The following is a 72,089-nucleotide window of genomic DNA, read 5'->3' on the forward strand; positions in this document are numbered from 1 at the left end:
ACAATGTCCAGAGCCCGTTGAGGAACACACAGCTTTTATATGCTGGGGATTACAGAGCACAACCATCTGGTCAGCTTTCAGGCTAAATGAGCCCACACTATCCTGCAGGCCAATTTGCACGACTGATAAAAAAAAAAAAGGCCTATTATACATCTGTCTCAGTCATGCCTGATGTTACGGTGTTAGCAACACTCGCCTGTTCCAGGATTATTTCAAGTTTTATACTTCAACAATACACATTCCTGTGGGTACAACCAGCATCGCTACAGACTGTATAAATGCTGCTCTCACTTCATTGTGTAAAAGTAAGGTTTAAAGGATAATGGCACTAAACTGACACTTTTTACATTGTTTTTAATTCCTTCTTCCAACTTTTTACAAGATTCACTATCGCAGAAGCCAAAAGGTGAAGGATTAAAAGAAGTCTTCACATGAAAGCTCTAAGGATTGATATTTAATGAACTGTGAGATGTAAATCAATGCACAACAGCACAGTTTAAGCTTAAAATACTAGGATAACATTTATATTAAAAATAATTCACCTACGAATAATACAGTCTAGTGTTTATTGTATGTTATGGAAGGTACACTTGAATTTCAAAAATTTAAAACATATAAAAAGTGGTTAAGGACTAACATGTTATCAACATGTGATAAATGTGTAAGAATGTTTATTATACAGCAGGGTACAACGGTAGTGTTAATGCCAACAGGGCACCACAGAAGTTAGTTTAAAAAAAATTTCCACTATGCTTTATACAAACACCACCACTTGCTGTTGTTTAGGAGTATCAGGAGAGGATCTCTGTAGGATGAGCAGTCCTATAACGTTTTTAATGTTAGATAGTGTCTAGTACGTAGATCGGTGAAGGTTTCAAAATAAAACTAGAAATGCTGTAATTACTTCACAGAAATGCACATCCAATATTTGTTTTCAATAAGAACAATAGGTACAAGATTATAACTTTCCCTATATGAAATAATTTACACACAGATGAAAGCTACACTGTCTAAAATAATCACTAAATACATTTTTCTTCTGGGAAATAAACAAGCAATTTTTGTTTTGCATGATCAATATCAAAAAACATATAGCAGAAGTAGTATTTTTAAAACATAACTGATGCTCTAAAGTTAAAAAAAAAAAAAAAAAAGGAAGAAATGAGAAAAAAGATTTTCCATGAATGTGCAACCTAAAATCAACCAAGCTTATATCGTAGTACAACCATATTAAGAAACCACTGATCAGGAATACAACTTTATGGAAAAAAGTTTATAATTCACAAAAACTGTTCATCAGGCCATAAAGTAAAATAGCTCCACAGTTTACAGATCAAACTGAGGCCACATAGATGCGTGCGTGCTATGTCTTATCTCCAGTGAGTAGATACTTAGGCAGAGGATGTGACACTTTGTTTGTAGACAGCATGGTATGCATTTCTCAGCAAGACGTAAGGGAAACAAGACTCCAAGAGATCCATTGTCAGGAATGGAGACTCCTGCACAATCTGAAAAATACCAGAAACACAAGGTTTTGCAGAACACCTTTTACTGCCTGCTGCTGATAATCTATTCTGAAGTAGATACTTCTGGCCTGCAGTAACCACCCCCATATTTCAAGGCAGAAATAAATAGCACAAAGTTTAAAATGTAGGGGAGAAACACTGCTAGAAATGCACCACTTCTAAAAGCTTTCCTATATATGCAGTCATCTTCCAAAAGATCCAGAATACTGAAAGGAAACCTCTGAACGCTGGTTCTTTAATGTGAAATTTCGTTTTAGTGTTGTATGTACTAAGCGAACAGTGACAGTGATCTGAACAACAGGATACAATGTTTTAGGCAACAAAGGACAATGGCAAAAACGTATGTGTTTGGAGGAACGAAAAAAAAAAAATCCTGAACCTTGAAATGCCAGGAAGGAGGACACTAAAAGTGATTTCTACTGGTCTGGGAGCTGCAACGCTCAAGGTGACACCCAAAAACCCCTGGCTGAATGATGCAACATGAAGCCTATTCCTTCAGTTAGTAGCACAAACAGAACACACAAATGCTCACCATGTCTAGTAGTAGGTAAACAGATTCTCTGTTTCTTGTAGTAGTTTTGTCCGTCTCCTGGCCAATCTTCAGCAGACTGGATGATGCAAGCTACGTAAAACGAGTATTTCAAAGCAATAAATAAAACAATGCATCGATGGGCTTCTGCTATTTTGTTACACATAGCCAAGGGACTCTGAGCTGTACTAATAATGACCAAGGAAAGTAATCCTGAGCACAGGAACCACTGGGCTTTAGCCTCAGTGAGCCGTATTTGTCTATTCCTAGCAGTGATATGTGCTATTTCAACACAAAAGGCAAATTAATTTACTGCAGAGAATTTTTAATTGTAATCATTGGTTACCAATTATAAAGCCTACTGAAATTAATGACAGAACTTCCACAGGATCGAGGTCTGACTACTCTGTCCTTTCCAATATACGTATTTCCAATTGCATATTTCCAATATACATATCGACTCACTGCATTTCTGTAAGATATAAAGTGATCGAAGTTTTAACTGCTTGAAATTGTACCCATTTTGATACAGAAGGAAAAGCTAAATTTTACTGCCTAAGCATTAAAGAAATGTCATCCTAACTGTAAATTAATAATATTTCATCAAACCACGAGCAACCTATTTTCCTAGTTTTAGAAGGCATCCTAGAAACTTCTAACATGCACTTAGGTATTTACAACCTCAGGATCACAGAAAACAGTAAAATACTTGATTTACAGATGCCTTGATACTTCATGATTTCATGCCTTACAGAAATTTGAAAAAAAACCCCTTCCCACTTTCAGATGTACAATCATCATTTATGCCCTCACACCACGAACTGGCAATGTGTCTAAACCACATGTTTACCAGAAATGGATTTAAATTAGAGCACTAAGTTTAAAAATCTAAATCAATATTCCTCTTGAACAAATTCTGTCATGAATCAATTTGTAATGTGAAGTCAGTATACACACTTCAAAAGATGCTTGGTACGTACTCATCAGCATCAAACAGCCTCCTAAGTTCCTTCCATATTTAATTAACTTGGACAGGAAAGCAGATCATCTCCAGCACTACATTTTTAACTTGAGAGAAATGTGAATTTCTTTCAGACTAACAGTAAGTGATACATAAAAGGTGCTAGAAAAGAAAGATTAACAAAATATCTAACTATCAAGTCTGTGCAGTAAAAGCAGCGGTCTGAAAGCAGTCCACGAACAGTAAAAAAAAATGCAAACCTCATACCAAAAGTGTTTTCATCTCACAAAACTATACTGGTTTCCTTCACTTGTCAAATGTATGCAACTTGATACAACTATTTCTCTTTAATCTTTCACAGCCAGTAGTTGCATTAGACAAGGTCAATGGCCATAAGGTTTCTTCCTGTTTTACAAAATGCAGTGAATTTCCAGAAGTGAAAAATTCTTTTAATTAAAAAAAAAAAAAAAGAAAAAAAGAAAAATTGTTTCTGTGAACTTCTGGTTATAGAAAGTTACCTAAAATAAGGAGGGAAGGGTTATTTTTTCCCCATTTCAGTGCCAAACAAACAAACAAAAAAATCAAGAATCACTCAAAATCAGTCGCAATTTTTAAAAATTTAAGTGAAGCTGCTGTTTTAGCCTCTAGTTTCCTTCAAGTGTTGGCTAATTAAGAGCCACTTTAAAAATTCAATTTCTGCTCAAGCAGCACACCAAAATGTATTTAAAACACATCACCATCACCTGAGGGCTTGATTTTTTTCTAAGCATCACTAAGGATTTCAGCAGCTTTCATCTTCAACCTACATTGAAGCATAAAAAAATTGTTCTTCCCAACTAGCTCTGTTATGTGCTGCTACCTGGCAGTTCATGTTTAAGAAGGGCAGGCACGTCAAAAGGGACAGCACAAGAGTCATTCTGGAGTTTATTTTGCTTTTTCAAAGAAGGTAACTGAAGTGCCTAACTTCATGGGAAAAGTCTGCTAGACAGAATCTTGATTTCATATGCACTGCACATTTCTTTTTCCAGTCAGGGGCCACGCAATGTGAGAGACAGTATGTGCTAAAATACTAAAGACTGTACTGAAAAAAAAATTATGACACCTGTACTGATTTGCTCCTGTTGCTTTCCAACATCACACATAGCTGACTATAAAGAACTACTGCTCAATTTAATCTGTGTATAGATCTGTATTAACATGCTTCTCTCTTGTGCAACAAAAGCAGATTTCTATGAAATCAGCTGCATTGCAACCCAAATCAACAGCACATTTTAACAATTAGAAATAAAGTTATACATACAGCCAAAAATTCTTTAAGACGGTCTTCAATGCTTCCCTTGTGGATGGTAAATAAAGCTGCAGCAATCTGGTTGATAGCTTTTGCCAAGCAGTGAATGTTGTTGCAATGCCCTGATCAAAAACATAGGCAAATTACCTCAGCATCGTGTTTGAAAATGACAGTATTCCTTGGAAAACATCACCAAAGAGACTTGTCACAACGGAAGAAGAACACTTTGCATCTTATGCAGAGGGAGTAAAGCACTCTTGCACACTGAACTTGCCACCAGAAGCACTGATCTCCCTTCCAAATGGTCACAACAACCTGACAAAGATCCCCCGGCTTTCAGAAATAAGGGAAAGGAATATATTGGAAGTTTATCTGGTTTCCTACAAAAGAGTATTAACACTTGACTGGGTTAAAAGACAGATGCAAGCAGGACTTTTTCAAGCTGATTGACCATTTCTTTCCCTCCTCTGTGTAAATGAAGAAGTCCTCATGCCCAGACAGTATTCTCCCAAGAGGTCTAAAGGCACTTGAGCAAAACTGTTGAACTGCTAATTGCCATACATAACATCTTGCCTAAAATTCACCCAGGCTTCAGAGCCCTGGAAGGTGATTACGTGACACCAGTTTTCAAAAAGAGCAGATGAACTGCTCCTCAGTAAGCCTGGAGTCTCTTCTAGAGGCAAATTAAGTCAAATCTACCACTTTACAACAAAATGAACAGATATTTGGGCAAGTATCTTGGGGAAATGCTAGCATATGAGAAGGAGTGGTCTTTGAAGGGGTTAACAAGTACTCAAGCATGCAAACACTGCTGACTCTTACCAATTCTTTTTGACCATTGTTGAGCACTGAGCTAATTTTTTCATTCAGTCATTTATCATAACTCCAATTTTCATGCTTGAATAGCGAGGTCAGCTGGACCCCATCACTCCACATGAGAAAAATCCATTTTTCCCCATGCATATCACTATGAAATTACTTCAAATTAATTGTATCTGTCATTTCATTACCCAATTTACTCAGTATTGTAATAACTCTCTGCAGCTTTTCACTCCTCTAATACCCTCAATAACTTTACATGATACAAAAATTTTCTCATCCCACTCTTCAGCCCCCCCATTCAGGTTGGTATATGGATATGCTGACTAGTAGGTCCCAGTGAAGATCCCTGTGGATCTCTGCCAGGAGGCCCCAAAAATTGATACTCCTACTCTTATTTTTATGTGAACATTAGTCAAGAACATCTGTTCTGCTTAATTCTGATTTAAATTCATATTTGTTTTTGGAGAGACTTGTTTGGTTTCTTTTTTTTAAGTGACTTCATGTCTCTGGCTGTAGAAAAAGCATCAGCCAGGGAATTCAGAAGAGGAACTGTTGTCTTCCAACCTGCAACAGGTTTCAAGTATTTAGAAAAGGCTATGGCTCTTGCAGACTAGTGTTCTACTCCAGCCTCTAGTTGCCAAATTAGCCCTCTAGCCTGGTATTTGATTAGCAGTTCAGATTCCTTACTGGGAACAAAAGTAAAAGTCTGTTAGTGTTTGAGCCTTTATCTGGAACTAGTGGAAGAAACAGACTTGATCTTGAAGAAGGCAGAGGGAATGCAGACAATGCTACAGCTGTCCAAGCGCTGTCTGTATTTGGGAGATATCTCTTGCCAGATTAGAAACCTGAAACTCCTTCAAATCTGTGACTTGTTGATGGATAAATTCAGGATTTGTCCAAGGAATTTACTTCATAAAAAGCAGCATTTATTAAGTTCATATTCTGGAAATAGCATTTATACTGTTTCAAGCCAGATGTTTTACAATAAGAGTAGAACACAAGAAAAAAAGTAGTATTATGCAAGGAAGGCAGGAATGACAAGGTCTATTCTGTTTGTTCAGTTATTTTTGTAGAGTGAGCATTTTTTACATGTATTCCTTTTGCCAGACTCTTTTCCTCTCAATAAAAGAACCCACTCAGTAAAGAATTATGCAACACAGAGGTCACGTCTCACAAAATCAGTACCAACTCCTAACACAGGTTTATTTGAGTTCTAGATGGAACTTCTCCCCAGTCAACACTTTCTTTCATGCCATCTTATTAACTGGACTTACTTTAAGAACTCACAAGGCTTCGCCTGACTTCACGTTAAGAGTTATTTAATGTAAATGAGACCACGTAAACTAGAATATTTAAGCTACGTGGTACAAAACAAGCAGAAGATAAGAATGATCTGTTGTTTCAGCCTGCTAAGAACCTGAGGAAAAAGAATGCAAAGACCAGTAGAAATACTATGGGAGTGCAGATAACATGAAACAACTCTGCAGGTTACAGATTGTTCTTCCCACTCATAGGGAAAAGCTGTTAACTTGAAAACTTGTAACTTTTCAAATCAATGTTCAAGTTCTGCTCATTTCACCAGATTTATCCAATTTTTTCACAACTGGAAAAGGCCACACTGTCTTTTTAAAATGAAACTACAGTTAACCGATCCCTAATCTCTCAAAACTGAACAGAAGGCTGATTAACCCCATTTAAAACAATCATCTTGGGTCTCTCAAAAAATGTGATTTGCATACCACACTAGGTGATACAGAAAACTTTCAGAATTTTTTGGTATTTTCCTGCTACTTTAAACTTTCAGAAGTCAGTTTACACTTATTTTGTGAGTTACAATTTTGAGCAGATTAAAAATAATGCAACTTGAAAAAAATAATTGGAGAAAACATGCTGTACCCAGTAAATGGATGCAGAATAAACATGGTCTTTTGTGTGAGTCAGGCTACACATCACAAAGGAAATAGCTTGGACAGCTGAAAGGTGATTTTTATATGTGTTGGAACAGTTTGTCAGTGTTTTTTAAACTTAATTTTGTCAGCGTGAGAACCTTTTTTGTGGATTATATGCAAAGAATTTCCTTGAGGCAAAGATTATTTTTTTAAATAAGAAAGTTGAACTACTGTGTAGGAAACCTGTTCACAGTTTACACCTTCCAGATTCTGTTTCCAAAACCTCATGCTTGGTCATATGAACAGCATATTAAATATAGACAAGACACCTTGTATGACTGGCCCAAAGCCAATGTAAACATTATAGTCTTATTATGTTTTAATAGAGACTATATTATTACATAATAAGTCTCACGCTAATTAATGAGGAATTTGTGCTCCAGCAATTCCACATGTTAGGACAAGATTGCCCCCTACAGTATCTGAACTGTTCTGAAAATTTCAAGCACAAAACTGCTTTTTTATAGAAAGTTATGTCAAACAAGAGTTTAAGTAAACGCTATTTAAACTACTTTCAGAAGAACTTGACTAGATTAGGGCTAACTGATCTTTAAATTTTGGTTACTATGAAATGTAATTAAATATTCAAAGCAAATGTATTCAAGATACTACCAGGACTATTGTGAAGACAGCATTCACAGCAAATATTGAGATGACTCTCAATACAGACTCCACATTACCTTCAATGGCAGGGCTGTACTGAGACATCACATTACTCGCCAAAGTCGGCAAGGAGACAGCCACGAAGACCATGAGAAGGCAAGCAATTTTATATTCTTCTTCTGGACTTATGTTTTCTAAAAACAAAAATAACGAAGTTCTTTCGTTAAAAGAAATAATCTTGAAATATTTCCTTTCGACTGCAGGTAGATTAGAATGGAAAATGTTCAACCGAACCGAAATTCGAACCCCAAACCAACAAAATGTTTGTACTGTGAAAGGATGAATATGATGTCAGTCTTGCCAAAAGACACAGGGTGGAGCTGCAAAATGTCCAGTCTGATATCTATGAGAACAAAGGGAAGCCAGTGCCAACCCCCTCACTTTTAACCATTCAGTTACTAAGACTTTATCATGCTGAGCAGAATAGTCATCTTTTCATGCTGATGTAAACCCAGTTATTGCTCAGAGGTAAGGAGGGCTTTTCTTGCACTCTCCCTTTGGCAAATGAACAGAGAGTGACAGTGAACTCACCTCAAATCCCACAAAACCTTGTGCTTTCAAAAATAGCAGCATCGTCACACATTAGTGTAAGATTAATTTAAATAAAGTCAACCATTGGTGACACACAAGAACTTGTCTCTATGCAAGCTGAATTACTAAAAGCAAAATATTTCAAACTGCAAAGGTAAGCATCAAAATACAAGATCATAAACAGTCATGAGAGCATACAGACATTCCCCTCTCTTGTTCACCCAGCTTAAACATTTCACCGCAATAAAAATAAACCATTTAAAATGCCCTTTTTGATACCAGGTATCTTACAAAGATATACTTCTGTATATACGTTATATACTTTCTGTATACATATAACAACACCTTGGGTTGTGGGTTTTTTGAGGTGCACAAAGAAATTGTGCTTGACACTGAAGTTCAAATACTGAAATGCCCCTCAGAATTATCTGTATTTTCCTCCTAAAATAACTACTATTAAAGCAAGAAAAAAACAACTTAGCATTTAAAATAGTCATGATCTGATTATAACAGTGAATATCCATAACACACAAAGGAAAAAAAGCAATTAAATGCTCAGTAAGGAAGATACAGAAAAAAGCTGAAGACTGTCAAAAAGCACTTAGGAGTCTTAATTCATGTCTTTGAACATGCCAGAATAAACAAAACTGAAAAGCTTGGACAGCAGTGCCTTAAAGCAAATAAGAGGAAGCACTATACATGTTAGAGCATTACCACGATTATTTTCCCATGTTTTTCCCTTGCAAGCTCCATGTTAACACTTGTATAACACACTGGTAACAGTGTTGTGAGATTCATGCAGCACATTCAGCTGACATTTCAACTCCTAACACTTCCTTAGGTGACAGGTTTGTTACAGATCTGTGTCACAGAACTGATCTGTAGCTGTTCACAAGACATTGTCATTAAATGACAGGAGTTTTCACCGTTAAACTCCTTCAGCATCTGCCCCTTATCCTTTTCTAGGCCAACAAGTCAATTCATGTGTCTTTGAAAAGCTTCTCAAGCTAATGATCAGCAGGCAGCAGGCACAAATAATTCATGTTCTTATGCCATTTATGAAGTTCATTGAAGGAATACAAAGGCCTCAAGATACACAAGTTTCCTCCTAGCACTGTAAACACTTCTATGCCTGGGTACATTTACTTTTCTGCTCCATCACTTTTTTTTTTTTTAACATTTGTCCTTTTTTAATTGGAACTTCTTACCTGATTTTTGGGAAGACAGTGCTACAACCAAGGCAGGATCAATCTCACAGGGCAATCCAGCAGCTGATGACAGTTCATATACATTCATTGCCACCTGAGGCAAGAACAAAGACAACACTGAATGCTTTTGTGTAAAGATGATGAAGCACAGTTTTGCTGTCATGTTTAAAATGTTCATGTTAAAGTTTAGGGCACTAAGGAATTTCAGAGATTTGGCAAAAATAAGATAGAGACTCTAGATTTTGTTTGTTTCTAACCTACACTGAGCAGCTGGGTCAGTACTTTGTGCACCAGATTGTAATTTCTGTTTGTCAAGACAAACAAAGCCTGTATACTTTCCTACATTACCTCCAAAGAAAACACCCTGACTTCCAATTAGCTCTTTCTACATCTTTCTTTAATGTTCAAAAGAAACTAACATATTTTCTCAAATAAAACATTTTTAAACAAAAGCAAAAAGTCACAACTTGGTGAAACAGAGAGAGGCAGAAATCTCACAACATTCAAATTTCAGACAGATTCAGTGTTCAGAGATTTCAAGCACCAAGAATGAGACTCCACGTGCCCCTAACATTGGGAGGAACCAAGAACATCTTGAAATGTATTCCATTTTCCAGCCTGTCCTGGGATGTATCTTTTATTACCATTGACGAGCATTCAACACAGTTGTTTTCTTCTCTTTCCATTTACTATTTTGACAAAGTTTCTGAAACCATAGTTCAGACGAACCTCTGCAAAAACAGGTCTACACCACATAAAAAGGACTACAGGAAGCACTAGCAATGTGTCATACTGCCATTAATATCTGAGAATTTTACACTTTGCCCATAAATTGTCATGTATAGTTGAGCAGCTCCTCAAAGCAAACATTGTGCAGACTATCCTTATTTGTGTGCTCCAGGCTGGCATTTGGACAAGGTTCACAGCCAACAGGTTAAAAAGAATCATAGAATCATAAAACAGTTGGAAGAGACCTTAAAGATCATCTTGTTCCAACCCCCTGCCGTGGGCAGGGACACCTTCAACTAGACCAGGTTGCTCCAAGCCCCGTCCAATCTGGCCTTGAACACTGACAGGGGTGGGGATCCACAGCTTCTCAGGGCAACCTGTGCCAGGGCCTTACCACTCTCGCAGTAAAGAATTTTTTCTTAAAATCCAATCTAAATCTACTCTCAGTCTGAAGCCATTCTGCCTTGTCCTGTCACTACATGCACTGTGGAACAAATAACAGCCTGTTTCTAAAAGCCTGTACAGACAGCCCAACAATTTAATATTAAAAATATTCAAGAAAAAGGAGAAGAAATCCTTATTTTGACAGTCATCCCAAATAATAAGTTTCAGGGATAGAAAAATAAAAATAACATTTCATAACAAGTATTCATTTCATCAACAGTTTTAAAGCTATTTATGTTTTGCTTGGTAAATTCAGTACATAGGAAATTACTGTTATTATGTCCTAAAATATGCCCAATAGGGAAATTCTCCCAATCCACTGTACAATGCCTTGTAAAGATCTGTCTGTTGACATGCTTTCATTTAAGGAAAAAAGAAAAGTTTGCCTTATTGTCCCAAAAGAAGGCTTTGTTGCCTATATTTGCACTGCTGTATGTGACAGGGCCAGGAGAAAGCTCAGAGCTGCTGATTGTCCACAGGGCTTAATTGTTAGCAATTAATTGTTAGCAGGCTCTCAGCACAGGCCTGGCCCTTCCAACAGAGCCGCTTGCAAGACAAAGCTCTGGCAGAGTTCTGGGGGAGTACATGTGAGAGTTCCCAGTATTCCAAACAAGCACTGTGGACAAGATCACACTGGTTTGGCTTCTTCCCCAGGCAGAGTCCTCCAGCATTATCCAGGCAAGCTGTGCACTCTCCAAGAAGCCCACGCGCCATCGCGCCGCACCACCACACGCGACGTCTGCGGTTGGCACTGTGTGAACACCAGCGTGGCAGAATGTTCCACAGCACTCAGAATTTATTTCAGAGACCTCTAACTAGAAAAAAACCGCACACCAACACACAAAAGAGGTGTACTTAGGAATCACAGCAAAGCTACAGCAGGCAGAGAAAACCAACAGCCAAATATTACATGAAGCAGAGGCAAGCAGGTAGTGCCCCATGGCAAGAGCCAGGCTGCAGTGCCCAGCAGGGCTTTATTTAGCAGTACATAGCTTTCTTTTTTGCCATCCAGTGATGGATTTTTTTTTCCCCATCCAATCATTCCAAGTGACTGTAAATTACTCCACTGAATTCCGGAAAATCAGCAGCCAGCACTATGCTCTCTTGTATCTGCTGATGCAAATGAGTTCAGCAACATCTCTGGAGATCCACTGGAATGTTTACAATGATCATCAGCTTAAAAATATCAGTGGTAAAATACTGTCTTCAATGATTACTGTTGCAGCCTTTATCCCACCCTGTTTTTCACCACTCTTTTGATACCAAGAGGGTGTAAGATGCTTTCTGAGAAGAAAAGGAGTGAACTTTCCTTCTCATCTCCTCTGGATGCTGATTCCTCGAGTCCAATAATGGAACATGATGCTTTGGTGATCAATAACTTTTTCTTTAAGAAGGCTTTTATTAAGAAGTGCAAAGGCAACTTGCATCATTTTAATATGATGCCTTAAGCCCCTAATTTTTTTTTTTTATTTTTCTAATATTGGTAAGCCTTATAAGTTTTATAAGTAGATTTTAAAAGCAGCAACCTTCCCTCCTTTGTCCCTTGTCCCTTTCTCTCTAGCACCCTTGTTTACACATTCCTTAACCCTCTTACCCCATTCTATGCTCCCTATATCACTCATACCCGCATTTCCACAGAATTCCTCTACTGTGGTACGAATTACAATGTTTTCTGGGACATCGAACATTCATGGCTGATTTATTAGCATGTGATTATATTCTGCAACGGAATAGCACGTGAAATTTCAGTAACTTGGTCTGAAAATAAGTCAATTTAACTGCTAAACAGTGTCTTTTGAATCATGAAGCCCATGATAACAGACTCTGAACCTTTAAAAGGAGAAGGATGTTTCTTTTTTAGTGAATCTTCATTCACAAAGAACTTGGTTTCTTTCCTCAGGGTTAACAGCAAAATGTAAACTTCAAGTTGAGGAATAACATCTTCTGGCCATTAAAAACAATACTTTGCTCAAGAGCAGATTTCTAAAAGCTGTTTCTATAAAAGTTAGAGAGTTGTGCAATGTATATCCCACTACACATTTTATGCAAATCAAACAGCTGCAATACCATTAAGAAGCAGGAATCCTTCAGACTCCAACCTGCAATAAGAGATTAAAAACCAGCTAGGCTGCAGCTACTGTGCATACATGTCCAGAAGCCATGTGATGTGCCAGCAAGGGGTTTTGGATGGGACCATACTATCATTCAGAAGCAAAGTACCTTATTTAAGCTGCCTTTTTTTTTTTCTTTTTCAGATAGTGGTTTCACCAGAATTTTCAATTTAAGGTCAAAATCAGACTTGCAGCTTTTACATGCACAGAGCTCCAACCACATAGAAGTTCAGTTTTACCAGTTATACTGCTCACATTATGAAGCAGCTCTGCATTCTTCCCTTTATTGTTTAGTCATGTTTTAACACTTGATAAATTTTGCTCTTAATTCTTTCTATGAGAGTTCTCATATGTGATCACAGGCAGAAAGAGACTCGTGCCTATCCTTACAGTTGGTTGCAATTTTTTCCCCAGAACATTAGGAGGCTGCAGATCCACAACTACTAAGCTCTTGGACAAAAAAAGGGCATTTTTTGTGCCTGGATTTTTGACACTAAGCATGAAAGTCTTGCCCCTTGCATATCTTCAGCAAGCTCCAAAATGACTCCATCACCCTTTCAGCCAAACATTACCTTCATATCAGTTTCTCTTGGAATGTGATCTTTGAAGTCCTCAATAGAACTTACAAGGAAAGGAATGTGGTAGGATAAGACCTAAGAGACACAAACACATACAAAATGAGAAAGATGACTTTCCAATGTTAATGATCAGTTAGACACTACCATTATTTTACTGGACTTATTTTCTTTTTAATCAATTTTTTTAATGCATTTGAATTTGTTTGTGGATTTAAGACATTAAAGCCTAACAAATGCAAAAATCAAGCTGTTTCAGACTAAATGAAATAAAAGCTTTTAAAATGTACTAAACACAGAGAACATTGAGAGGCAGTGTTCTAAACTAAAACCTGTATGTTTTAATGTAACATTTCTCTGAACAGTACTCAAAAAGTAGATTCCCCCACCCCAACTTGCAGTTCAAAGTTATGGCTGAGTATTGCCATTTTACCCACATTTTTAAGAGGTAGCATCCCTAAACAGTGAAGCTTCAAACCTCCTGTCATTCCATTAAATTAAATACAATGAAAACAATTAAGAATATATTTTGTTCTTCCTTACATCTCTAAGTGCTTCCTGTGCCAATGATCGGAAAGACAAGATAACACCAATAATTGTCATTCTCTTCAAAACACTGTCGACAGCTGAAAGGATAACAGTGAACAAAAGTGCTGATGATTAGAAACTCAATTCTTCAAATAAGAGAAAAGAAATATTTAACAAAGTACAGGAAACAGCAAAGTACTGAAATAATGGCATTCCTTAAAAGAGCCAAAATAAACAGTGCTGAAGCAGGCTTTTATAGCTGAATCCACAATGGGATTTTCAGTAGAAGACTACCACGTTAACCACATCAGGAATGAAACCTGGTACACACAGGTGTCAGTGCTGGATGCCAACACTGGTTCAGTGCTTTCCTGAGGCCAAAAATGTCTCTTTATAATAATTTATATTTTTTTTGCTATAGCTATGAGATGCTCAAAGCTCATCACTGCTATAATGCCCATGCACTAATTAACACTGAAATCTCACTTTATCTGTACGTGAGAAGACTAGAAAAGTTTGAAAAGATCCACCAGTTTACACGCTCTCACGTACATTTTGCTGCTTCTGTATGCTTAACAGAGAGAAATTAATTTTTCTCATTCTCTTTACAAAGGCAACTATAAAAACCAACTCAGTGTGTTTAGAAGGACCCACAGGATAATCTTTTAAAGAGTGCTGCCATCTGGTCTGGTTTGTCGAAGCTGGTCCTCATCTGTGTTAGAACTTCAACATTCTCCACCACGAGTTTCTATAAAGAAGCAAGGATTCAAGTCAGCTACAGATTTCAGCATGTTAACTGGGTAAATGCCTGATTCAGGATATTTTGGCCCAGCAGAAAGGCAACTAACCCCATGAGGTACAGATATACCCCCTGTGTTCACAATGGGATAAAATATCAATATTATCTTCAGGCAATACTCTACACAAAAGCAAGCTCTGAATCAAACCCCAGAGCATTAGATATCCCTTGATTTTTTATATTGAGCAATGTGTACTACTTCTTAAAGCAAAGGAATGAAACTCAGTAAAACCAGACAATAGCTCCTCATGGCATTCAGCTTTTCATAAGAAAAGTATACAGGTATCAATAAAAATGCAAATTCACAAACTAATCCATTCTTTTGGGGTGCTCCTTTCACTAGTTATGCTGAAATTTAATGTTGGTAAAATTGAAAAATAGAATCAAGAATGTAAGAGTCAGACTGTTCAATCCTGATGCAGTCTACTTGAAAACTTTTTCCATTATAATATAAAATAAAACCAAAGATATTCATTCAAGTTCCAACACCTTAGCCTGAAACAGTTAAACTCAAATGCAGTAGAGTTTTCATGTCAGTTTGACCAAATGAAAAGAAAATATGTCTCTATTTCTGATTTTTAACAGCTCTCATACATGCAACCTGTAGCATTAGGGTAAATGTAATAACTTTCCTGAAATCATTCTCTAAACACGTATCAGATTTAGTTTTACATTATAGAGATTGCATAATCACACCTACAAAATGTCGGATCCAAAAAGGATTCTTGTTAAGAGAGGAACTTATGTTGTGCCAAGCAGTATTTTTAAACTCTCTTCAAGCAAGAACAGGGTAGTTTATTCTTACCAAAAATATTTTTGCAGTCTAAATGCATAGTACCTTATTTCAGAAATGGAAAATATGATTATCTCTCTTTAGACAGAGGGCAACCAATGGCTAAGGAAATTTAGATCTTTTGTGTTCTTCTTAAAATTGAAGAAAGTTTTTCCTTTTGCTTGAAGATTTCCATTAGTTCTTTAAATACTAAGTAATATCAAGGTAAAAAAGATGGAAGGAGAAACCAAGATATGCTGGGTTGGGGGTGGTATTCCAAAGTGATTATTAATAGTTTTCTTTTTCAAGTGGATGCATTCCAATCCATCTTAATTACCAGAGGAGGCAGCAGGAAAAATTAACATTCATTAAATATGTAGACCTATAAGCTATTCCCATAAGCTCAAGTCCACCCATAATCCACCCAGTGGACCTAATTTTTTAAAAGGCCTGGTCTGCTAATAATAATAAATTATTGAAGGAAAAAAAATGAAAGTTTCTTAGATCTCTGAAGTATTCATACACATTTTTAAAAACACAGCATGCAGGAATAGTTACAAAAAACTCCTTACTGTAATTAGTGGTTAGATATACTGAAAATTAAAGAGATGTAATAATAACGTGGAATTAAATTTGGAAATGACACTAAAAGAAAAAGTCATATGAAAAGCAAATCTATGCCAATTGGTGACATTTTAATAGTATGACTATCCTGGGAAAGTAGTACATATTATTAAATTCATTAAAAACTCTTTCCAGGAAGAGTTAATTACATAGGCAGCAAGTAGGTCCCCTGTCATTGTCTGCTGTTTTGAATATACATTAATTAACTTCCTTGATATGCCCGTATGTCCAATTTTTTTTCATGGCACCAACTTTATTATTTACCTGTGTTGCTGTAGATATGAGGTTTATTTATCAGAACACAGACATTTATAATAAATGGTTACTGCTGAGGCAGAGGGAAAGATACACCTAAAACTGAGGAAAGCTAACAAAGAAAAAATGACCTCAAGTCTCCCATCCATGTAGACTAAACAATAGAGGCTAACACACATGGTAAAGAAAGTAAGTCCTTAGAGATAAGCAAGATAAATTTGAGATTTTCATGTTAAGTTTGAAGAGTCTTGGGCAAGGCTTCACAAGCACCTGAAGATCTTAAAAATCATTGCTCTTTTCACTGATGATACAAAGAGACTTGACTCCTAACTTAGGGTATCCAACACAGAAATCTAATGTAGTCTGCACTGTGGGATACACAGGTACTACATGTGCAAAAAAACTACCAAAAAAAAAAAAAAAAGGAGTAAAATTCACAGCTTTATCAGTTTGATGCAGTCATTTCAAACAAATGGCATGCAGAAGCATAGCTAAGAAAACCACCCGCCCTTCCAGCCACCCAGTTTCCCAAGGTTACCTTAAGCTCAGCAACCTGTGACGAGATGTGCCACATCAGGCTTTCACTGAGGAACTTCATGCCATACGGTCCCAGAAGTTCAGACAGGGCTCTCATTTCTGAGAAATAAAAGAAAATGTTCTACTTCAAACATTCCTCCTTCACTTCATTTGCAGCCCATGGTGTATCCAGCGATGGTGTTTTAAGTGCAAAAATGCTTTCCCCTGAAGTAGAGTTTTAGATACAAGAACTTGGATGGTAATGGAACTGAAGCAGTAGTCACCCATACATCAAATACTCACCTGTGTAGCTTACATGCAACAACTCCAATATGACCAAAAATTGGAAAAGCAAAACAAGAGGCAGCATGAATAAAAAGTACTTAAAATACTACTGAAAGCTAACAAATGTTAACTTTAAGACTTGACTGTTATTCCAATAACAGTTGCTCTAAGAGCTGCTGTTATTCCAATTACTGAAGCAATACAGTAGCTATCCCTCACAAACATTCAGGAGAAATATCAAAGTTTACCTGATATGTCAGAATATTCCTCAGCATTGAATGTCAACTCATTTTCTGTAGGTAAATTCACAAATGCCTTCATGGCTGGGAAATACGCTATGTGACCATTGCTGACTTGCCGTAGCAAAGTTTCCAAATACCTTATCAAAAAGGGAAAAAGTTTTAGATGAAAAGACACGTGTTCATGGATACCTTATACAGATAAAGCATAGCTGTGTGACAAGGGACAGCAAAGCCCACAAACCAAAGTTTTATTTTTATAGTTTAACTGATGCCTGTGTCTTACTCTACATCTCGTCCCTATAAAAAGTGAATTTCACAACAGGCAAACCTTAAACTGCTTTTAACAGGCATTGAGAGAAATAAACTTGTGATGTTGGAAACTTAAGAAAATTTAAATAACTCCACTTCTCCAATTCCAGATTTTTCATTAACAAAAAAAAAACCCCACAAAACCCTCTAAAAATCTTGTAACGAGCACTCATGTAATGACTTACCAATTTGTGTACAGACTGGTAATGGTTGGCTCACCATGACTGTCTAAATGCTGGGTTTGCTGAAGCAGGACGTTGTTAAACACTCGGGTAATGTCGATCTGTACATAATTTTCTATTGACTGCAGGACTGTCATATAGGCTCTCACACTGGTCAACAGCTCTGAAGGCTTTGCAATCTCTTGTGTTGCTTGGTTATACATAGTCATTCCAACAATTGACCTTTTAGAAGCAAAAGAATTTGAAACAAATGAATTCATTTATTAGTAAAATTCGACAAAGATGCAGCTTTCAATAGAATACACAGAATGGTTTGGGTTTGAAGGGATCTTAAAGACCATCAAGTTCCAACTGCCCTGCCATGGGCAGAGACACCTTTCACTAGACCAGGTCACTCAGAGCTCCATCCAGCCCTGCCTGGAACACATCTGAGGATGGAAAATTTTCATTTTACTTGAATACTTCTCCAATCTGCAAGTATAAAACTCCAATCAATGCAAATACTACACCAGCACTTTTAAAAACAGTTCTGGATGCCAAAGACAACCATTTCTGTGGTTCCAGCAAAAATTTCGTGACACTAAGAATACTCACTGAGCCTTTATTCAGTAAAGCTTTTTCCCCCTTGAATATATACATAGGAGCAATCCACACTGCACAAGACTTAGACAACAACTATTTTGGTAAACAGATTACTGTTAAAAGTCTCTTAAAATGCAAAACTTCTGGGAAATGCAATCACGTATTGAAGTTTTCAAAGCATATTAACTAAGGCAAAAATTATTTTACCAAAGCTGCTGTCACAGTTTTAGTTTGAAATATCTGTAGAAAACCCACATACCTATAGTAAAGTATGAATTAAAAATGTATCTGTTAAGTAAATAAATAGGAATCCTATTAATGAAAAACAAATCTCTCTTTAGCTAACACGGTGATTTTTATCTTTAACCAAAAAGTCCAGACATACTTTAATTGGTTCAAATTCTCACTATAAATAAAACTAGGCTTCTAGTAATAGATGTTCTATACATTAGGAAAGCTTTCAAGCTAGAGCAGAACTGCATGAAGGACTGTGTATTGCTTTTTACAGGGGGCATGGGCTTGACTCAGTATGTCCCTGAAACCAGGCCCTCAAGCAAACAGTATCATGGGGTCATTAAAAGCAAAGTCTTCTTAGTAAACAGATACTTGTAGTGTTCATTTTAAGCTTATAATGGTCTCAGACTTTCAGAGCTAAGCAAGTGGTACGTGCTTTTCAAAGGCAAGAACAGCAACAACAACAACAAAATTGGTAGATTCCTCCCTTCATCAGAGGTCAACGGGAGTTATTCTGGAGGAGAACATCAGATTATTTAAAGTAATGCTTTTGTTGCTACTTCAATATGTGTAAATAAGTACTTCCAACAGTTTGCTTCTGAGGCAGTCTCTTATTTCAAAATCAATTCAAAACTGGTATAATAACAAGATTAAGTGGCATCACTCTAGTCCAATCACACGTGAGCAGGTTAAAAGAGTAAACAAATTCTAACAGTGAAACACTATGTTAAAAGGGAAACTGTAAGCCTTTGAAAGAAATGCCACTTAAAGATCTGACAAATAACTATAAATGGAACATTTAATTTGTTTGGCTGACAAGTCTTATTTCTTTCATGAGGCAAGTAAAAGGAAAGCAGCCTCTGACAGTCATCTGCCTGTCACTTCAGCCCCAGTTCACAAGCCAAAAATTAAAATAAGCACAGGTGATCAACACTGGTTTAAGTTCATAAACCTGAAGATAAGAGCTTACTTTCATGAAGTTATCTTCACTTTTATGCTACCTGGTCTTACTTGAAAGACTGGAATGCTCCAGTGCCCTAATACTATGTCTTGATGATTAAAGTTTATTAACTCTTATACCCTGCTTGAAATATATAAGTAGTAATTTTTGGCATAAAATACATCTGGGATAGCTGGGTGGTTTAAAATGAAGTCCTCTCCAGCAGTTGCCATTTGCCTGTTTCTGTAAAAAATGATGTAAAGATCAAAGTAAGAACAGGCAGGAATACTAACTGGCAACATTTTTTATTAAAAAAAGTAACCAAAATATCTTCTCAGTTGGCTTTGTCAGGTCTTTACTTCTGATTTTTAGGTTTCCTTTCAGCAAGGCAGTGAAAGTGAACTCAAACACTTGAAACAATCCAGCACTGTGCAAAAGAATGGTGAGAAGATAAGTCTTTATAAATGCCTATAGACAGGTGTCACCAACTCCCACAAAATACATAGGACTAGGAATGCAGGATCTAAATAGATGATTTGCATTTCAACACATTTTAAGACAGGAACCGACAGTTGTCTATGTCTGCACACGTAACTTAATAATCATTTAGTTGGAATTTTACTCATCATTTTCTTAATCCACTTTTAAACCCCTGTTTAATGTAGTAAGTATACAGTATTCCAACATAAATCAGCAAGGGATTATCTTGTGCATCAATGCATGTAACTCTACAATATTTCTTACTTGGTAAAGCGGATTTCCAGGTGAGACGTTAAATATTCCCTCGGGGTAAATGTGTGTTCCCAAACCACCATGTTCGGTACATAATTGATTGAGAAGCAGAGTTCAGAAAGTGCAGTGTGCAGTTTGTCCAGGCTTTAAGAACAGACAACAAGAAATTAAGGAAAACATTTAATGTAACATAAGCACATGTTATCATGGAAAGCACACGCTGAACGGACAAGGTCTCAAAAGCAGGTACAGGTCTAACTCTTCATTATCGTCTTCTGCTTTGAGGTACTTCTCTAGCATATTTAAAACCAGTATTTTGGCTAAGAACACATTCTGCATATTGATCTGCATCACATAGAGCGATATGAGATTTTTTTAATTTATATACACGTCTTTTTTTTTCCCCTCAAAAGAACAGATTGGTGTTTATTCCCTAACTGAACTAAGCAATACAAGTAATATTTGCCATGAGCTAGTACTAAAAACCAAAAAAACATTGGGGGAGGGAATCTTAAGCTACAAGTAAGCTCTTTTCTCTCAACTTCTCTAATCTTTACAGTGATGCCTTTGAATTTTTAGGATTTTTAGCTTTTTGTAGATTTTAAAGTAGCTGTGTAGCAAATGTAGATTTTTAGCATAATTATATAGTCTGTCACACTTTAGGGTTGGGTAAGTGTAAACTACAATTCTATTACCCTATTTCATATCACATTTCTAAATTCTTTGAGTTTGTTTAGACTCCTTCCAAGGCAGGAAGGAGTTCTGTTTAAGAACATTTGCACCCCAGGCCCGAACAACAAGATGCCATCACAGTCAAAGAAACCTTCAAGCTCAGAACCCTGGAGAAGCTCCAAAGGACAGTAATGTGCTGGGAAGAAGAGGAAGATGAGGCCAAAAGGGGTCTTAGGACCCCCAAATCAAATTCTGAAGAGGCATGGCAGGGGGAGGATCTGGGGAGCAGACAGTTCTGGGATTGGATGGATAACACCATAAACTGTGGAACCCCTGGACATGGTGTCTCCTTGCATGGTGTACTCCTTGCACCACGAAGGCCTTCATTAAAGGACTGCTCTCTGTCTTATCTCTACTAAGTTAAACTTGCCTGGAGATTTTTTTTGGCTCCCAGTCTTAAGGCAACAACAGTTCTCTGATGTTTGGTTGTTGCAACTGTAGCAAAGCTACTTCCCCTTCATCAGTGTGTGTGCGCATGTTTAGGCACTCCCAGCCGCAACACTAAACATTTCTTGTTTCCTTCTTTTAGCTTCCTTCCTCTTCACACTTCTATCACTCTACCATCCTGTCCCCTGAGCTCTCCTAACACCTACCTTATACCCATTCCTACTCTCTCATCTCTTACACCCCAAACTGTATTTATTAACCTTTCCTCTTCTCTCTTTCAGGTGTTTTTTTTTTTTGCTTTTGCTATTGATTTATTGCTATTCTCAATTTTTCTCCAGCCACTAGAGCCACAACTCCAACTCAGGAGCCAAAGGTAGCCAACAGTTTTGGAGCAGCAACAACTGTCTGCCCAGCCTGCACTTAACAGTGCTAAGCAGGGCAGAATCAAAGATGCCATCCACTCCTTGTACTCACATTCCCACAGCAATTAATATGACTATTGAGGAAGCCTAGTTACAACAGCACAGGGATCCTTTCTGTTCAGGAAAGAAAACAGCCAAGGGGATAAATTCAAGAGACACACATTCCTACTGCTCTGTGTAACAGAACTCAGCCGCTATACAAGGTACAGAAGCATCATATGCTCACAAACTACTAAGCTGCCATATTTACAGTCAATTAAACTTGAAAAAATAAAGCAAAAAGCATTCAGTATGTAAAACACATATGTTTTGACTTGGGATTCAAGGTGCAAGGAAGAGAAGAGGTGGCTTACTTTGTCACAACCAATCTGTTTTTCCTCATGCTTTCTACTCCTGGTTTCTCCCTTTCAGGTTCTCCTTTCTTGCCAGTCTGTTTTTTTGACTTCTTGTTCACTGCTTGACTGATAGTTTTGGCACAATGCTTTGGCAGCAACTAATAAACAAAAAGAAATAGGCCCTCCAAATTAAAATCCCATTTTTAAGCAGACTTCATAACAGAAGTAACACATGCTTCCTTTGACTAAGAACGACACAATTCTAGTATTAAAAATTCTTCTTCAAACTACCTTGAATTTCATAAAAGAAAACTGCCCCAAAACACAGAGAAAAAAACTGAACAGGAAGCAGAACCATAAAAATTCAGAAAGTTGAACTGAGAAAAATCTCAAAGGAGAATTAAAGTAGACACAACCACACTCACCTGGTCACTCAATGTACATTGTTCTGTGCAAATGTCTGTGATAAGATTTCTAGCTTGCTTAGCCATTTCATCCAAGAACATGTTACACAAGGAAAGGCTACGATCTCCAATATGATGTCTCTGTTAAAAGGGAAAAATGGAAGCAGGATTTTCAGTTTCCCATCAGTCCCACAACTAACACACAAACCACACTGTACGCAAGAGAACAGTTCACTGAGTCATATAACCAGGGTATGAGGAATAATAAATTAATTAGCCCTCAATAATATTGACACTGGGATATTATTTCTCTTTGGAACCAATTTGAACCATGACATTGTCAAAGTCACTGACATGACATACTATCATTAAAAAGATTTTCTGTAAAAGGAGGCAAAAAAAGATTTTTAACAAGTAGGTTTTCATGCTTAATTTTGGAGCAAACCTACTTTAACATGTCCAATTACCAAGGTCCCTCTGAATGTCCTCTTCATTAATTTGTGCCAGCACTAAATCTATGGGCAAAAGAGCATGCAACTCAAGCTATAAGAGAAAGCAGTGTCTTTCAGACCACTGAAAAAGTCAATAATGAAGCCCTGCTGCATTAATTTCTGGATTCAGTTCCTTTGTCACTGGATCTGCACAAGCACAGCCTCTGTCTCGCTGAAATCTTCCTTTCACCACTGATGTTTCCTTTACAGCTACACTACCACACACTGTACACAGCCCAGCCAAGGTTATTTTTCCAAAATGATAATAGTTGCTAAGTCATACAATTCAGACATTGAATTCTGAGTTCTGCTGGCTGTGACAAAATGTGCTTGCTGCAGCTGAATGAACAGTAACTGGTGTTCAGTGGACTTTGGCTACTGATGCTTTACTGTTACTATAATTGTTCTCAAAGACATCTCTTGTCCTGAAGGGAAGCTTTCCTGGAAACCTTTTAGTGGCTGTCTACTATAAATAGCATTTGCAGCTGTTTAAAGCAAAGCATACAAGGGAAATAATGATATAGACATACTACTGCAATGAAGTTTAGCAGAAAGGAATTTAATGTTTAAATAAGAAAAATCCATATTGTGCATATTACAACAAATCTTATTAATCTCATTGTTTCAGATGAGCACTGTTAAGAATGAAAACACACTTTCATGAGCACTACACAAAAATGGCCAAGTTAATCCCAGAGTAATTCCAAAGTCAACGCACATACAGGAAATGTACAAAAGGATCTATTTGGTTATAGCAGAAATAGAAAGAATTTCCTCAGACTCAAACTGCTTCCTTTAACAAAGGATCAAGTTCTTCAAGCAACACTGTATTTTTTCGTTTTTAACTCTAACCAACAAGGGTTTGCATCACCCAGTTCTTACCAAAGCAAATGCTTGCATTATATTGTGTATCATTTAGGATTATTTTTTTTCTTACTGAAGAAACACTATTTATAATAAGCCATACAGAGCCCCCCTCCACCTCCTATTTCCTTTTCCTAACTATGAAATTATAAACCATTTGACAGGAAAAACTGTTGCTTCTAAGTTTTAACAGGCATATGGAATTTATTAGCATCTAAAACTGAATGACACCAGCAAAGTCATCTAACATTTGTACCTTAGCTAATCTCTCTTCAAAGCAAAGATGATAGTACCTTCTAACTTCACAAAAGGATTTTGAGATCTGTGGGTGAAGAATCACATAACAAGGTATCTATATGTTTTACTTCCATTTTTACCACTCTCCTCCCTCAAATTTTATTTTGCCATAACAAACACCTTCTTGCAGTGTTCAGCTCTAATTCACTCTACTTTGAATGACAGATGAAAATAACAAGGAAATGTATTTAAAAATTACCTCTTCAGGGCACAGTTCATGGGTACAGCTCATAAAGTGAGTACAAAGCAGTGGGAATGCAATTGAGTATCTTGATTGAGAGGGAAGCTCTAAACACTGCTGAAACATCTTCTCAAAAGCACGACTATAAAAACTGATCAGAAAAAATCAGTTATTAATCAGACATTTAAATGCAATACATATATAACTTTGCTGCAAATCAAGTTTACTTCACAGAAATCAAATATGCTACTAGCGCAAATTTGTAGTTATATCAAGAACTGCCCTATGCTTTAATAATTTTTTTCAACATGTGTTTTCTACATTCACTTCTTATGCATTTTATTTGCACATCCCTATTATTATTATCATCATTATCATATTTTTATTCTGATGTTTGCCACACAGGGACTGCAAAAACTTGCACGTTCTGCAAAAAAGTATTAACAAAGAATCTGCAAATGAGCCCAGATGACTTATGCTACTGCTTGAAGACTCTCTCTAACAGATGTTCAGAAATACCTTTTTCAAACTACTTTTGCTGGAAACCAGAAACCCCAGTTTATTCTCCCACTGGCCTATCTTCCTATGAATTTTGCCATTTAAAAGTAACACTTGAAAGGACAAATCGATCAAGAAATAATAAAAATCTTGTAGGGTCAGTTTAGTAGCATACCAAAATATAGAAAGGTCTGAGGTTTCCACCAACATCTCCACCAAAGAATCTACCATTTTCGTGTGGAAAATGATTGTGTTCATCATTTTTCCTAGTTCTCTGTGGTCCGCAAGACCAAGCGAAGCTTTAGAAACACTGGTGTAGGCCTGGAAAGACACACAAAAAAAAAATCTGCTGTTACATGTGCAGCTGCTTTTTTTCAAATTCCATTGCTATTGCCCATTTCTGTTTGTGCTATGCACAAGACACCTGTGTACTGGAAGACTGTGCAGACTTAAAACTTTTATGTTTCCACTAGAGATTGAAAAAAACCAGCAAACTGACTTTCAGTGAAGTCTCCAAATATCATTTGACTGTGACAGCAATTCACAGATAAACTGTACACCCAATGTATTGACAAAACACAAATGTGCACTTGTAAGCCCTCCCTTAACAATGTGGGCAGACTGAATCACACCCCACACAGCTGCCAAACTGCTTAGCCTCAACACCTTCTATTTCTGAACTGCTATAAACACCCCAAAGAATGATTTGCAAAAATTATGCAAAGTTATATCAAAATGTAGCAAATTATCTATTTCAATATTTCATTGATTTTTAAGAGTAGGTTATTTTTAGACAGCCTGTCACTTGCAGTCTGAAAGCAATCCAGAAGAGCAGTAATTTACATTTAGGCTTTAGGTTAGTGACATGGCATGTATATTTACCAAGTCTTACCTGCAATCTAAACCAATCTAATCTCATTCCTCTGAAGTCAAATACCTCTCCATCTTCAACTGCATCAGGGAAAAATACAGAACAGAAAGCCTTTAGGAAAACAACTACAAATTCAGATATACTATATCAGATCTTCTAAAAAACCCCAAAGGAACCTCATGCTTTTACTCAAAAATTTTCATCCAGCACAATCATGCTAATAGAAATTAAAATATTTATGTGGCAATATGTGTAATAACTTTTCTATATTAAATATATAAAATATATTAGAATACATGAATTTTTAAAATATATTACTACCCAACAGCATTCTTCAAAAGCTCTATCTGCAGGGAACTGCCCTGGAAAAGGGACACACTACAAGAAGCAGACACAGTAACGAAAGAGAAACAAGAGAACAAAAGCAGTTTATACAAATTATCTGCTTCTACTGATTGCATGAAACAAAAAGTGATGGAATCTGCCAGTCTGTTATCATTTTTCCAAGTTCAGTTTAAACTTACCTTGTTTCACACTTAGTGAAGTCATTGTGTTTACAAAAGAGGACATGATGATTGATTCATCCTCTGGGCACACTGAAAGATTCTAAAATAAATGTTGTTGCTATTATTATTATTATTATTATTATTATTATTATTATTATATGGTTTATGAAACAATGTCAGCACCCATGCCCCATTTATCAGCTATAGTGTGACAAAAACCTTAACTTAATCGATGGAATTGATAGAATATTTCAAATAGTGCCATTTAAAGCTTCTAAATTGAAAGCTTTCACTTTTTAATTCATTGGTTGATGACAAATACCTAGGAAAGTTTGCTTTCAAACCAACAGCTGCTCAAAATAGGAAAATCTGTCAGTAAATGCAGCTATGTATTTTCTGTCCTGTAGGTAAAGAAAACCTGGCCATGGCAGGATACAATGGAGCCCATTTCAGCATCACTTTGCTTCCAAAAAGCCCTTTCAAAACTTTTTTCCACTAGCACTGACTTCACCTGAAAAATGGCCTATCAGGCTGTCAAATTTTACAAAATACAACATAAATCTTTTCAGTTTCAGCAACGAATAGGATCATATTTCTATCAAATAATACAATATAGAAGTTTCTCTTAATTCCAGCAATGACTGACATGTTAACCTAAAGGCTGAAAAAAACCCAAATTACCACTCAATCACTTATCTAGTCTCATGCCTGATACCTGTTACGAATTAATGACAACTAAAATTCAAGCCCATTTTTTATTCTTGTTTCAGTTTGGGCTCCATCTAGTGGGGTCACTAGGGAATGAAACCAAAGCAGTTCAGAAAGTTTATAATTTCTTGGTTGGGCTAAATGTGAAAAAGTTTCTACAACCTCCTTCAGTGACAGTACCTGTTGCACTGTTTCTAAACATAACAGTGCTTGATAATAATAATAAAGTATTCTTATATTAATACCTATATATATGAATTCACACCATTCATAATAGTTATGAAGCTGGGTCAGGGGACATTTAGACTGTGCATTAGGAAAAGGTTTTTCACCCAAAGGGTGGTTGGGCACTGGAACAGGCTCCCCAGGGAAGAGGACTCAGCCCCAAGCCTGGCAGAGTTCAAGAAGCATTTGGATGATGCTCTCAGGCACATGGTGTTACCCTTGGGGATGGTCCTGTGCAAGACTTGGACGATCTTTGTGGGTCCCTTCCAACTCAGGACATTCTATGATTCTATACAGAAACTAAAAGCACAACTCCATATCCTAGAATTAAACAGTAACTTGCTTTATCCCGTAATGTTCATCAAAACCCACAAACCAGGAGGCTTTTCGTGAAGTCACTTCGGACAAAGAGCCCTTTTTAAAATTTGCATTTGAGAACCCAGAACCCCAGTGCTGCCATACCTGCACAAGCTCATTTAAGACCACAGCATCAAAGCCAGAGAGATACTGCACGTAGTATCTCTGCATCACTGGGCCGTATTTCCGCACGTGTGCTCGGAGCTCCTCCATGTAGAATATTAGCTCGGCTATGTGCCTAGTCAAGAAGGCAAAAAACCCAATTTCTGTCAGTGCAATGCTTCTCAAGGGTATTTCCTCCTATACCCTGCTTTTAAAACAATTATCAACGGGTAATTTCTGTATGCAAATATTTGTTCACATCGTAAAAGGAGCTTACAAAGGGTCATTTTCTCTGCAAGGTCAAATCCACCCAACAGGAGGTAGGTTAGCAGGATACCACCACAGTAACCCTTAAAGGTTTGTATAACTATTCATCATTTTTTTTGATTAAGAAGCCCTTTTGTAATGCTCAGTTTGAAAAAATGTTTTTCTCAAAAAGTGGTTACACTTGAAAAATACAACTGTAATAACTGCTTTTCTGTATTTTTTTTTTTTTCAAGAAATGAATAGTTGCACAGGTTGTTTCAGAGAGGCTCTGGAATCTTCATCATTCCTTAGGACCTAAATCCAGTGAAGCTAGAAACGGTCTTGTGATTGTTATTAAAGTCCTGCAGTCCTTCAGTTCAACCTTGTGTTCAATAATCTTGAGAACAAATCAAAGTTTCTTGCCTGCCCACATTTGTAAGATCGTGTAATCATTTTTATCATCTGTTTATGGTGACATTCATGCAGTCATAAATTACATAAATAAAGCTTAGTTTTATTTCAAAAACTGTTTGAAAGACAGTTTTGCTACAAGAGACCTTCTACAAATCCACAAATTAAGCTTTTCGACAGTTTTCTTACCTCCTCCACTGATTTATCGATGCAAAATCAGTAACACCAAAGACACGATAAAGCTTTGCTTTTGCTTATTCCAAATAAAAAGGCACAAGACTTACATAAAATACTTTTATTTTATAAGTTAATTTTTACTGATGTGCTCCAGTTTCTAAGGCAGTACTTTTAGTTTTCTATTCTGATGGGAAGCTTAATATTCCCAGGTAAAAGTTTTCTGCGCAGTCTCAACTCTTCTATATAGCCATCCTTTTCTGAGGTTCCCTTGCCTTGAAATGTATTTTGTCTGTGAAATTCTAATATTTAGGGTATAACACTGAAAATGCACATACTTATCTATGAAGTCATCTGCGCTCTTCTTTGGCATATTATCTGCATGACGTAGGAGCCAAATAATTTCATCACGAGCAAAGGATAATGCCATAAATACAAAAAGTGCCTGAAAAAGAAAAATTGTTCATAAGCTCATAGATACACACAATAGTTGGGACAGCTTGTGCACGTTAAGAGGCAACCAGTCTCTAAAACCAAAGTATTTAGAAAACTAAGTAGGTTTTCTCAGAGTGAAGTGTGAGATTTTTCTCCCCCCCCAAACAAACTCAATGTGGTATTACCACTGAGAAACACACTGTGAGACTGTACTAATGCAAAGCATAAGAGGCATCATTACCTTGGGGCCCAGCAGGCCTGGCTGATCAGACAGGACAGTGGCCAGTTCTTTGAGTGCAGAACGTAAAAACTTGCGTCTCTCTCTGTGCATTGAACCACTGCATCAAGAGAACAATCCCAGACATCATCCACTGTGCTAGCCACAGAACATCCGATTTTCTACAACATTTAAGCCCAAGCATAGGCAGATTACACTATATCAACTTCACAAGTTCAGAATTTTGAAGAATGTGGTTCAACTTAAATTGGCATCCCCATCACCAACACTGTATATTCCCGAAGTATCAATAAATTTGACCCCCAAGCTCTCTGCCCCTCCTCTGTGATGTGCATTTGACTCCATTACAACATTTCTATTTAATTTGCATTCTCATTAAGTAGTCAGACAAAAAGAAACTAAAGAATAAACTAAATGCTGCCATCCAGATAATCTGAAAACTAATCTAAAACTCGGGAAGTTAAATTGGTAATGGTATTAAGCAAATCCAAATTTAAAAGAGGATCTCATTTGAAAACGCACAAGTAATTCAGCATTCAACAAATCCCTTTTATATATTCTTTATAACTTTGTTTTAAGAAAACCAACACTGAAGTCAGTCAGGAAAACTCTGTAAGACACTCACGCATGTGAAACAGCAGCTTCTTTGCACTCTCTGATGTCATTAATTCGCTTGTTGTAGCTGCAAGAGGAAAAACAACCCAACAGGGCAATAAGAATCAGCAGCACAGTTCAGCGAGACCTGAGTGCAACTCAAGAGGAGCTGCAATGTTGTAGCAAGCAGGACACAGCAAAAAGCTCATGAGACTTATTTCCCTGATCAGAGCTAAATGCCAAAACTGGATGCTCAAACGAAAAAAAAAACTCTACTGAAGTGCTCCTAATGCTGCTGGTAGAACTCACAACTTTGTTTCTGAGCTTTTACATCATATACTGCAGAAAGTGGCAGCCAGATGCAATTTTTCAAGCAAGCTCTACATTTGTAACATCATTTCCCTTCACAAGATCAAGATTATAGAATTACAGAATCATAGAATGGTTTGGGTTGGAAGAGACCTTAAAGACCATCTAGTTCCAACCTCTCTGCTGTGGGCAGGGACACCTTTTTTTTTTTTTACACAAGATTTGTGGGAGAGATCATCAATTTTAACTTTTGTCATTTCAGAGACTGATTCACGAGACTTTTTCAGAACTGAGACAAAGAAAAGGTGTGGTGGTTATGGAATCAGGCCCTTAAAAGTTATGCATTTAAAGAAATAGTCAAGATATCAAGCAAAAATGTTTGCATAATAAGCAGAACTTAAGTGAAGCAGAAGTAACATTTTTGAAACAGTTCTTCCAAGAAATATGGTATTTTTAACAGAGGTTCTGAAAGAATAAAAGTTGAATTAAAACTTACCCTCTTATGTTTACAAACAAGTCTTCTGCAGCTTTGTGAATATGGAATACTTCATCTCGAAACAGAGCCAAGCAAGAGCTGCTTTGAAGTGCAAGTTTCCAAAGGTTCAAAGCTGTAGCATCACTATTTAGGATTCCATGGCACAAAATAAATCCAACTTCAGAAGTTCACATTGATGTATGTCACAAACCAGATGCACAAAGACAGTAAGAGAACAGTGAGATGATTATGCATTTTCTCTTAAATAGTTCACACAGATCATTAATAAACTCTTTAAATGATAACAATAAAAAAATACCCCTCATGCTTCTAGGAGGTATTTTCATAATATTTTTGCAACATTTTTGCAACTTGAACTACTTCATGCTGACAGTACTTGGCTATTTTCATCACAAATACTAAAGCCCTCACTTTCAGTCAAAGTGTGGAAGAAACTAATGACAAACTCCATTCCAGCAGCACATGCTGAATTCTCACTTCACTGCATGTAAAAGTGATACATACAAATCAGATTTAATCAAGTTCTCCAGAATCTTATTTGAATACAACAGATTTTGCACAGTATACAAAAGTAAGTAGTCTTTAAAATGTTATTTTTTAAACACAACCACGAGCTGTTTCAGAATGTTTTACTCACAAATGATCCATTTCTCCATTGCATCCAGAGAGAGGTACTCGCATGGCATCTGTTAAAAAACCCGTAATTTGTAGCACACCAATTATATAAAAGACAATACATTTCATGAGAAGTAGTTTTTCGCAAAAAGGGACATACAAAGCCTTAAATGCTGATGATCAGACTGCTGCTGATCACTAACAGGGCACTGTTTCAATGCCTTAGAAACAGGGTTTGAACATTAAATGAACTTCCATACCCTCCAACACCTCAAACGAATTTTGTCAAATGTCTGATTTCAACACACATCGTATTTAAAAAGGCATTTGATGTATACTAATCAGTACTTGACAGCTGTTAATGCTTTGGTTTTTTTCAGAACAATAACCATTCACATCACAACTGAGGTGGCAAGTGTAAACACAAATTTCAAAGGAAGTACCAGTTGTGATTTCCAGCCTCTTGGCTCACAAATACCTGAGACAGTACACAGGATTTCCTCCCTCTACACTGCAGAAGTTAGCATTGCTTCCCTTCATTTTCTGATTTTTAAATACTGGAAATGAAGGCACGAGCTAATGTAACAGAAGTTTTACTTAATGCAAGGAAACTTTTCCCTAGTACTGAATTATTCAGTTCTCCCAGTGAGCCTACTTACTTCTCTGATCAATAGTCACATAAGAGATAATCCAGCAGAAAACTACTTTACAGAAAACGTTGCTTAACTGTATCATATAATGCAAATTAAAAGGCCATACTGTGTCAGACTGTGCAGGATTAAGCATTGTACTGGGGGCACTGATGAGGCTCAGTAGTTGTGCGTTTCTCCACTGGTCAGCTGAGAGATTTCGTCGAGGATAGACCATCTGGAGTGAAATCAGAGCATCTGAAAGGGACTAAAAAAGGAGGGTAATGATTAGTTTGAATGGTTAGTACTATTTTATCAGTATGGGTGTTTTCTCAGCATTATAACTCACAATTATCAAAACATTCTACTGAGCTAGTTCTGAAACTAAACTTGAGGTTAAAACCCATTGCATCTAGTTTAACATAAAAAGACTACTCCAGGCTAAAGGAAGGATGCAGAGCTCAGAATTACAGGACATGGGGGGGAAAAAAATCAATAGGGGACAACAACCCTGTCACTTACAACTGGAATTATTCATTATTTCTTCAAGCATCCCAATTATTGTGTTATTCCCTTCTCTGCCACATTATTTACTATGTCCTTCCCCCTTTGGTAGCAAATTATAATTATTTGAGCAGATACTGTCTACAGGAGCATCTTCATAACAAATTAAGCTTATCCAGGTAAGTGTATCCTACGTCTTTTCCATTAGTTTTGTACCAATAGTGGTGCTTGCATGAATCCTCAGAGAGCCAGGGCTGAGCAGAAACTCTGTTGTGACAGCAGAGAAGGTCACTCAGGCAAAAAAACCAAAGTCACGTGCGGAAGCTAAAGCAAAGGACCAAACAACTGTCAGGTTTGCTGCGAAGCAGTGAGACGATAAAGGGACAACCTAAGTGTGCAATTCCACGAGAGTGCTACCCAAGAATGTGTTTCTATAGCACAGTGCCTGGAGGGATCCCTGACCCCAGTTTATACCTCTAGCACAAGAGCAAAAAATCAGAGCGAAAGGCAGCTTCTACAAAACATTTCAAGGGAAAGGATTGGTTTGCTATTAAATACAAGAGATAATACTGAAAAGTGAAGCATCTTTGCTAAAATGTGCACCAGAAAAGATTATTTTCCAATGAGATCCTTAGCTAAATAAGAGTTCTTAACAAGACAAGAATCACTCGAAGGGAAGTGTAACAAAAATAACATCGCAGATTATTTAGACAAATTAGAAGTATTCAAAACTATTTCACTCCAGAACACTTAGGGACATAGAATCACAGAATCAGTTAGGTTGGAAGAGACCTCTGAGATCATCAAGTTCAACCTTCCACCCAACACCACCTTGTCAACTAGACCATGGGACTGAGTGCCACATCCAGTCTCTTCTTAAATACCTCCAGGGATGGTGACTCCACCACCCCCCTGGGCAGCCCATTGTAAGGCCCAAGCACTCCTTCTGTAAAGAACTTCTTCCTAATGTCTCACCTAAACATCCTCCAGTGCAGCTTAAGACTGAGCCCTCTTGTCCTACTGCTGGTTGCCTGGGAGAAGCAGCCAACCCCCACCTGGCTACACCCTCCTTTCAGGGAGCTGTAGAGAGTGAGGAGGTCTCCCCTGAGCCTCCTCTTCTCCAGGTTGAACAACCCCAGCTCCCTCAGCCTCTCCTCATAGGACTTGTGCTCCAGTCCCTTCCCCAGCCTTGTTGCCCTTCCCTGGACCTGCTCCAGCACCTCAATATCCTTCCTGAACTGAGGGGCCCAGAACTGGACACAGCACTCCAGGGGTGGCCTCACCAATGCTGAGTACAGGGGAAGAATCACTTCCCTGGTCCTGCTGGCCACACTATTCCTGATCCAGGCCAGGATGCCATTGGCCTTCTTGGCCACCTGGACACACTCTGGCCACACTCTGGCTCATGTTCAGCACCCCCTGTCAGCACCTCCTGGTCCCCTTCTGTCAGGTCACTCTCCAGCCACTCTGTCCCCAGCCTGTACTGCTGCAGGGAGTTGTGGCCAAAGTGCAGGATCTGGCACATGGCCTTGTTACACATCATACCACTGGATTCAGCCCATCTATCCATCCTGTCCAGGTCCCTCTGCAGAGCCCTCCTAGACTCCAGCAGACTGACACTCCCCTCAACTTGGTGTCATCTGCAAATGTGCTGATGGTACACTCCATCCCCTCATCCAGATCATCAATAGAGGTGTTAAACAGGACTGGGCCCAACACTGATCCCTAGGGGACACCACTGATGACCAGACACCAGCTGGATGCAGCACCATTCATCACCACCCTCTGGGCCCAGCCCTCCAGCCAGTTCCTAACCCAGCACAGAGTGCCCCTGTGCAAGCCATGGGCTGCCAGCTTTTCCAGGAGTTTGCTGTGGGAGACGGTGTCAAAGGCTTTGCTGAAGTGCTGAAGTCCAGACAGACCACGCCCACAGCCTTCCCCTCATCCATCAGGTGGGTCATCTGGTCATAAAAGGAGATCAGGTTGGTCAGGCAGGACCTGCCCCTCCTAAACCCGTGCTCTCTGGGTCTGATCCCTTGTCCACCTTGTAGGTGCTGCATGATTGCACTCAGGATGATCTGCTCCATAACCTTCCCAGGCACTGAGGTCAGGCTGACAGGCCTGTAGTTTCCTGGGTCCTCCTTCCAGCCCTTCTTATGGATGGGTGTCACACCGGCCAACTTCTGATTGGAAATGGATCTGGGACCTCCCCAGTGATCCAGGACTGTTGGTAGATGATGGAGAGCAGCTTGGCGAGCTCTTCCACCACCTCCCTCATCACCCTTGAATGGATCCCATCTGGTCCCATAGACTTGTGAGGATCCAAGTGGCTCAGCAGGTCACTAACTGTTCCCTCCTGGATTACAGGGGGCTATTCAGCTCCCTGTCTCTGTCTACCAGCTCCAGAGGCCACTTGTCCTGAGGACAACCTGTCTTCTTGTTGAAAACTGAGGCAAAGAAGGTGTTAAGTACCTCAGCCTTTACCTCATCTTTGGTTACTATATTCCCCCCTGTGTCCAATAAAGAATGGAGGTTTTCCTTGCCTTTCCTTTTGCTATTGATGTATTTATAAAAACACTTTTTATTATCCTTTACTGAAGTGGCCAGATTAAGTTCAAATTGTGCTTTCACCTCTCTAATTTTCTTTCTGCATGCCCTAACAACATCCTTAAACACTTCATGAGTTGCCTGCCCTTTCTCCTTTTTACCCTAAAACTCTGTGAACTTCTAGTGACAATCCTAAAATGTTTAAGGAAATCAAGAAAAATCTCAAGAGGGTCGGAGAAGGAAAACACAAACAGTACCTGGACACCAAAGCAGAGGAAAAAAAAAACCCAAACCTTGAAAAGTTCAGATAGTAACTTAGTATTTAACTTCAGCTCCTGTCAAAGATTCAAAAATAAATTGCTATGCAATCAATTTGGAAGCACATAGTAAATAACACCTGTATAAATAACAATTGGTCAGTCATGTTCACACAAAACTAGCTTCCTCTGACAGAACAGCAAGTCTAGTGGACAAATGGGAAGTGATAAACAGGATATACATTGACATTGGCAGAGCTTCTGTCACTTTTCCAAGGTATCCTTACATGAAAATGCAGCCTAGATGAAACATCACACAACTGCAACACAACCAGCTGTGTAAGAATGCAAGCATAAAAACATTTGTAAAGAAAAGGGTAAAGGAATTGGGTTCATTTAACTCAGTGAAGGCAACTGAGCAGAGTAAACAGTGTCAGCTTTTGAGTACCGGAGCTATTGTTAAAGAGGCAGTGGTGATCTCCAGGATTCCCACTTTAAGGACAGTCCAAAGCAAAAACCCTCAGGATACAAAATAGAAAATCGCATTCATCTCAACTGGCAAACCAGCATAACAACCAACTTCACAGAAACATGGGGATCTCTTGAATTTCAAGCTACAAACCTACACAAAACACAGGTGTAGCTGTTCTCAGATGATCTGCAACTGATTTTTAATTAATTTCTACTCCTTAGTAAATAAAATGGCACCTTACTAGTGGGTCTCACCATTACTGTACTTCTATAGGTTCTGCTTTTTAATATGTTATCAATCCCCAGCTCCAGACATTCATTATAACTAACATCTCATGTAAAATTAATACCCAACAGCCTTTGACAAAACAAACCCTTGCATATTGACTTTTCAATCTCTGTTTCTCCCAATTAATGGAGTGTGTGCCTGTAAAAAGTAGTTACATACTTTACTGTGAGGTACAAATTCCTCCATCATTTTCTTTAAAGGATTTTCATAATCCACAATCATCTGGCCAAGGCGTGGATATTCTCTGTCACTAAAAGCAACAACAAACAATTCACTTAGGTGCAGCTGTTACTGCTATCATTACACAAATTTCTTACACAACAGATTTTTTTACCTTGCTCCATGTGTCATTTCATGGGCATAGTTATACAATCCAATGATAGCCTTCCTTTCCTCAATTCGGGACAGCAGGATCATTAGAGTCGTGTAGGTTATAATCAAATCTAGGTAGTTCTTTGTTAAATCAAAGTTTACAGTCTAGAAATAGAAAAACCCTGTAAATTATCATTCTACAAATTTTAACAAAACAAGCATAAGACATTTTCCTTGCCTTTCCACCAATTTCCAGCATTTTTTAAATACAATGGACTCTCTCTTTTGAACAAAGTTCTTGTTCTGGTTGCATGACTTTGTATGATCTTGGTTTATTCACTCAAATTCCCAGAACTGTTTGCACTCGTGAAAGCAAGCAAGCAAATAAATCTTTCCAGGCTTAAAAGTCACATGTTACCTGACAGATAGGAAAATTTTTCTTGGATGTTACTAAGCAGTCTGCAGTGCCTTGCTTATGAAATCTATTTTAATAAGACTCTGTAATGTGAAAAGGTAACATCATTCCATAGGATATATACCTGCTCCTTTTTTATATTATGAAACTAAGCCAAATTTAGAATAATGACTAAAACTAGCAAGGTGACATTATGAACATTAAGAAGGTTGAAACAAAGAGGAAAAGGCATTTGAGGTTTTCTTGTGGGGTTTTACAGTGTTTGGCTGTGGAGTTTTGAGGTTATGGGGATTTTTTTTTGTTTTGGTTTGGGTTTTTTTTTTTGGGGGGGGGGTTTCCATTTGTGGGGTTTTTTTGCATATTGGGTTGGGGTTTTTTTGTTTGTTTCGTTTTGTTTTTTAAATATAACTCTTTTAGGTGCTTTTGTACTTGCTTTAGTCAACCCCAGAAGTGACCTCCTCACATAGCTTATGTGGACACCAGTAATATTCCTGTCCTGTGAATCTCATAAGGCTTAAGCATACAAGTAACAGTAGAACCTAAGAATTAATTTGTAGATGCAATAAAGCAAAAATTACAGGAAGATTTGTATGTCTGATAACAGATAACATTGTTACTACTGTTCATAAGAAGCCCATTGAAAACAGTCTGTCTGTCTCTGATTCCAAGCTATTATAAAAATTAGAAATCCTGAAGATAAGTGTTTTTATTTCTCTTGCATTTATAACCAGATATGTCATGTTTCTTGGGCTAACATAAGCAAATCCTTCTCCCCACAGGACTCTGATTAGAAACATTTTTGAAAGCGTAAACCCAGAAACTTACAATATCAAAGAAGACTTGGCAAACATCAATAGTGTTCAGCAGCTCACAGACATGGTCCTTGAAAAACAAAGGAGTAACTTTAGTCTAAAAAGAGCTAATTAAATAATTTTACAACGACTAGTGATGGATTTCGATTCTTCCTTTATTTGAAGAACAGAGCTACAAGTCCAGCTACTTCATTACATAGTTTTATTTCATAAATGGAGTGACAAAACCCTGATGTGACGGGACAGCTGACACATGTGTAATACTTTACCTTAAATTCCATTACATCAACAAAGGTGAAGTAGTACAATGCCAGGTTCTTCAGAATCTCTGACTTTTCTTTCTGGAGCTGAGCAAGCTGTTGCTACAAGAGAAACATAAACAGGCACAGTGTTCTTAGAAGATCTTGAGAAAACTGCTGCAAAGTAATCCCTGTGAAGCGCTGAGTAATCACCAGGCTATGCAAAGAAGCTGCAACATGGTTTTCTAAGACTGAGGTTCTGTGTGTCTCAAACACACACAGAGTCCTCAGCACAGATCATTTTAACAGCTGCCAACTATACTTTGAAGATAAAAGTCACATTAGTACACATTAGTACCAGAGTCATATTGTTTAGCTCAGCTAGAGATGAAAATGGGTAGTTAGGGAAACAGTGTTATCATATGTATAATTAGCCAAAGCAGAACAGTACATGAGCACAAATCAGTATGCCAAAAAAAAAAAAATAAAATAATGACGTTACTTGAGGTAGGAGAAAAGAAGGCGGCAGGTTACAAACTTTACTACAGAAAAACATTATGCTTTTAAATTCTGAACTTACCAAAAAGAATATCCAGGCAAAGCCACGTTAAGCATGCAAAATAAAATGTAGATACAAACATAAAATACAGTAACGGTTCTTGGACCAGTTCCATATAAACACAATAATACATTCAAACAAAAGCAAAGAAATAAAGAAACAAACAAAAAAAAGAAGCAAAACACTAGCACTAGAAACTGGTGGATAAAATGGAAAAGGCAAATGTGAATACAAAGGTATAAAATAGTTCACATGGATTTTTTATTATTATTATTTTAAACAGACAATGAAATATCATTTATTTTTCAAAATTTTCTGGGGGAACCAGACACTTGGACAATTAAGAACACAAAAAACTCTAGCTGCTACTGAACAGCTGTTCTGTTTATCTATGTATTACAGTCTCACAGCACTGAAGAATCCAATTATTTAACTTGCAATATCCAGCTATGAATTAAGTCTCCTTCCCGATACATGAATTGAGTTAAAGCAGTTGTAACACTGAACAGGAAAAAGTGCCCTCCAAAAAGCTGCAAGATTTTAAATTAAAGACTGATCAAGTTAAATAGGATTTTCTTCTCAAAAAGAGCAATCAATTATATGAAAGAGCTAATAAATTGTTAGCTTATTGTCTTTTGAGAGATTAGAACTGAGTACGCTGCTTCAGCTCTCTCTCTTTATAAAGCTGTGCCTTGTGTTCTCAGTTTTATGTAAAGCATTAAAATTCCTCTAAATGCATAGAGCAGACTGGCAGGACCACTACTGTGAGAAAATCATCTCTCCTCTGAATTTTTAGAGGTGATGATGAGTTTTAGAAGCCTTGATCCATGAGGCTTCCACTACAGCCAAGGAAGACAGCAATATAGAGAGTAAATTGGAATGGCTCCATTATAAAATACTCCTGCCTACTTTTATACCACTGCAAAGGATTGGACTTTGAATGCCTCTCCTATATATTTTTTAAGTCTCTCTCATGTAGCCATCAGCTGAGACTTAAACAAAAAAGAGTTGCAAGTACACGTGTTCATTTTCTAACTTGTCCTGATAAATCTCATGCACTAGGAAATATGTTATTTCCACTTAACTGATTTTTGGTATAACAAATAGCAACTGAGTGTCCACTCTTGCAGGACACCACAATTTCAGAGGCACAACACATGAAGTGGGGAGATAGAGCAAAAAGAGAGATGGTGCTGGGAACCACAACTGCAAAAAAACCAATAAATTTTCATAAATTCTGTGAAGCTGTATGGAGTACAGGGAATTATACACTCAACTAAGAATTATGGAACCACTGCTGTGCATTCTTCACTAGTTACCTGTATTCCCAGAAACATTTATACTTCAACGATGCTACTACTTTCCTACAGAGTTAAGATGATCATTCTTGCAATTCTGAGTGTTCAAAGGGTCAAAAAGATTTTATTTAAAATAGTAGCATCGAAGTAAAACAACACCTCAGCTGCGACCACTGTCAGATCAGTATGGGGCAAAGAGTCCCATTCATAGAGCACAGCCTGATGAGTGATGTTTAGAACAGCTGACAGCATGTAGTGTCTTGGATATTTATTTGCATTTTTATCACTCAGGAATGTGGGTGTAGCTCTTTCCACACCCACTGCATCAAAACTTTCCATTACTAATTTCCTAACAGCTGTTGAGAAATTGCTAGTGCTGTATCATTTTGTATTAGGTTTCAGGCTTTTTAACTTTGCCTGCAATTTATTATCAAACAGTTTTCAGTATCCAACAAAAGTTTTAAAATAGGATAAACTGAAGAAATAACTCTTAAAAACATTACTAGCATTAAAAGATTATTTTCACTACAGCTAACCATGCCTTGCTGACATGTAAGTGGCTTACTTATTCTCTATGAATTTAAAGTACAAATTATACCAACAGTATTTTTGTTTAATGAGGTAAATTAGATTTAAGACCTATGAAAAGCTGCAGCATAATTTCAGCATAATATAGCAAGATAAAAAAAACTCTGAAATAATTAATCTGAAATTATTTCTTTTGTCTATTAATAACGTATCACATGCCCGATCGTATCAGAATATTATTTACAAATCAGGATTTTAAATACCAGAGAGTGAAGCTAACACTTTGTGAAGTATATTATCCACAAGATATTCATATTAAATCCCAAAAATCTTTGCACAGTTGATTATGTACACAGAGAAAGCACATTAAAAGAAGCAAAAAACAAATGAGAAAGTGTAAGGCAGCCTCACTCAGAGCCTACAGGAATGATGGCTCAGAGACAAGAGAGTAATGATGCAGCCATTGGGATATTAACCATGTGAATAAATACCAGTTTAATATCAAGGCTCAGGAGAAACACAAGACAACTAGAAAAGGTTGTTCAGAATGTATTAAGCGTGAAAAACCAGAGGATAACTGCACTCCTGCCATTTTTTATCGTGTTTGACTGGTAGCAGTAGCATGTGAATAAATGACTTATTTCATGCTCCAGGAACAGACACTAGGGGAATTTTCTGCTTCTTGCCTCAGTGTGATGGAATATAAGCCCCAAAAAGCAGTATTATAAATTCTGACTTAAAATTCTGAGGATAAGGGTAAATTATCACTGTCAGTGTTCTTGCTGTCATTTGTTGCAGCCACTACACTTGCCACCTGTAGGGTGACTAGACAAAGATTTGAAAAACTCAATTCATTTGAACAAAGTTCCATGTCTACAAAATCCACAGCAGAACAGCAGGGAAAGACAGAAGGATCTGATCAAATGAAGAAAATCAGTTTTAAACTCTGTAAACTAACTGCAGATTGACAAATGTGTCCTTGGTTTTCTTACTTCCAGTTAAAAGCAGTCTCCTAAGTGCTGTGCTGCATATAAAAAGATGCAACAGAATATTTAACATGTTTACTAACTTATGTTTGTCTGCTGCAAAAATCTATTTTTGGTTTGTTTTCATGTTCTTAGCACTAAGTTAACTGTTTTAAAAAGAAAATAGCCACCCATGACCCTCTACAAATGTTATGGCCTCTGGGGTTGACCATATTATTAGTAACGATGGCCAACTGGAGCAGGGAGGCTCCTCTTTATAAACTGATCTACCTGTCAGCCACAAAGAAGAGTTTCCCTACTCTCTCATCTTCATTTACAATTTTAGCAAGCTTTTTACGATTCATTTACAAATCAAACAATTTTCAGAATGCCATCTCACTAACACTGCTTAGCTGAAATACTGTCTAGGTATTAATAAGGGGGGGTTTTGTTGTTTCTTTGTTTTTTAAAGGCCAAGTTGTTCAGTTGTCAATCACGAAATCAAAAGAGAGTTTTAATGGATGAGGATCTCAAGTACTACACACATTTACTCCTCTGCAGGTATTGCAGACACTATGAAGCAACAAGAGCAAGCACATGAGTAGTTTGATTTGCCTTGGCAAGTGATTCATATGGATACTTACAGCAGTGTAAGTATCCATACTTACAGTGATTTATTACAAATAATGATAAAAAATTAAACTGTATTTGGATGTTACTCCATCTCAAATTCATGCCCAGTCAAAGGTTAAGCCATGAACATAAACATGATGTAAACACTGCTGACAGTGCTCACAATTTCAAAAAAAATCTAAGTTACATCATGAGAATTCTGTTCAGTGAAACATTTTAAAGGGATTTCAGGATTTTATGTTACTTTTTGAAACTACTAAGAAAAAATGCCATTTGCAAATGACTGTTAGGCTGAAAGGCTTTACATGCTATACTCCTAATTACATTATGGGATGAGTCATTTTAAGTCAGTCTTATGTAGGTAACAGCTGAAGACTTCAGACACATGAAATCAGAACAGCAGCTATGGTTGTGTCAGAGCAAGCCACTAGAGGAGCAATTTCAATTCTGAATGATTTTTTAGGAAAAATGTAGATAAAGCTCTATTTGTTGCACACAGTTTATTTCAGAACAAACTGCAAAATATCATTAATTTATCCTTTTCTCAAGCATAAGAAATCTTCACTGTTTGTACAAAGCTGAAGAGAGAATGGTTACTCATCATCTGACTTGACTCATGCAGGGGGTACTCCCATAAAATAAACTGCTGCCTCAGCAGGTTGTGGAAAATCCATCTCATTTGTGGTCCCTTCAGCACTAGAAACTCCCTGAGCAGGAGCAGAGCTGAACAGGCAGCTGTGCAGGGCATCCCCTTACCTGGAAAGGGTTTTAGTTTTTCATGGTCAGGAGGCCAGTTACTTTTATGGTGGAGTACAGGGAGTTGGAGTTTTGTTGCTTAAGCAAACTGGAAGTTATTTGAAAAATCAAGTCTCCCCTAGAAGAGATCTATCATCCCAGAAAGCTGGAGAAAAACATTAAAATTTACTGAATCTGAGGATAATTTAAGGAAACAGCTGTCACATCTGTAATGACCATATAATTTCCTCAAAAATAAATGACTCTTTCCTAGTGAAAAAGGATTACCAATACATGAGGCAGCACAGCTGAGATCCTAAAGTTATGTTTCCACAGAAGACAGTTTCTAAATTATCTTCATTAGTGCTGTGCAAATTATGATATTAAGAGCTTCAGTAGAAACAAGCAAATAAATGAGATTTTCCTTGAGGTACTGTACCCCTTGCAGGGGCTGAAAGACATACTTGGAAAAAACAAATGATTATTTGTATTAAGTGTTTTGAAAAAGACTAATTACTGGAAGCACCTATCACAAATTAAAAATCAAGACTGGTTATAAAGTCTGTATTTCAATTTCTTGTTATAGAAGAAAGCATTTAATAAAAGCATGCATAAATGATTTCTAATAAGCTTTAGCCAAGGAGGTCCAGCCACTTTGTGCCACAACACTTCTCCCACATTCAGGTAATTTGCTATGCAAACACCTCACAATTAAGTGAAACTGTGAGACACAGCAGACCAAGCATATACACTGGAATCTAAAAGGCAAAAAGGCAACACAGTTGTGAAGAAAAATTAAATAAAATCTTGAGTGAAATAATTCCAAACTAAAGATCCTAACTGAGGCAGGCTGGAAATGCTCACACAGCATGTGCTCTGCTCCCATGGGATCTTATTTCCAGTACCCACTGACACAATACAGCAGAAAATTAGCACAGGTAAATAAACCCTCAGAACACTATTTCCTAAGAAATTCAATGTGTAGTCAATGCAAAACACGAATGGAATTGATATGAATAATACTGAGAACAGAGCTACTAGATGATGATCATCAGCAGTATCTGGAAAACAGACATTTCTCCCACTAACCATCCCCTTAGAAACTTCCAAGAGATGCTTCACTGGTCTGCTGACTGCTAAGCAAGGACGGAGCCTCAACTTTTCCAACAGACATTTAAAAATTTAAGAAGTTTTTCTAAAAGGAAATTGCTGCAGAGCAATCTGAGTAAAAGAAAAACATATGCACAAGAAAGAAGGCAGATACTCTCACTACTTGCCATATGTGGTTTTTGGGAAAGCAAAAAGGAGACTACAGCTTCATCACACAAAGGCACAGAGCTTTACCTGAGCAGGCAGCAGATTTAACAGACTCTATCCACAATCTATAAAAAATGTATGTCCTTTCTCCCTGCATCTCCAGCTCCCCATTGTGAAGTATTTTATTTTGGTTTTAAAAGGCATTAAGTATTAGCACTGACTGAGAGTAGAGTAACTTTCAGGTCCTAAGACATTTTTTTTTTGAGTCAAGTAGGTTCTCTTTCAATTTATCTATGGCAAGAGCCTTGCCTGTACATATTATAAGAGGGTGAGACCTAAAAAGCCCTCAGAAAAATCAGGCTGCTTCTGCATCCCTTACTTTGGAACTTTTCTTCTGATGCTAGTCCAGGAAATTCAATAAAAATAAATGCTACTCTGAGTCAATATTAGCACAATCAGATCAGCGACCTGACCAAGAATGATGGTGTTAGAAAGCTTTTTGGAAGGCTTATGTAGCTTGGAAGGCTTATTCAAAACAAAGCTTAAGTCAATTTAAAATAAACAGTACAGTTTCCCCAAAATCAGAATATACTTTTGTTTTCCAAGAGGAGTCCAAAAGGTTTGTTTCTTACTTTCTCAATCCTTCAAGTTTTTGCTTACATACATCCTTCCTTTGCAAATATTCCACACACTATGCAGCAACACTCCATTGCTGGCCAATTTCCTTAACAGTTAATTTAAGAGCCTGGTCTTCAAACTGCACATTTTCAAGGTTATGTGGTTCACAATGGTTATTGGAAAAGAAATGGCAAGTGTAAGAGATCACAGGGACTGCACTCAGGCAACGAGAGAGAGAGAGAGAGAGTTATGAACTGATGAGGTGCAGAGTTATCTATAATTGACCCTCTGGAAGATGAGCTACTCCACTTCCCAGCCTGGTCAGCAAGGATTCATCAGGCACTTCACTGTTTCAACAGTCCACAAACTTTCATTCTTGGAACAATACTGAAAATCAGTGACTGTCAGACATTGCTCTAGTCTGACTCAGTGTCAAAACGGAGAAGGAACAAAACCAGGAGCTGTGTTTTTCATGGATAAAGAAGTAAAAGCTATCAATAGCAAATATAACAGAATCTCTTGTTTCAACAGAATGAAAATTTAGGCTTTTCAAGTTCATCTGATTACAGCAGACACTGCTCATAGTCTTCAGTGTGTTGCTCATTTCTGAGACACAGAACACTGCAGAAGATGGTACCTGAGAGAAAACAAACCAACAGCTACAAATAGGGTGGAAAAAAAAAAGCTGGCACTACCTATTCTCCAACTGAATGCAAACCTGTTTGGCAACATGACCTACTGACATGTGAAAAGGTACTACTAACAGTATAGGTGCACAGTGCTAAGCAGTGTTTGTTGAACATATAAAATCCAAAACCCCTTCCTGAAAGGCTGCCCCGGAATTTTCACGGCAAGGAGGAAACGCAGCTTATGATTTCTCAGCTATTTCCACTGCAGGAATCCTTTGTGATATTTCTTTAATTGATGTGTTCCTGTTCCAATAAGTTTCTTGCCCTTTTAAAGCTCTGATGACCCATTTCCCTACCGAAGGAACTCCCTGGTGTGCCCTCCTGATACATGGTAAGGTAGTTGTTGGCCGGGGCAGGAGGGAAACAAAGGCAGAAAGGAGGGAAACATCTTCCTGACCAGGAACCTGATGCTTACACCTTTTCGAAGCTAAGGTTTATAAACAAAAATTGATTTTACCTCAAACTAGAACTTTCTCTGCACATGACATGGCTTTTGTTTCATGAGGTATCTGTAATGGGTAAAGGTTTCTTTTTTGGGAGATACAACACTCTACAGGAAACATCTATAAATAAGACGAGCAAACTGCCATCAGCTCTGACCACAGGAAGGGAACCCCAGCTGCCTATTGCAAGAGCTCAAAATCCTACTTTAAACTGTGCTCATACACAAGGAGGGTAGGCTTTCGTCAACTGGCTGGCTCATGGTAAGTAAACACAAGGCAATGACAAAACATTATGAGCGCGTCCTATTTTAGAAACTATGACTGTCAAAATACAGCAAGTTAGCTTCGATCTCTTTCCACAAACTATACAGGACCAAATCCTTAAATATCTATCATTAGTTAAGCTCCAAATTCACAGTCAACAACTGCAAGACATTTAGAGCACACATGCAACTGCTTTAAACAAATTCTATATATATCACTTTCACTTTTAATAGTAGATCTGCCACTCAAATTTAGAGAATACAGAAGCATTTACCAAACATGGTTAAAAGGGCTTTTTATTTTTACATAAACTTGATAAAGAATTTCAATATTTGTTACTCACACAATCAAATTCAACACAAAAATGAGCAATATTAAGGAGTACAAAGCATGTACAAGTTTTAAAGTGAGAAAGCACATGGTTACTGAAATTGTTTCCTCCATAAGGGAAAGTTTTTCTCTGTTGTTTTTTTTTCTTTTTTCCCCCATTGGTATTACTGGAGAGATTACATAAAATTTTGAGATGGTAATGTAAAAGAAACTAATTATTCCCATTGTTCTTACCACTACCATTCTGCAGAAACCTGAATGCTTAAAGCAAGCCTAAACCTCCCAAGCACACATGCACGTAGTTGCATGCAGGGAACATGCAAACCCAACACCTACCTCCACTTTTTGCCTTTAGAAAGAAATATAAGCAAGTAAAAAAAAAAAAAAATCTTTCCCTTGTCTTTCAAACTGAAACAGGAAAACAAGTGCACATCACCTGCCAAAATGTCTGCCTGTAATCCAATAATGCTAATTACCTCCAAAAGGCTACAAAGTCTAATTCAGCAATACTGGCTCGCTCAGAAAGGTGAAATATAATTTACTACTGGAACTGAACTCACTATCTCAAGAGGAAATAATTATATTTCCCTGGTCTTGTACTTCATGAGGTTTCTCCTTATTCATTAAGGCATTCTTTTTTCCCCACAGGGACTCACCCCATAGGCAAGAACACCTGTAAAATACAAACATTTTTTTCCCACTTTGCAACCAGGTATCTTTTACTGATCTGCTGGTCAGGACACATCATAAATAAAGTTATGCAACTTCTATCTTCTGCAATCAGTCCGGTCACCAGGATTTTCTCCTATTAAAGTAAGGCATGATTTTTTTTCAGGGATTTCTTCTCATTGATGGTTCTTTGAAATGGAACAGAAGAGAGCAGGCAAAAAGAAAACTAGAAAGTGTCCTACTCTGACAAAACCCACCCAGAGTTACAGTGTAATGTTCTCTCCTTAGAGGCAGTTCCTTCTCAAGTTTTCTCTCAGGCATTTGAATCAACAACTATTTTCCAACTGCAACTGTCAGCCTCAGGTGCTTCATAAGAACACATAAAACCTCTCAGATTTGAGCAACGAGTGGTGAAAGGGTATTGAGAAAAATACTTATACAGTCATTGGTTACTTACATTGTTGTTGCGTGTTTCTACTGCTGGAAACTTCCTGACTATGAATTTGACAGCAGATTCCAGGTTTTTGTCAATAAGATAGGATGGTTTGGCTTTGGGGTCACCACATGCCTATAAAAAAAATACAATAGAAAGTGAAGTAGAAACACAATCATCCACCTAAAGCTAAGTGATAGTTGCAAATCTGAAGACAAACTAGAAAGATTCTTTTTCTGTTTGATTTTTTTTTTTTTTTTTTTAGTGAGCAGGTGATAAAATGAAAGGCAAAGTGCAGGGACTGTCACAGCTGAAATATGCAATGGGAAACAGTACAGAGATGCTCTTCTACTGAAAAAGATGCATGAAAGTATCAAAGCAGTTAGTGCAGAACAGCAGTGAGGGAAAAAACTCAATCCTAAAAAAAGGAGAAAAAATGGTTTCCTTTTAATCCTATTCCTGGTTTGAGGTAGTGTTGTATTCATCTGGAGTTAACAAACTGTTAGAAAATTCAGTCATGTCATCATCTGTGGAGGACAGTGCTGGGCACATTAAATGATTCAACTATCCTTTGTGCAACAGAACTTAACATCCCCCCACCAATCTGCATTGAATTTTTCTTCCAACTGTTAAATGCAAGACAATTTTCCACCCCACAGTCAAACCGCCAGTACTTGCCTAAAGCAGCCTATTTCCTTAGGTTAAGAACTGAAGTTTTGCTCGTGTTCTTTACTCCTAGAGCAGCATAGGCTGTGCTTTAAAAGCAGGAATCGAGAAGTCTCATTAAATTTTGCTGTGAAGTCGCAGCTAAGTGTTAGGTCTCCCAAATAACTTACGCAGGCAGATCAGAGCAGCTTCTGTGGACAAAGGACTGAGGAAGCACCGACTGCTGCCGGCTCCAGTGCATGCTGTCAGACACACTACTACTTCTCTACTACTCTGAGTAGCCAGCCATGCCACACCGCTTCATTTGGAGGAACAGATTAAAAGCAGCATTACTTACATGACAAAATTTGCGCTCAAACCGCATTTGTCTCAAATATTGCCTCGGTTTTGTTTTCCTCACGGGGATTTTGCAAAGGAGTTTCGTGTCTCATGCAAAACTAAATTACATGCTAGGCGTTCCTATGCAACAGAGTGAACTCGAATGGCAGCTCGCTTAAAAAAAAAACCTCTCCCCCATTGATTTCTATGACCGAGTTGTGGACTGTAGAGACAGAAGTCATGGAGTATGAGACCGATTCTGAAAGCGGGCAAGCGGGCAAAGGGAAGGTGAAAAGCTTTGCAAACCTTCCAAACTTGTCCTTGCTGGGAAAGCAGTGTAATAAAAAGAGAGAAAAATTACATATAAACAAATTACTCTTAAATATTCTAAAGTATTACATTTAAGTGATCTAATACACTATTACCTACATCCAAGAGAACATTATGACCATCTGTTACTCTAGGCAGCACACTTTCTATTGGATGGTGGTTATTCTAACACTCACAAACAACTTTACACGTACTTATTAGAATGCTACTATTGCGCAAATCACTGCAAATATACCGAGACATGTAACTACTAATAGTATTTCCAAACTAAGTTCAGGTAGGGAGAGAAAACAGGAGTTAACAGACATCACATGCAACTACAGGGGAAAAAAAGGAGAGAAACTCAGTGAAGTTTTACATACCTGAAAAAGAAACGGTAGCCAAGAAAAAAAATAAAAGAGTCATTATTTTACGTTTCTAAAATGTCTACCAGCAGTACATGACCATCATGAGGTTTACTAACGTACTACTCTAATATCAAAACTCTCATATTTGCTAATAATCCCAAAGATACGGTATTTTAATAAAATTTAGTATCTATAATACAAGAAGAATTTATAATGAAAATAAATTCAGCAACATCCACAGCATCAGTTAGATATTAAACAGTTGCTTTGATATCCTTAGAGCAGCAAACAACACGTGCCACAAGAGATCTATTCTGTGCACACTTTAAAGTCTTTACACAATTTCAAAAGTAAAAACTATACTGTAAACAGGCATTAAAAAATTAGACAATGCACTTCAAATTTATGAAGTTCTAATTAACTCCATGTCATGGGTTTGTCAGAACCTTTGTCAGATTATTTCAATTTGTTGTTCTTGCCACACATCCTGTAAGTTTCTCTAGTAAAAGAGGGATTACTGAAACAACTTAACAGACATGTATTTGTGCCCTGTTAAATTCCAATATGGTTGCTGTTACACAGAAGACAACAAATCTGCCACTGTTGACTTCAAAAATTTTTCAGTCTGAATTAAAACACTCCTTCCACATACACTCCTTATTTTTCCTAGCAACAGGTGTTTTTCTTCCTATAAATCAGTTCCCTGGAATGTTTACTAAAACTTATGTTCTACCCAGGCCCTTACACACAGATCATTCACACATAACAGACCTCTGAAAACACTAACATGCACATCTTCCCGTGGTTTCAGGAATTCAGCTGTTACCCTCACTTTAACTGGCATTCTTCTCAACATATATAACATGCTCCTTCTTTACTCCTTCCCACTGTTTATTAGCTGACAACACATTTGAAGCAACTGTAATTCTTCCTACTAATAAACGACCCTAGATTGATTCATAGACAAGAAAATTCCTGCAAGATGTTAAAATGTATCCTTCACACACATCAAAATTCCAGCTTCTGGAGAGCTGTACAAGCTGTACGTGGACTGAACGGAAAGAGGACAGGAGACATCACTGAATGAGGAGGTCAGTGCCTTTTTCTTTGCTCTTCCATGTTCCACAGCAGCTCAGCTCCTCTCTAAGAACTGGTATTAACTGGTTACTAGCTGTTGTTGCATCAGTGACATTTTTGTCCATACTGTTGCCTGCGTTCAGCATCACACATAAACCAGTCCGTGCTAAACCTCTCCTAAAATGGTGAGCAGATCTATGAAGCTCCAACTCACTATGGTTTACTCTAGAAAGCAGAACAGAATGAAAGTACAAACCCCAATCCTAGCACTTTTGCACAAGTGTCAAAGTGTGGTAAGGCACATAACCACAGTCCCACGCTGCAGAGAGAACAAAGCCACCGAAGGCAGCGGTCTCAGAATGCAGCTTTTGCTTTCAGCAGTTGTATTAGTCAATACAAAATCCCTTGTCGGTAGTGTAATAGGCAGGAACATTGTGGTAGAACATACAAAGATCACTTGGCCATATACAGCTCTCTGGCATTCACACAGAATTCTGAGCATTAGCCAGAAGCAGTAGCCTTTTCTCCATCAACCTCAGATATTGCTTTTTCCCGTAAGTGGGATACAATAACCTTCCTTCATTTCTTATTAAAAAAAAAAAACCTCAACAAAACAAAATACAAAAAAAACCCCCAAAAGCTCCCACCAAACCAACCCAGAATGGCTGCGTTTTTCTGAGAACAGCCACATTTTTTGAGCATCAAAAAGAAACTCACAAATTAAAAATGTTCTTACTAATGCAGCATTCCTGGAATATAGCTCTGAAGCTATGGGATTCCAGCTGCTTCAGCCCCGAAATATTATACTGAAAGAACCTCCCAGCAGTCAACTCTGATATGTATATTACTAAACAGCTGTCAAGCAGTTATGCTGAAAAGGATGATGCCAAGTTACGGTTAGAGACTATCTAAGTAATTAAAAAAAATTTTTCAATGGACTCGAGCACTACAGCATTTCTTTCCACAGCACTTAAGAATGGTACCCTGCTATAAGCTCCCAACTCAGTGAACAGCGATTCTGTGCATCCAACCCCTAACAAGAATAATATGATTTTTATAGGTAATAGCTTCGTTAAGAATACTCACTTGCTATCATCATTGGCACAGTCATCGAGCTTCCGAGAGATCGCACTACATCCCACTTTAGAGATGCTTCATTATGCCCTATGTTTTGAATTAAAACAGCATTTTCCTACCTGTCCTAACAAGGTACATAACTATATGATTATTACTATTAAAAGAATTCAGGCTCTCTTCTTCACTATTAGGTTCTTCTACACTAATTTCACTTCGAAAATGAAGAATACTACATATATTTACTTTCAGAAGCAGCCATCAAGAACACATTCAGCAACAAAAACCTTCTCAAGGCCTACATTTAAGTAGCCTCTAAAGAGGAAAACAGAATCCAATTCAAGTGCCTTTGGCCTAGAATACACTGACTTTATGATGCAGCAAAAAGATCTTTTGCCCAAATACCATTAACAGCTATCACTGCAAAATCTAAGCTTAACATTTTACCTCCTAGTTGAGGGCAGCAGATATATGGATACTACATATATCCAGCCGAAGTGATATGAATAAAAGGGAAGTTTATGCTGAGGTACAATCAAGGTTAGTAGTCAGTGCCCCAAACTTGCCTTTAGAACCCTTAAACTTCACTCAAGCCTCAACATAAACCTCTCACTTGCCCTCGGATAAGAACATTGGGAATCATGACCTGAGTTATATGGTGTAGGACGACAAAAAAGCCTAAATATTTTACTGTATTATTAGCAGGGCTATGTCCCAACAGAAGAGAAACAGGGCCATTTGAATCAATAATTTCCTATTTTCGTCCCCCAAACCTCCCACATCAGCAGATTATCATAAATCATACTTTGCAGCAATTTAACACGGGTTTCTTACTTCAAGAGATCTTGATTTACTGTCACTGCAGATTTGAGAGAAAACACTACTGAGCACAGTTTCACTGGACTACGACAACATTTACGGAAATAATCATAATCAACAAATCACCTCACCTTCAGATTTCATTTACAAACGATTCTGCACTAAAAAACTATGTGAATTTATCCAGGAAATGGAATTTCAATGATAGTAAAAACTATGCCATCCCCTGAGTTAGTAACTGCATTAATAGATGGAAATACTCTTAAGATTTCCTGTATTGGAAATGGGAAAATCTCCTGTACGTCCCATTTACAGTTTACTGTAGCACATTCTTCTGACACACCTGAAAGGCAGGCACATTAAAACTGTTCTTCCCTTGGAAGAGCTGTTGGCATTAAAGACTTCACCCTAAATTGTATCTAAGTTTGCATGCCTGGTTTGCAGCTACGCATCCTCTAAATTGCACTAAATAATAAAAGGCAAAGGACCGTTCAAAGAGACATTTTCACCATTAACTCCATACTACCTATCACACCTTCTTTGTTTCTGCCATGCATTTAAAGCTGAGATTATCAACTGACAACGTCCAGTTTGGAAAAAGCAAAACTACTGAGAAGGAGAGAGAGATGAATAATCAATAAAGAGGTGCTCTGAATAGTGGTTCACAATACATTTGCTTTAATACCTCTGGATCAAGCCTACCACAACTGCTTGGCTGTATTTTAGGTTTTGTGGAAGCCTAAATTCACTATTAAACAGGCTGGTCCCAGATAAGTTTTGTGAATGCTATTTGTACAAAAGATAAACCTGGACCTTGATACAAAGTATGCTCATAGTTTCAACCACAATCTGGAAGCAGGAGAAATCATATCATTTTGGGACAGTCTCTAAAGGCTTTGGACATACCCAAAATATGTCTCAAAATTATTGAAAATTTAACAGCTATTGCACTTCTCATTCATCAAGGTTCAAAAGTTTGAAAGATAACATACTTTCATATTAATTTAAAATTACAATTAAAGGTGTTAAAAGTCAGTCCAGTGTTTCCTAGAGCTAAGTAAGACATCTTCCCTGCTATTACTCATTATTTGGTGTGTGTTCAACCCCAAAGTATATACTTTACTTTAAGTCCTAGTATATCTCTACTCAGAGATTCAAACCATTAAAATGCAAATTCATGTGAAATCAGAAGGAAAGGCTATAAAGGACCTTGATAAATTGCCTACTTCCTCTCCTATTCCAAAGCAGGATCAACTGTATCTGTGTTGCTCCCAGGAGATGTCTGCCAAATATTTACTTGCAGGTCTCTAACAGGCTAAATTCAAAAATATTCTCAGTCTTTTCCAATATTTAATTTCATTTTCCAATATTTAATTTCATTTAATCCATCATTTCTTGATCTCTGGTCATATTGAATTGCACAAACTATTCCCCTTCTCTCTAAAGCAGTCCTAAATACTTAAAGAATTGTATCACTTATTAATTTACTTTAAAAAAAAAATCCCATTTCCTGAATGGGTGAAATTTTCTGCACCACCCCTCCCTTTCATTATTCTCCTCTGGACTTTCTCCATTTTGTCTACACCTACCTTGGAAAGTGTGTTTGATCAGGTATGTTTTGGATGAATCTCAATGTATGCCATGTAGAACAAAAAGATTGCTTACTTTTTTTTTTCATAATTATCTTGCTCACATGTTTATAAAACCTCATGTCATCCCTGAATTTTTTTCAGCAAAACTTAGTTGGCTCACATTTGCCCTGGCACGTCCCTAACCTTTCCCAGCTATTTTCTGCAGGCTTGCTATCTCATTACTTTTCATTTTAAATTTTGCTAAGCACATAATAGCTTACAATCATACTTGATCAACCACCTCCAAATTTATTGGACCATATCTACAATTTGTTAAGCTCAAGCTGAACTTCAGTTCAGGTTCTGTAACTTCTCCCAGTTTCCTACCCGTAAATTTATTAAGTACACTGTAGCCATCTAGGTTGTTAATGTCAGAGTGACTGGAACCAGAGGCAAGACACGCCTCAGTGAGACCCTGCTGATGCACAGTCTGACAATGAAATCTTCACAACTGTTCCCTAACATGGTTATCCAGCTGTTTGCATCATTAGGACTTCACCCAGATTTGTACTTCCTTAGATTGTTGGTGAGAACAATCAAATGAGGTCATGTCAGCAGCCTTGATAAGGTCAACGTATAAAGTATCTCCTAAGCTGCCCATCCTAGAGTGACCTGTGCCTCATTGATGAGAGAAATATGTGGGTTTAACACTGTAAAGTGATTAACTCACATTGTCCTCTGTTTAAGTACTTGGTTCCATTAATCAAATAGGGGGCAGGTGAAATGCAAAGGATAAAAAATTAAGAGAAGTTTCACTACCACAAAACTTTTCCCGAATGTAATTTATAAAATAAAGTCTTAATAAAAGAAAGCAAGGCAATGGGAGTGTCTTGTCTATTCTGAATCTAAAATGAGAACTGTTACAACTTTTCAGGTCTATCTCCTCTGCACACAACCTTAAAAATCTCCTGCAACTAAAACGGGATTTGTTTTTGTGTCAGCACACGACGAGACAAATGAACAGTGATGGAGGCAGATAATTTGTACTGTTAAGCCAAAAAACAAGGCAAGATAATTATGGGCATCTACTGTTGATGTGAAAAAAAATATAATCTGATATGGTATCCCCAGACTGCATTTGCTTCCTGAGCAAAGGAATTTTTTTTTTTCAATTGCCAGCACTGTGAGTTTGTTTTGGGCTTCCTCCTATGCTTATCAGTGGGACAGTATTCCGAGCCATCCCTCCAAGATCACAGACACAAACATCTTAACCTTTGGAGAACTGCTGATATCTGTGAACACAACACTGCCCCACCCCAAGACACTTCCCAGTGACCTGAAGACATCACCTCTCCATTCCAATCAACCTTGCTATTCAAATCTAGATTACTGGTAAGCTTTTCCTCTCAGCTCAAAGCTCTGTACTCCAGCACAGAGCTCAGCATGAAAACAGTAATCTAATCCTACACTCTTCCAAACTTCAGAGCTCTACAGATTGGAAACTTCTCCCTGCTCTTCCAGTCACCTAAAATCTCTCCTATTTTTTTCCTGAAGAACCACTCTAGTGCCTTAGCAAAACAGTACATTTTATTGATTGGTTCTATTAATCAAACAATCAACTGGCTGTTATAACTTCTAAGTTTAAGTAGTAATATCCTCAATATGGGTAAAAACCCAATATTCCCACATCTTTAAAGAACTAACTGGCAATCACCTGCTAAATTATTTTAAATCTGGCTTCACACCAAGCTATGTGTTGCTCACATAAGAGGACTGGGACCACATTTTTAGTTTGGAATGGTAAATATGAAGTCAGCTAAAACCTCTGCAAATATTTATTAAGTTCCTTATCTATGATTTCAGTTCAGTTATGCAGTTCACATCTAAGAAATCGTTTCAGGTTCTCATTTTTGGGTTACTATGTTATCATCAGAGTTGGGAAAGTCAATTTACTTTCTTAATGACATTTTCAGAAAAAAATCTTGCAAACAAATATAAAGTCTATACTGCGAAAAACAACAGAACACTGGTAGGGAAGCAATTCATGCTAAATAACAGACTCATCAAGTTTGATTAACATATACTCTAAATAATTCAAAACTTTAACTTTCATCCCTAGCAGGTCTGTTGATAGTAGCACCGCTGAGACATTCTTCAAAAATCACACTCCTTAGGTTTCCTCTGGCTAAATCTGTACTTCAGGTATTTCAAGATGAAATCTTTCACTGTAAATACATCCCGGTATCCAAGGGCTTCATAAACAAACAAAAGACAGAAAAACCAAGATTACTTCTCCTCCACCACCACTCTCCAGCAATGCTCTGAGCTGACAGTATGGCAGCACTACAGAGAGCTCACCAACACAAGCCATTATCTGCTCTGAAAAGTAACCATGAAATCCAAGCTTCACCTGAGACACGGTGATATGAAAAACCCCTGCTGTCTTTGATTTATAGAGATGCAGCTGTAGTGAAGTACTGACAAAAGAATTACAGGGTAAACAATAATACAACTGCTAGCCTAGCTGACTGAGGAGAAATTCTTAAAAAGCGGAAGGAACAAACCAGGAGAGAAACCACAACGGTAAGAATTCCAAGTTCAGGATTAATATTGGTCACAGTGCCAAAGGGACAGCTGAAAGCAGCAAGCAAAGGGTCATCCTTCAAAATAACAACAAACTACAAAAAGTCTACCTCGGTACAGATCTAATATGAGTTTTGCCTCATCATCTGCTATTACTTTACTAATTCCACTTTTCATATTTTCCATGTCACTCTCAGAGGTAAAAAAAAAATACACTCAGATACTCTGTCTTAAAAGCAACAAACTTTTAACTGTTTCAAAAGACAGCAGCACAGAAGGTCAGTAAACAGGAAACTACGGACAATTAACAAGTATAAGCACAACGGCATCAAAACTGGAATTTGAATAGGAAGATGAAGTATAAAGTACGTAAGTTTCTAACTGCTTCTAGCAACTGCTGTGATTCCCTGGGAAGTAAAATTTTCCTGCTTTGTTTCTAAGAGTCAAGAAAATTCTTAATCCTTGAAAATCCCTCTTCTCTAGACGGTATCTACAGCAATCTGTAAGGCAGCTACGAATACTTCAACCTCTCACTTCCTCTTATTAAAAATAAGTCTTAACCATTTCCTTTAACCGCAAAACCACATATTGTGTGGTTATCTCTAGTAACTTGAGTTTCACTATCATACTCAATGGAGGAATCTATGAGAGAATCTCAAACAGCAGTTTTGGAATTGACTGCTTTCAGAAGGGAAAAAAAATAAAAAAAAGAAATAAAGAAAAATAAAGTGCTCCAAGCATCCAGCTATGCTGCAGCTGGGCTGAAGAGAGAGCCACAATAAAATACAGTAGTCAGTCCGGAGACTTCTGGGCTCATCAGAGCTAACCAGTTCCCCCTGTCAAGCAGTACTGACTGCAGCTGAAGAAAACAACTATTTAAATCATAAATCACTTCATGAATACACCTCAAGATTTGCAAAAATACATGTCACACAATAGTCAAGACACTTGGTCACACCTCCTCTCTCTGTATGCGAGACCTACGCAATTTTGGACTCAGTTCTTGGAACTTGCAGGAAAAAATGGTGTCACCTCCAGTGCTGCTGCTCCCCTGTGGAGAGCCTGTCCACCTGCATCACTTCACTGACATGAGTAACAGCAGAAGCTACCACCATATGGGCCAACTTGCTCAGGACTGTGCCATCCTAACATGCCAAGCAGGAATGTGTCTGTAGGCACTGGAGCTTAATAGGAGTAAGTGTCCCTGGGAATGAAAACAGAGCCTGGACTCACAATGGCTTAGGCACTGTAAGCTGTATATGCTGATATAATAGCTGTATATGAAGATGAGTTTTCATTTTTCCTGTCCTGTTTCCTGCCCCCCGAAGCAGGGAAAATTCCCCTTGCTTGGTTTTCACCTGGTATATTCCTCGCAAAGTTTAACAAGCGCACACACAAACGGCTTCCCCATTTTGATGGCTTTCCCCACAAATAGGGAATTTCCGTTGTTAAAAGTGTAACTATATTGTTACCATTACTAAGCTGAAATGATTTTCCAATGTACAAAACTGCAAACTAAAAGGAACCTTTTGGAGAGTCAGGATCTTGCAATAATTTAGTCAGAATGCTTTATTTATGTCAGTGAAGATTTGCAGAGAGCATTCAAGTGCACATCAAACACTGACATGGCTTTGGATGACTTCTGAATACTTCAATCACTTGGGTTGTTTTTTTTTTTGCTGGAAAAATACCTTACTTAAAATCAACAATGCACGTGGTAGCCCTTACTAATTCTGGAGTACAGGTCTCCCACATCAACAAAACTCTTGGACAAAACACATCCTTGAGCTCAGATCGCTCAGGCAGGGTCATTCCTGACAGAAACCTGGGTCCATAAGTCAGAGCGATCAAATAAGCACCTAAAACACTCAAACTCCCTCTGCCATTGCAGTTGAACCCAGCATGGAAACAGGGCTGAGATTTTAATCGGGAAAGGTGCATGTGCTCGCTGCTTTAAGGTAATAGCTAACATTTCCTTTGAAACACGAAAAACCTCACAGAAATATCTGTACAAAAGGCAAAGCAATAAAATCTAACCAGTATTCATTACTGGAAGGGGATTAAGCGGCCGTACACTTTTAGATAATGTATCACACGTTAGGAAAATGAAGCTGGGAAGGATACATGAAGCACCTGGCACAGGGGGTGGCCATGGACTACGTTCTTCCCTACAGGAAAGCACAACGATTACGTCCAGAGCAGAAATTAACCGAGCGCGGAGGCGTGACCGACCCATCCTTGCCTCAGCACCGAGACCCGCAGCTTCCTGCACGGCCGGCCGAGCCACCTCACCGAGGCCAACACCGATCCACTCCCTCCGGGAGCAGCCCCATCGCCCACGGCCGCTCCAAACACCCGCTCCATCTCACGCCGGGAGCTGCTAAGCAACCGCGCGCCTCGAACTTATCGAAATTAAACTTACTAATTTTACCCCAAATCCCTTTTTTTTTTTCCCTTCGGTAGCGACAGGTTTCGGTGTGGGAAAAGCCCGGGCGGCGCTGCCCACTTGCGGCTCCCGTGAGTCATGCACGGCAGCGGGGCGGGAGCGGCTCTGGGGCCGCGCCGGGACCAGGCCCCGCTCCCGCGGCCGCCGCGAGCACCGGCCCGGGCTCCTCCATCCCTCCTTCCACGCCTCCCGGGAGTGATGCGGCGGCCGCAGGGCAGCCCCGGCCCCCCTCCCCGGCCGGGCGGCGGCTCCCGCCCAGCCTCCCGGGCCCCGCCGCTAGGCCGCGGCGCGGCCGAGCCCTGCGCAGCGCCGGCCCGAGCGGCGGCGGGCATCGCGCCGGGGCGGCTCCCCGTCCCCCCGGCTCCCCGCACCTTCTTGATGTTGTAGAGCCGGGTGAGCATGCCGACGCCGCGGTCGTTCAGGATGGTGAGCTTCTCCGCCAGCTTCTGCTGGCTCGGCTGCAGCACGGCCCGCGACATCGTGGCGCTCCGCGGCCGCCCCCCGGCGCTCGCAGCCCCGCGGCCGCCGGCCTGGGCCCGGCGCTACCTCCCGTCCCCTCCCTCCCTCCCTTCCTCCCGTCCCCTCCCGCCCGGCCGGCACTGGAGCCTCCGCGGGGCGTGGGCACGGTCACGTGGGGCGGCCTCGCGCGCCCCCTGCGGGCGGGCGGTGGCGGCGGCGGCGCTGGGCTCCCGCTGTGCGGGGGCTCTGAGGGGGCCGCGGGTCCGGCCTCGGGGGATGCTGCACAACCGCGGAGAACGCGCGTTCTTCTTCAAGGTTTATAGCGAATAAAGCCGTGGGGGTCCCATCCCAGGAGGCCACTGAATCATAGGATCATAGTATCATAGCATGGTTTGTGTTGGAAGGGACCTTAAAGATCATGTACTTCCACAGCCCTGCCGCGAGGAGGGACAACTTTCACTATCCCAGGTTGCTCCGAGCCCCGTCCAGCCTGGCCTTGAACACTTCCAGGGATGGGGCAGCCACAACTTCCCCGGGCAACCTGTGCCAGGGCCTCACCACCCTCGCAGTAAAGAATTTTTTTCTAGTATCTAATCTAAACCTAAATTCTTTCAATTTGAACCCATTCCCCCTTGTCCTGTCACAACATGCTCTTGTAAATAGTCTTGCCCCACCTTTTCGGTAAGTTCCCTTCAGGTGCTGGAAGGGTGTTCAAGGCCAGGTTGGATGGAGCTCTGAGCAACTTGGTCTAGTGGAAGTTGTCCCTGCCCATGGGCAGGGGGTTGGAATAAGACGATCTTTAAGTTTGCTTCCAACCCAAACCTTACTGTGATTCTACGAAAGCCCCATTTTGTACTTAATGAACTCCATTTTTTTACTTAATGAACTCTATTTTTTACTTAGTGAACTCCACTTTTTCACTTAATCAACGCCATTTTTTTACTTCAACAGCGTGTAAGTCCTACGCTTTAGCCACAATAACCCCCTGCAGTGCTACAGGTCTTGGGCAGAGCGGCTGAAAAGCTGCCCAGCGGAAGAAGATCTGGGAGCGCTGGTCACAGCGACAGAACATGAACCAGAGTGTGCCCAGGCAGCCAAGAAGGCCAATGGCATCCTGGCCTGGATCAGGAACAGTGTGGCCAGCAGGACCAGGGAAGTGATTCTGACCCTGTACTTGGCACTGGTGAGGCCGCACCTTGAAGTGCTTTGTTCTGTTTAGGGTCTCTCACTTTAAAAAGGACACTGAGGTGCTGGAGTGTGTCCAGCGAAGGGCAATGGAGTTGAGGAAGTGTCTGGAACACATGTCCTATGAGGGGCAGCTGAGAGAGCTGGGTTTATGAAGTCTCAAGAAGAAGAAGGTTGGGGGGACCTCATCACTCTCTACAGCTCCCTGAAAGGAGGTTGTGGTGAGGTGGGGGCTGGTCTCTTCTGCTGTGCCTGCAGCGAGAAGACCAGAGGAAATGGCCTAAAGCTGAGACAGGGGAGATTCAGCTTAGGTATTAGAAAAAATTTCTCACTGTTAGGGAGGTCAGGCACTGGAATAAGTTGCCCAGGCAGGTAGTGGAGTCACCATTCCTGGAAGTGTTTAAGGAACGTCTGGATCTGGCACTGGGTGATATGGTTAGTGGTTTAAGGGTTACAGTGGTGGTGCTGGGTTGACAGTTGGACTGAATCATCTTAAAGTTGTCTTCTAATCTTGATAATTCTATGACATTCAGCAACTGCCTGCCACTCACGAGACTCTTGCCATTCCCCTGGGCTGTCGCTCTAGAGCAATGTATGGCAAATTCAGAGAAATACCATTTCGCCAATTAGATGAGTCACATTACTGCTATTTTTTCCTCTGGAAGCCACAGGAATTAAAATTCAAAATATATTTTGAAGAAATGGTGAGCTCTCCATGACGTGAATGTCAATAAGAGGCTGCCAAGAGAGCCATCCCTTACTGCAACCTGTTAGTGAGGCGGTTGCAGCACTGAGCAGCGAGCACAACCAGCTGGGATGCAGGGCTCCCCAGTCCAGGGAATGAGAGACAGGCTTAAGAATTAACCTTCTAATCTCATTTTTTTTTATAATAGAACCACCATCTGTGCCTTTTTTTTTGCATATTAATACTTCTATTTAATTTTCGGTTTGCATGTCCGCATCAGAAATCAGAATCAGACTGTTTCCGTCTTTCAGATATTTTTAACTAGTATATTTTAGAAAGCAGAAAAATGAATGTGAGAAGCCTAAATGAAATTAAATTGTTACTGACCTCCCTCTTCACTTTAGCACTTACAAGTTAATTTATGATTCAGAATGAAACCAGGAAGCAAGAACTTAGAGTTCTAATCTCAAATCTGCTATTGACTCATTCTTTGGCCTTTCTCAGATGATTTTCTGCCTCAGCTTTGTGTCCAAGAGTCAGGAATACCTAGCAACAACACTGTAATGATTAATTAGGTTAGACCTGACCTTTCACTACTGGAGTCTATGGAAAACATCAGAAACATTCAAATTGGCATTTACATTTATAAAGCATAAAATGCTAAGTGATTTCAAATTATTTAATGAGTAATATCTACAATAGTATTTTATACAAAACATCTTCCTCCTACTATAAATTATTTTTAAAATGTAAAATATAATATTTCTGATTGAAATAAAGATGTTTCTCGTGTACTTGTACTGCAAAATAGAATCATGGAATGGTTTGGGTTGGAAAGGGACCTTAAAGATCATCTTGTTCCAACCCCCTGCTGTGGGCAATGACACTCTCCAGTAGACCAGGCTGCTCAGAGCCCCATCCAATCTGCCAGGGATGGGGTACCCACAGCTTCTCTGGGCAACCTGTTCCAGTGCCTCATTACTCTCACAGTAAAGAATTTCTTCCTAATATCTAATCTAAATTTACCCTCCTTCATCTTAAAGCCATTTAAGAACAAATACTACTGCTGAAAGCAATTATTTTGTTCCTCACCTACAGCTAACAAAACAGCAACTGATTTTTAATTCCATATTGAATTATTTTCCAGTCCTATTGAATGTTCTGGAAGTTTCAAACAGTAACAGTGAAAGAATACGTAATTTATATATAGCCAAGCAAGGGGAATGATTTAACATTGTGACAATTTGTTGGGAGTTTTTGTGCATCATGATGAAACATCTATGATCTAACGTCCTAATCTTTCTTTCTCTGAAAGTAGTAGAAAAACTACAGATTGCACCGAGTCAAAGCCGATTGGTTTGGTAAGGCTTGTGCTTATGGAGTCCACTGGAGAACTCTCAAACTCTCTGTAACTACTGATGTAGCTTTCACCATAAAAGCTCTCCAACACTGCACAGAAAACAGGCTGAGTGAGGCACAGAAGGGAAAAATGACTGACTCTCCCCTTTGTAGTAGCATCCTGTTTTTAAACTCCCACACTATCCATCAACCTGTTCACAAGATCCTATTACAAGGAGCACCTCTGGTTGCTATAATTTTTTTTAATGCTAATAGTGCCGGGTTTGCTGCATTTCTTGAAAACATATTGAATATTGGAATAGGGAAAGGATCAATATCAGTAAATAAGAATTTCTGACACAAGGAATTTTTACTGCCACGCAGCCATACAAACCCAATACTAAACAGATTATCTGAATTATCACTGCAGTGTGGCTACACACAGATTTCTAACAATATTCTTGGTCAAAGTGAATGTGTGTACTTAAGCACTCAGTGGTTTTGTCATCACTTTTAATAGCAGCAAGGTAAAGCCCATGCTGTCATACTACTTTTGCTGCAACTTTATGTAGAAACTTCAGGAACACATGTAGATTTTCCGGCAGGAAGATTTATTGCATATTAGATTATAGAAATTTCTGCACTGTACCATCTGGGTTCATCAGTCTGGCAGCAAGCATAACAATAAAGTGGAAATACAAGCTTTGTCAGTAACAGCATAGCTCTTACAGGTGTGGCAAAATTAAAAGAAGGGCAGAGTAAGGCTAACAGTTCTTTTTAAAACACACAACTAGTATTTGATTGATGATTTATTAATTGTTAACATTTAAACAGCTTTCTATATTTATTCCAAAAGTATGAGTTTAGGGCAAGTTTCAAATAGCACTTCAGATTTAGCTCGAACTCAGCTCTGCTCCTTTTAAAGTCAATTTTCTGTTCAGTTCAGGGTTTAATTGTGCTATTCACTATGTGGCTTTCAGAAAGTAATAAAAATCACAGTGTCATAGAATGGCCTAGGTTGAGAGGGACCTTAAAGATCATCTCAATCCAGCCCTCTTGCCATACAGGGGAACACCTTCCACTAGACCAGGTTGCTCAGGGCTCCGTGCAGCTGGGCCTTGAACACTTCCAGGGATGGGGCATCCACAACTTTTCTGGGCAACCTGTTACTTGTTCCAGTGCCTCACCACCCTCAAAGAATTTTTTCCATATATTTAACCTAAATTTCCCCTCTTTCACTTTGAACCCATAACCTCTTGTCCTATCACTACAGTTCCTGATGAAAAGTCCCTCTCTGGCTTCCTTCAGATACTGGAAGGCTGCTATGAGGTCTCCATGCAGCCTTCTCTTCTGCAGGCTGAACGGTAAACAGGGATGTAGACTTTTCTAGCACTGCTATTTTAAAACCTGTAATGGGCAATTTACTGCTGCAGAATAGGCTGTGTTGCCACCTAAGTCGGCTACACTTATGCTTTACATCCCTGTAGAAGTGTTTACAAATATATATATTTTTTCCTTTCCTGTCAGTTCTTCCTTGGTTTAACTTCTGGCTTGGGAGCTATTCAAGGCTCCATGGCCAGGATTTTCAGTGCAATGACAGACATCAGCTGCACTCTCCATGAGCCATCTAACACAGTGCACTGCACGACCTCTGCCCCTTTGTCCGATGCAAGTAAAGAAGCAATTTGTACAGACTCATTTTGTTCAGTATTTCCTTTTCAGGTAGAAATAGTTCAAAACAGGAAGACAAACTGCTATTTGAACAGATCAGAATTTTTAAATGGTCCTCATAACCCCAATTATTTGGTCATGGCACGGTATTTATTTGTTAATAATGCATAAGTATTTATTACATTGTTGAACTTGTATGGAAAGACATACAAGCTGAAAAATTTACTACATAAAGGCTATAATGCTGTTGAGAGACCCTAAAAACATAATAAATAGCATTGAACAAACACAGTTGCCTTTGTCAGACAGACTTTTAATCTTAACTTACGCTTAGAGGAGCAACGGGTTCAAAAGACCTGTCATTCTCACTAAACCAAGCTGACAGATTCATTACATTTCAATCTATTATTTTCTTCCAAAATTCAAACCCTTTTCATTATTTAATCCATCATAAAGCCAACATGTGTGCAAATTCCCATGTTCTCCTTTACCTCTCATTGAAGGTATCTGGGCATTATCTTAATCAGTTTTCCCACTAACATGCAAGCTCCTATGTGTGCCAATTCTCTGTTGAATTTTGTGCATGTCTAGCTGAGGTTGTTTATGACATACAGCACCTGCTCAGAGATACCAAGCCTTTGAACATAAAAGAACATGAACGTAGGAGAGGGAGGACACGAAAGAGGTGTGCAAAGCCAGTTTGAGACAGATGATGAATCCCATGGCAACCATTCTCTCATGAAGTGCAGACACTTGCCAGTTTGAGAAAATATGAGCACTCCTGCTCATACTGGAGGGACAAGTATGACGAGCCTGCTCCAGGACTTCCAACCTGACATTATGGGAATGAGGCTTAATCACATGAGAAGCTGGTTCTTATCAGCATTTGAGAGCAGCTTTCTTATGTGTCCCAGATCCATGACTAACCAGTGATGTTTAACTGGCAAATCAAACATCAGCCTGCTGGCTGTGGAAGTCTGGAAGCAAGAAGGAATTTGTTTCCATGTGAGTTATCAGCATGGCTAAACAGAATGAGCTTAGAGAGCACTGGTGGGCTAAGATTTGGCTTGTTTCAGCCTGAGGCAATGCTTACTTTTAGAGGAAGAATCAAGAGGGTAAGTTAGATCCAATTGCTTAGTTTCAGGGTTAGGATTACAGTTAACTCCTGCAGAAACCATTGAACAAATGGATTAGAGTTTTCTCACTGGCTATGAAACAAAGTTTAGGAGGGCTGTCAGAATGGGTCACCCAGCTAAATCAAATTCTTAAATTAATACAAGTATAGACCTTAACTTAGGTTTCTAGGCAGGGGTTAAAACACCAGCTTAAAAAAACCTGGTAAATACTGAAATCAGAAAGGGCACTGGACTAGGAGTCCACCTAGATTAGAAAGGGCATTTTATTTGCAGTTTCCTTACAGGCTGAAGAGTCAAAAAGAAGCAGCAGTGATCTCCAAGATGTCTGTGAGGCCAGTAAGTAGAGACAGAATGCTTAATCACCTTCAAATCTTTATCACAGGATGAGTTAGCCTATGCTAACCGCCCAATGTCCAGAATAAACCACGAGTAATCCGTTTGCAAAGAACAACCTCTGATCTTTTTGAAACTGGGGTGTGGGCAGATGGTTGTACATTGGTGCTGGCATAAAGATGCCAGCTAGGCAAATGAGCCCCATCCCAGTGGTCCTGCACACAATAAAACTGAGGGGCTTCTGTTGGGCCCACATTTTTCAATATCTTCATCTACCTGCAGAGCCTTTTTTGGCAGGCACATACAAGCTCGTGTGCTGTGACCTACTTTCTTTAGCCTCTGTTACACTTCTGTCCTAGATAAATGGGGTAGCACCAGTGGCTACAGTCATAAATGTGCAAAAATAACCTATTAGAGGTTGCTTTGTCTCCTCCTTTCTTCTCCCTTTCTTTCATGAGAACCTAGTGAAAGAGCATGTACCTCTTTAAATACAACAGCTTTTACCATCCAGCCACCAAAGGCTAGGAAAGAAAACCTCTGCCTTAAACTTACGCTACATCTAAGGGAGGAAAATTTCACTCAAGGAACACCCAAAGAATGAAAAATTTCCCCCCACTCTTTCTAGGACTCACGTTTACCAGTCAGTCGAGTTCTTGAACAATGATCGTAGTAAAAATCCAGATAAAATGTTCCCTTTCAAAGTTAGGGGTTTACATATGACAGAACAGTGCAATCGTCGATTTTTGTGGATGAAATGTGTGTCGAAAGGAGAGCTAGTGGAGAAGGGTGATGTGAGCACTACCCAAATTGTCACATCTATGATCAAACCGAGGAAAAAAGTTGAAAAAAATGCTACAGTTATCTTCTACGTTTCCATCTGAAATGTACAGATGTTCCGTTTACAAAGAAATCTGAATTCTTTGAAGGTATAAAAAACCCCAGCTGTTTCACACAGCCCAGCAATATACAGCTTGAACCAGAAATGGAATGTGATACAACAAAAGTCTCTCCCAATGTGCAGTGTGAAACCCTGTGTGTGGAGAAGGGCAGAGGGACAGGATAAGGCAGTGAACACTGAGGAGCGCTCACGCTTCGAATTGTTGTAGGTAAGAACTAAAGTTCAGTTGTTGGTAAGATCGCTACAATAAAAATTATGTGCAGTCTTCACTTCAAACTTTCATCACTCTATAAAAATCGATGGGCTGACTCTGCATCTGAACTTTAGCTGCTGAAATAAGATGCAGAAAGATTTGCTTATGGGAAAACCAGCTCCAGTAATTTTAGTATGGAGACCATGAGTACCTCTGAAGTACTAATTTTCTAGTGATCTGCTCTCTAGGAAAACATTCCCTGACTTCCTTCACTGAAGTAGAGGACTAGATATCAAAGAATTTGCTTGTATAGATGAGTTGAACAACTAATTTTTTGTGTATTTTAAATTTTTTTTCAATTTAAGGAATAATTTTAATAGTTATAAAGCAGAACGTGAAATAACACAAACACAATTTGAAGGATGTTTAAAAGGTGGTACAATCACTAATTAGGAGAATCTGTACCAATTATTACTAGTGGATCTCCTGATAGATTAGTTCTACTGCATCTAGAGCTTTTCACATGCATGTCTTTGGTGATAAAATTTTCAGGTTTTTTGTTGCTGTAGTGCTTCTAGGTTTTTGATTTTTATTTTTTTTAAAGGTTATTAATATCCTAAATGCCTTTTAACACGATTGAAAAAATTTGGCTTCTAGGTATAACTCTATAAATATATTTTCCAAGGTTCTGCTTTGGTTTTGTTTACCCTGCAATATTTTTTGATGTTGATAATGAAACTGTTAATGATCTAGCATGTGTTACTCACAAAAAATAAACACATCTAATCCAGAAAAATATTTTCCCTTCATAGTGTTCATGTCAAAAATAGTCTCTTGTTCATCTCGCTGAATTATATTCCAGTAACAAGGAATGCCATTAGCAAAGGAGCATCAGAGATTTCATCTGCTTCAATTAAAGGAGCTCATTGTTTAGAGTTGGACAGAAAACAGCTATTCCATCTTATGAAAAATTGTGAAGTTTTAAAATTAAGGTGAAGCCAAGAACACTCAGTGCTGCTCACAAAGAGTCATTGACTGGTATTCCAAATACTAAAAAGCCCTTTTGGTAGGATGTTTGTCCTGTCAATCAAACCTGAATGGAAATCTTTCACATTCAAGGACTGTTACTCAGTCAGCTTTTGGTGATTTTGAAAGTGTGGTTAAAAAATGTGAAGGGAAAAGAAAGAAAAGGAAATACTGGTCATGACTTGTTTTCATTAGATAGTCCCAAAGAAATCTTCCTAATTAAGATGTTATCAAAATAGTAAATTAATTACAAAATTGTAAATGAATTACCTCAAATGCATTCATATTGATATGCAAATCTATTTTTCTACCATTAGTTTGAGTCTAAATGGTTTATATGTTTTTCTAAAGCAAATCAGAAAAGATGGCTTCATCATCTTGAACTTTGTTTATGGTCTACAAGTAAGAATGAAATCTGTATAAAAACAAGCAAATAATGAATCAATTATTTTAATAAGCAACCAGAATGGAAGCTTTTGGCTACTTTAAAAGTAATTAAGTAAGGTAAAGTAAGGAGCTACTTTTGAGTTAGAGCAAAATGATTCTGTACTTTCTTTACTGAAATACTCAAAGAGAAGACATAGTTAAAAAGACCCTGACCTGTCGGTCCTCTGGTTATTGAAGGAAAAAAGAAAAGTATTAAACACTAAGTTTAGGTCAATCTGGGTCATTCTTTGATTCTACAGTACACCAAAAAATTATTAGTTTTTTTCTGAGTGTGCCTTTATGTGTACATTCCAGGATGTCACCTCTTGTTCCAGAAGTGTCTTTCCCTTAAGTTAACAGCTTTCTTCTTGTTTTTAAGCCCGGGTTTTCAGATACCATCACCTATCCCCCAAATATTGATAGATGCATCTATCTCAGTCCTCGCAGCAAGAATAAATCCCCCCATTGCTGACATTACAACATTACAAACTTGGTTACTATGGTGGCTTTTACCCCATCAACAGTATTGACTAGTAAGGCGTAGCCTCTGGAGTCATGGATTTATGGAAATAAAATACGAGGTGATTTTATGGAATTTTTAAAGTTTATAATGCTAGGCTTATTAATTTTTATTTTTTATTTCCAGAAGGAAAACAAAAACATAACTTGGGCAGATCAAAAGCCCACCCAGTTCAGTGCCCTGTCTCTATCCCATGACCAAAGAACAGAGCACTAAGGAAGAGCATGAGCACAAACACATACCACTGCTCCTGAAGAGTGTGCTCCCAAACTCCAGCAGGTTGTGGCTCAGGGACTTTGTGAGCTAGAGAACCTGGCTTGCATTTTATACCTGTTGATCTACTTCTCTTTTATGAATGCGACCATCACCTTCTGAACCCACGCAAACTTCTAGGATACTGCAGCAAAGGCTCACCTATAACTGTGTCTTGGATATAGGAATTGGAAGAAATAACAGCTCTTATCTGAATATATTGAGAGGGAAAGGAAAATTAGAGCTCTTCTTGTTAATGGGACTGAAGTTATTAGGAAGCTCTGAGCTGGCTGGATCAAGTCATAGACCTAGAATAAAATACGGCTCAGATAGCTTAATTTTCCTTCCCTGCCTACAGGGAACTGCTTCCCACACGCAAGCATCAAGCCCAGTGCAATATTATCTATATGCCAGGCAAGAGAACAGCCTGCAGAGCAACAGTATTCTCCTGTGGTTTGTCTTTTTCAGAGTGTGAGATGCTGTGTTTTGCATGTTCCACTTCACCTTAACCCAGCTTATAGAAGGCATCTCCTCATGGTAAACAGAAAGAGTGGGTACTACTTATGTGTCTGACTACACTAATCTACAAAATAATTCTCCTACTGCATTTGTTTTATGATCCTGACTAGAAGCTATTATGGTCTCCTTCTTGAACCCTGTGAAACCAGAAAAACTTGCTATGCTTCCTGGTACAAATTGTAACATTAATATTTTATTATGCCTGGGAAAGCTACACATTAGCAGAAGCTACACATAAGATGATGCTCCAAGAACTCTGAAATAAACTTTGATTTTTACCTTCTTCATTTTTAACTTTCCAGGCTGTAGGCTTGGCCTTTACAGCAAGAGAAACTTTTGTGGACTTTTGTTCTGAAGTAGCTCTTCTATCATTGAACAACCACTAAAACAAACCTTTAGAGAAACAGGAAGGTTGGGAGACAGATTAATTGCATTTTTGCAGAATTAGACTGCTAGAAGCTGAGGTACAGAACGGAAAGTGCCCTTTTGAGTATTCTCACAAAAAACAAGTCATGAGTAGTCCTAACAGTCAGCCACTGAAAAATTGTGATTTTACCTTTTACTTTACCTCTGCCCCCTAAAACGGAGAAAGAAAACCGTGTTTCAGGTTTCAAAGGAAAATGTTACAGAAACTCACTTACGTTAACATAATTTCTCTTTAAGAGCTCACATTTTCTCATTTCTTTTTGAAGGCCCTGACCCTTACATGTTCTTTCCAGGCTTAAGTGTAAGGTTAACTTCTCTTAGGTTGGTTTTTCTGAAGTGAAGTTGTTCTTGAAATTAAATAACACACAAATGGTTGAGAACAATCGCCTTGGTGACTGATGCTCTGTGCTAAGGGCATAGTTAGCCATCATTCCTCTGCAGAGCAGCCACCCTGCATGGAAGGTACTTCATACATGTGCATTTTTGTTGAAATGGGTCAGTTCTTGTGGTCTCTTGATATTGCTCCTTTCCCTGATTAACTTTGCCTGTGTTGCTACTACTGAGCTGACATACCTGGTTTTACATCAAGCTTCATGAACACATGAACAATTTATATATGTGTGTGCATCTATATCTATATCTATATCTATATCTATATCTATATCTATATCTATATCTATATCTATATCTATATCTATATCTATATCTATCTTCACTCATACATGAATGCACTGAAGCATTCTCCCAGAGAAGAGAAACCTGAGCACAAATGGGAGTGGAATTCAGATCCTCCTTATGTAAAGCAGGCATGAATACTGCCAGATCTTCCTCACACCAACAGGTCCCCAGGAACACTCTCTTCGGCTATTAAACAATTCAGCTTTGCATTGGACCCTATTCCTCAGTGCCCATAATTCAGCATAATCCCTGACACACTATAAAAATATACACCTTTAGATCAGCCTGTTCATTTGCATGGATTGCTCACAAAGTGTGGTGAGAGCAGAGACAAATGCCCTGATAAGTGTTTGTAGGGTCATGCCTTTTGGTTATGGTCAAGGCTTTGCTTCTGGAGAAATTTCCCTGCAGCAATATGAGGAGATATGCCAGTGGAAACACCACTGGCTCAGGATAGCTTTATAGAAATCAACAAAAAATGCTGCTTGAAATAAATAAACCGAAGAGAAGGAGCCTACCCTTCAGGCCAGGGATGAAAGGTAGCATTTGCAGGTTCACAGACTTATTAATATTATTAGGTGCAGCCACTGGGCCTCTGTTCACAGTCTTTTGCAGTATGGACTGGGCTTTTCATCAGGGCAGTCTCCCAGGCTGCAGACTCAAAGAGCTGAAGAACTGGCTCTATTTCTGGGCTTGACCAAGATGTATCCCCTGCTCTCACCTGAAAACACTACCCCAAGCATCTTCCTTGATGTGTTTTCAGGTAAAACCGGTCAAGAACGAGGCAGCATAGTTTAATGGATGCTTTCATTTGTAGGTTAAAGGAGTATAGGAAGAGAGGATATGTAGGTGTGTGCTTAGGATATATCCTACCCTTGGAATCGGAAACTCTCTGCAGCAGCAAATGAGTACCACAATCATGTAGAAACAAAGCACAAAACAATATAAAGACGACTCTCAACACCACTACCCCACACAAGTAACTGCACTTTGTTTAGCCAGTAGGGTCTAGTGCTTACAATGTGTTACAAACTGGCAAAACCAGCAATGCAGAACAAACTAACACCTGGCAGCAAAGCTTGTCTCACTAACAACCAGGTCACAGGATGTGTAACTGCAGCACTATGTGCAGGGATGCCCTATGAACTTTCTATTACCAAAGCTTTCTTTACATAGCCTTCAGCAGGGTCCTACTTCTCATAATATTCCAGTTTGGACCAACTACAGCAACACATTTAGAATGCCATATACTTAATTTGCTCCTGCCTTCACCCCTTCTTCCTGCCATCTTAGGAAAAAAACCCAAAACCTAAAATAATTGGAAAACTTACAGTTAGGCCTTTACATAGCTCACCGCAACAATGTAGTGATTTCAGTACAGAAAACTGAGAATCACTGTGGACATTTCACTATATTTATTTCCAGAAAAGGCTTTGCTACAAATTCTTTCTTCCTCATAAAACGGCATTTCAAGATTTTGTCTACACTTCCTTAGCTTTTTAAGGTCATATATTTCACTTCACAGTCAGGGTTCCACTTAAGACAGATTTTCCAGGCATGTTACTGAATACCAGGACAAAGGAGTTAATATCTGCATCCTCATTCAGGATATGGGACAAAAGCACACAACTGGGCTGGAAAGGAGGACAAGTCAAGTTTCTGAGGCTCTAGTTTTCTTCCAGAATATTCTTTCCATGCCTACCAGATACAGGCAATAGATGAGAACAAATAAGTGGTTATCTTTGAGGGAAACATGGCATGGAGCACAGATGTGTGCCACATGTCATCCCATGTACCATCTTGCCCTGTTGCTCAGTAATTCTGTGTATAAACATGTGCAGAGTGTTTGGATTTCAGAGAGATAAGAGTAGTACCGATTTTATGTTCAGTAAGGACCCCTGGTGTTTAAGGTAGTCATAACAAGGAGCAACATTCCCAGCAGAGCATGAACCCTTTACTTGAGAATCAGCTGCCTTTTTGTGT

At 38.6% G+C, this 72,089-nt stretch overlaps 1 protein-coding gene across 4 annotated transcripts; it reads right to left on the reverse strand.

The window, feature by feature from the left end:
- Nucleotides 1–337: 337 nt before the first annotated feature.
- NCKAP1 (NCK associated protein 1) lies at nucleotides 338–58,888 on the reverse strand. Of its 4 annotated transcripts, none has more exons than XM_027752102.2 (32): nucleotides 58,733–58,888; nucleotides 48,421–48,438; nucleotides 47,155–47,265; nucleotides 37,740–37,826; nucleotides 37,484–37,540; nucleotides 36,266–36,408; nucleotides 36,091–36,181; nucleotides 31,994–32,131; nucleotides 31,257–31,305; nucleotides 30,620–30,776; nucleotides 29,846–29,902; nucleotides 29,224–29,320; nucleotides 28,886–28,992; nucleotides 27,720–27,852; nucleotides 26,343–26,424; nucleotides 25,840–25,898; nucleotides 25,123–25,268; nucleotides 24,468–24,600; nucleotides 22,638–22,757; nucleotides 22,231–22,370; nucleotides 20,349–20,480; nucleotides 17,852–18,070; nucleotides 17,364–17,494; nucleotides 16,853–16,950; nucleotides 14,519–14,612; nucleotides 13,880–13,962; nucleotides 13,334–13,414; nucleotides 9,478–9,571; nucleotides 7,756–7,872; nucleotides 4,317–4,426; nucleotides 2,059–2,148; nucleotides 338–1,508 (listed from the first exon to the last, which is right to left on the reverse strand). In XM_027752102.2, exons 1-32 carry the CDS (start codon nucleotides 58,838–58,840, stop codon nucleotides 1,392–1,394), a joined length of 3,399 nt encoding a protein of 1,132 aa, XP_027607903.1. In that variant the 5' UTR covers nucleotides 58,841–58,888; the 3' UTR covers nucleotides 338–1,391. The 4 variants fall into 4 exon arrangements, with proteins under 4 accessions (XP_027607903.1, XP_027607902.1, XP_027607905.1 ...); XM_027752101.2 differs by having other exon boundaries at nucleotides 37,740–37,832; XM_027752104.2 differs by lacking the exon at nucleotides 48,421–48,438 and having other exon boundaries at nucleotides 58,733–58,840.
- Between the last annotated feature and the right edge of the window lie 13,201 nt (nucleotides 58,889–72,089).

This window comes from Pipra filicauda, unplaced genomic scaffold (assembly GCF_003945595.2).
Source record: "Pipra filicauda isolate LSUMZ 115617 unplaced genomic scaffold, ASM394559v2 scaffold21_size4447388_pilon, whole genome shotgun sequence".
In the NCBI taxonomy this organism is placed as follows: Eukaryota; Metazoa; Chordata; class Aves; order Passeriformes; family Pipridae; genus Pipra; species Pipra filicauda.

Coding starts and splice junctions, on each gene's coding strand:
- NCKAP1 (XM_027752101.2), bottom strand. CDS start 58,840: ATGTCGCGGGCCGTGCTGCAGCCGAGCCAGCAGAAGCTGGCGGAGAAG. Junction 37,833..47,154: donor TAGAAACACGCAACAACAAT/GTAAGTAACCAA, acceptor TTTCTCTTGTAG/CAACAGCTTGCTCAGCTCCA. Junction 26,425..27,719: donor TCTTAAATGAGCTTGTGCAG/GTATGGCAGCAC, acceptor CATTTATTTTAG/AATCTTTCAGTGTGCCCAGA.